General features: G+C 39.7%; 2 protein-coding genes across 2 annotated transcripts; one reads left to right on the plus strand and one right to left on the minus strand.

Annotated features, from left to right (window-relative positions):
* Nucleotides 1-13,603: 13,603 nt before the first annotated feature.
* LOC134659462 (uncharacterized) lies at nucleotides 13,604-15,309 on the minus strand. Its single transcript, XM_063515104.1, has 3 exons — nucleotides 15,073-15,309; nucleotides 14,718-14,869; nucleotides 13,604-14,604 (listed from the first exon to the last, which is right to left on the minus strand). Exons 1-3 carry the CDS (start codon nucleotides 15,216-15,218, stop codon nucleotides 13,604-13,606), a joined length of 1,299 nt encoding a protein of 432 aa, XP_063371174.1. The 5' UTR covers nucleotides 15,219-15,309.
* Nucleotides 15,310-37,172: 21,863 nt separating this feature from the next.
* LOC134659463 (uncharacterized) lies at nucleotides 37,173-50,771 on the plus strand. Its single transcript, XM_063515105.1, has 5 exons — nucleotides 37,173-37,322; nucleotides 38,469-38,596; nucleotides 47,185-47,317; nucleotides 49,432-49,576; nucleotides 50,588-50,771. Exons 1-5 carry the CDS (start codon nucleotides 37,229-37,231, stop codon nucleotides 50,769-50,771), a joined length of 684 nt encoding a protein of 227 aa, XP_063371175.1. The 5' UTR covers nucleotides 37,173-37,228.
* The last annotated feature ends 21,318 nt before the right edge of the window (nucleotides 50,772-72,089 follow it).

Here is a 72,089-nt window from a genome sequence, read left to right on the forward strand (position 1 = left end):
CTCGTAATGTCATTATCATCTTGTTTCTTAATGTTTACAGTACATTGCTGCTCGGTACATGTGGAAAAAATTAATCACGGGGTCATAATTAAGTGTAACTTAAAAAAACATCTTAATTAATGATAAGACGGGTAAATTCTATATCTGGTTTAATTTATTGCCCGTATTTGACTTACACACTGTATTTAGTTTGTTATACAAATTCCCTAAAAGATGTCGCTGTTACATAAGTAAATTGAGTAGGTAACGCTAGTTTATCATAGAACCTATAAAACAGTGTTTTTCAAACTTTATGGTGTCACGGCCCTCTATGACCACTAAATTTTTTTTCGCGACCCCCAAGCCCCGTTTCTACGTTTTTCTATCTATATAGAGTCTGTGCGGAAAGAGAACAGTCGTGAAATATATGGGATCCCATACATTCTACGGCTCTTCTCTTTCCGCACAGTCCATCAATGGTCGATATCAAAACAAAAAAAACCGGCCAAGTGCGAGTCGGACTGGCAAAAAAATCACGTTTGTTATATGGGAGCCCCACTTAAATAATTATTAAGTAAGTATATTCTGTTTATAGCGGCAACAGAAATACATCATCTGTGAAAATTTCAACACGGTTCATGAGATCCAAAAAAGCGTCTTGAGGAATCAATTCCCAGCAAGCTGGAAATCATTTTAATACCTACATTTGGTCCTAAATACGAATAATCTGAGTTTGCTCCATCCCAGGAGGTGTGGATAAATATTGGAAGCAAGGCTTACAGAGATACATTTTACCTTGGATTGACAAAACCACTCGAAATGCTCCATCCGGGTTTCATAATATGACGTGTACTTATATTTTTGTATACTTATGTTGTTTAGCATGAATAAATGAAATGAAATAGAAGGAACCCACCGTCAAAATTAATGTCACAACCAGCAAGGTTGTTGTGGATCAGACACTGGTAAAAATAATTCGATTTAAACACTATTTTACAAAAAAAACAAGAGGCAGCCATTATTTACAATATTTGACTAGGTACTAATTCATATTAAGGTACTTTTCGGATCCTCAGATATCAATTTTTATCATGATTAGAGCAAACTTTCAGAAAAGAGCAGCAATTTTTCCATAACTCCTGGAATGGAGGAAACTCGGATTACACTAATTTATAACCAAATGAAGGTATTAAGATGATTTCCAGCTTGCTGGGAATTAATTCCTGGAAAAAATCTAATTTTACTGGCAACAGATCTTAATTTAACTGTTTAATAAATACAGATTACCTATCTAATAATGTGTTGTTTTATTGATATGTACGTTAACGACCATTAAATATTAAAGATATTGGATTATTTATAAGTTAAAAAAATGGAACCTGCTTTCCATAAGTGTCTTTCAAAGCTGAGCTTCGCGACCCCCCTGGACAAGTGCCGCGACCCCCCTGGGGGTCGCGACCCACACTTTGAAAAACACTGTTATAAAAGAAACTGTACATATTATGTGAATAAATGTTTGGTAACGTAGCAACTTGTTTCAACAACAACGTTGCATACAATACTTTTTATACGACCAAGCACTTACTTTGAAATAAAATTGTAAATATAACAAATATTTTTTATTCAAGAAGTTGCAAAAATGGAGGGTACGGGCGGCAAAAGAATGAATGAAATTACAAAAAACATGTGTGAAATGACATTTAAAATAAGGTTGGCAACAATGTATTTCATTCAATGTTTTTTAAGTGGTCATTACACGAAGTATCGAAAAAGTGTAAAAGCGATAAACGTGTATGCACAAATGCTTTTTTGGGGAATAGACTAAAGACTTGTCTTTGTAGGGTATGCCACTTTTTAGGTAATATTTAAAACTTTCGCGGTTTGAACACATATTAACTCACATTTATCTAATAGACCTATCGCGAAATTTATTTTATTACCTTTATTTACCGACGTTTCGACCCAAAAAAATAGGTAATAAAATAAATTTCGCCATAGACCCGTCTATAAATGTGAGTTAATTCTTTTTAGCTAAGCCTTTTAACAAAGCACTAGCTCGTTCATATTAAACATAATACCTAATACCTATATTGAATCGGACATTTTCGATATTATTTCACACTATAACGAGGAGCTTAAATTGGAGCACGCGTCGGCGAATCGATGCAGACATTCACAGTGGAATATTTCCTTAGCTTCTGCCATCTTCTGCTTTAAAATACCACGTGTCTCTCTCCAAAGCTTTTTTTTTTTTTAATTTTAAAACACAATTTTTCGTTACTCGTTTATACGCATGAAGTCAGGGCTGAAACAAATGACTATCATGAAACAAATGAGCACGAATATCGTGTTTTTTAATTAATAATATCGGAGACCGAGCTTTGCTCGGAAAACATCTAAAAACTCAAAAATGCGCATTTTCCCAGAGATAAAACCTAGCTAGATCGATTTTTCGCCCCCGAAAACCCCCTAGCAAATTTTCTTCGAAATCGTTAGAGCCGTTCCCGAGATCTCCGAAATATATATACATAGAAATTTATACCTAAATAAATATATAGGTAAGAATTGCTTGTTTAAAGTTGTAAGATTAATTTTGTGTGTATATGCGTATAAAAAAGTAATCGTTGAGCTCCCTCAAGTATAATATTCCTCATTATTAGAAATAATTTTCATACGTTTAGCTTTTGTGAAAATTCCTTATAATTTTTTTAAGCGCATTTAAGACTTAATGTTCGTGATCGTTTTTCTATCGAGCGAAAGTTAGAAACTCAGGATTGGAATCGCTGAAGTCCCTAAAGAAAGGCCTCAAGATTTCTAATTAAATTTATGGCAGCCTCTGTATTGTGATCCAAAAAAGCGCTAGGTAGGTAGGTACCTACCTACGTCTATTTTTACGCGTTTGCTGAACCTATTGCACCTTAACAGCTTTTGTGCAAAAATAGTTACAAATGTGTTATGGTGCGTTTTGGATCTATGTTCCGGATCGTTGAGATTACTAGAGTAAGACCTCAAGATCCTACATTCATATTTTTTGGCAACCGTATTATGATATAGAAAAGCGTACCGTAAAATGGGGTGAGTAGGGATTACGAGGGCAGTTGGGTTATGAATGGGGAGAGAAGGGATTACAGAGGGGTGAGTTGGTTTTTACGTGCTACTGCTAAGTAAATTATATATTCTAATAACCAATCAAGCTACTATAATGTTCATAATCCCAAAGTGTCGACCCAACAATTTTCAAAACTCACCTTAGCACGGTGGGCTGCGCACCAAGGGAAGGCGGCCATAACTAATATTTTATGATTTTTCCAGATTTCTTCTACTTTTTCTTTAAATACAATTATTAAGTAGGTAGTATATTAAAAAAAAACGTGTTTTGGTATATTGCATGCAAAATATATTCATAAATTCTAACAAAAAAGATATTCTCTTAATAATAAAAAAGTTAATTCTTAAATATCTATGTTAATTAACATTATTTACATTTTAATACTAATACATTAATAAAATATGTTTATGTATAATATTATAATATACCTATTATGCTAACAGACAAGCATAGGTAAATAAAAACTAACCAAAAATGCACATTAATACATGTAGAATTAAAGTTAGTAAGTCCATGTGTATGTTACTTATAACTATTTATTAACAGAAAATCAGTAAAAAAACTTTTATTTCGTATAATATATGCTAAAGAACAAATATATGTAGAGGTTTAATAAATCATGTAAATAAAATAGTAACAAAAACAATATTTTTCTAGCCTAACACAGAAAATGAATAAAGGAAAACAAAAAGTAAAATTGTATAAGTAAAAGTCAAATCTACGCTATTCTGTACAATCTAATAAACCTAATGCTTCTAAGGAGAGTGTTGATTTCTTTTTGCGAGGTAATCTCCTACTGGAACTGATGAATGGGTCGGAGTTCAGAAGTAACCTATGAATAAGGTCTGAGTTGGTGACATCTCGAGACATTTTTCTTGTATGGTTACGCCGAAACAACTTTATATTTTTATTGTTTGATTCTGCAGCTTCTTCGGACAGTTCACCAATAGGTACCAGAGCATTTTCTATTATAATTGCACCATGCAAAAGTACTTTATGGACGGATGCAGGCAAAGGATACCATTTGTAGGCATTCAAAAGTTGTTCTGCAGTTTCTACGGCATATTCCTGAAATTTTTGTACATTTATTTTGTATCCAGACGATATACATTCCAAAATGGTTCCGCACCTTTCGATAAGGCTCTGCTTATGCCGGTGATCTTGGCTCTGACACTTCGAGATTTAAAAAAAAAATCCGGGCGGTGTAGCTTCAGTGAGGAGAGATAACACATCGTCAGGATTTACTTCATGGGTCTCGAAACTAGTTGTTTTCGTCAGATCACTAACAGAGCTGCCAATCTTCTACGCTTTGACCGCTTACTACAAGCCGAAAAATCTTTTTTTGGCCGTCCTCCGGGTGCTCGAGGCTCCCAAAGGGCCCGATGAAGATGGTTGCTCCAAATCAACAATTAACGCCTTTTTGTTCATTTTTGGCAGATTTACATTTTGCTTCTCACTGAACCAGTCCGCATGTGTCTTGAGAACTGCACACTTTTTCTCCCAGAAGATTTCCAAAAAACCACGATTCGATTGCAAATTTACTTGATGACGTTATTAAAATTACTTGTATCCACATTTTCTGCATTTGGTACCATTTGTATTAAATATTGCAGCACTTGACGACGTCTTTCAATATCTAAACCACTCGTAGGTAGCCATTGTTCGAATATAAATCCTCTTGTAAATGATGCGATGTACATATCATCTGAAAAAAAGAAAAAAAAGATGAATTGTCATTCGTAATATTTTCGTAGAGCTGCTACGCGTTCGCTTACCCAAGCGTAGCAGTCTTTTAACTATCAAACGCGCAGGCGTCTGCATATAATCTTTTATGTCCGTTAATCTAGAGATGTCAAGCTTCAAAACAATACTACTTTCAATGTTAGAATTCATTGTGAACATAACTAGAAGTTTAAGTAAACAAAATATTCTAATCCTGTTTGTATGACTTTTTGTTACCTCGTAGACCTATTATTATAAATATACTTTCAGTGAAAAAGTTATACTTTGTATATAAAATGAAATAACATACCTGATTCTTTAAACTCCATATTAATAATAATCACTATCGCCTCAGGAATTCACTACTAATGACGTTCACTTAATGAGCCTTTGATAAGAGAGCGCGTACAAACGGGAGTTGCGTTAACTTTCAAGGATTGTTAGAGAATGAAAGTAATTAGTTATGCGGGATCTATTTATACCATACCTGATAAAAGTACACTTATTAGCTAATAATATTCAGTCATTGGAAACCAAAAAATACCACTTGCGTTTTTTTGAGTTATGGCCTAAGGCCAGCCCACCGTGCTTAGGTAGGAAATCCCTCCTCATCCCAACTACGGGGTGAGCTGGTATTTCCTACTATTTCGTGTTTATCTTTAAAGTTATGAAGTGGAACTACACAAAATCATAAAAAAAAAAACAAAATACAAACGACCGGAACATTCATTATTATGTATAAAAATCAATGCCAAATGTAAAAATAAAGTTTTATCGAGGTTTGAATGTCAGTGTTGTCCCTACTCACCCCATTTTACGGTAACAATTTTTAATAAATTCTGTTGGCTGTACCCATAATACGGTTTACATTTCAGTTTACAAACTGGGGGCAGTGAGGCTGGATGAAATCAACTGCGGACGCGACGCAACTGAGACGAAAGAGGGTCCGGTTGAGATCTACGAGTACCCCTGGATTGGCGTACTGTTCTACTCGATGTGTCAGTAAACTTGCTCCAATACTCATACCTGGGCCATTTTATTTAAAGCTGTCCAGTACACTGTTTTTTTCAAAACTGGGATTTTTTATGTTATTTCTACTCAGAATCATGAGCTCTTTTGATCCTAATAGAAGAAAAAAAGTGTCCCAAAATGTCCATACATTTTTCGATATTTCCATTCCGTTACCGCCATCATCCGCCATCGCCATACAAAGTCTATGAAAAATGGTAACGGAATGGGAAAAAACCTTGGGACACTTTTTCTCCTGTTAGGATAGAAAGCGCTCGTGATTCTGACTAGAAATAGCATAGAAATTCACAAATTAAAAAAAAGGGTAGGGGTCAACTTTAAATAAAATGGCCCGCCTATGGCGACTCGGCTACGACCTCGGCGGCCGCTCGCCGCTGCCGCCACCGCGCGGTGTCATGGCTGAGACGTTAGCATCAAATAGTGACGGCCAAATATACCTATCGTTATACCTGCACCTTTATTAAGTGGTATCCAGACGGGACTGATCAAATTAGTTGATTCGATCAGAAATGAAATTGGCGTCAATCTCCAATTTTAGATTTATGGTGATATTAGAGCCCTCTAAATAGAAAAAATGCCCCAGGACGAAAATACTGGCCTCACAAATTGGTATTCTTGCGTCTGCACCAGGGATGTTGCGAACATCGGCATCCGCATCCGCAACCGCGGAATTTCCGCATTATTTTCAACATCCGCATTTGCATCCGCATCCGCATAAAATTGATGCGTAGCTTATGCGGATGCGGATGTCGAACAAGTCGGTACAGGAACGTCTTAGCGGAGGCGTAAGTGCTAGGTAATTTCGTCATTACCTATAATGAAATCGTCTAGATCCAGAAAAGTAGGCCAAGTTACTGTTTATTAATATAACGCACCTATATTCTTGCTCAAATACTAAACGATTCGTTTTTTTTTAATAAAAAAATACTAAAAATGTAATATTTGACGTTTTCTAAGTACCTAATCTTGACATCCGCATCCGCGGATGTGAGCCTTTAAATATCCGCATCCGCGGATGTCAAAGAATCTGCATCCGCAACATCCCTGGTGTGCACCTCATTATATCGGTAATACCGGTCATTATCGGCGGTTGAATTCGGCGAGCCAAATTGGTATTTGCGTCCGCACCTCCTGATTCACCTTCGTCGGTTGAAGCAGATTGGCGAAAGATTGACTTAATCTCCATTGCGAAACCTTTTCGCATTTACTACGTGACTGTCATTAAATTTTTGTAAAAAAGATTTTTTTCTGCTTACTGGCCGGAATGCAATACATGTGTCTCACTCCCAATGATAGGGCGGCGTGACAGTCATGCAGAAACGAAAAAGTACTTATCAAAAACTACTTTCTACTATTAAAAACTACTAAAAATAACTTTTTATTTATCGAGTTTGTTTTTCCTTTGCAGATGATGGAGAACTGGGCCCAGTGCGATCGGTTACCACGGTAGTTTTGATTCACGCAGAGTTCGTACTTGCCAATAGCGCGGATATCGGCCGAATGCCGAAACAAGACTTTAGGTGATCTTGCATATATTTTATACACAAACCCTGGTAATATTAGCAATGAAAAAAAAAGCGAGCCCGCTGAAGTTTAACTGACTTTATAATGTTTGACTATTCACCATACCAACTGGTAAAAGTTCTCTTGATTGTTCAAAAACCGATATTAAAGTTGCATTTTATTCACATGTGAGGCAAAGTGATCAAATTCAAATTATGAGTTGTTTTCTTATGTCTGCTGGTTGAGTTGACCTTTTAATTAATGATGATTTTGAATGATAAATATACTTGGTCAACCAGATCTTGACAGTAGAAAAAGGCGGCAAATTTGAAAAATGTAGGCGCGAAGGGATATCGTCCCATAGAAAAATTGAATTTTGCGCCTTTTATTACTGACAAGATTTGTTGACCAGCTATATTTAGTAACATTCATTTGGATTTGATTAAATAATAATAAAAAAAAAATTTAATTCAGACGTAAAGTCCATCGGGGTTAGTATTACTAAACTTAAAATTAGGGTTGATATTATGTAAAATTAAAAAATAAAATAAAACAAAATTAACTTAACCTATGACCCGGTACAGGCGGTACATAAGGAACTGACGCATGCAAGCAAAGCCAGTGCCTCATTAGGGGTCTTACGCTTCTGAAACAATGGCCAGGATTCTATTGGGGCTGCCCCGTATCCTGCTCAGGGTTGAAGCACACCTCTTTCGCATGATGGCATGGAATCCATATATTCCGGCATCGGCAAACATCCCCGAGGCGCTACAGAAACGAGGCAACCCCATCAGAACCCTGTAGGCATTGTTATATTGCACGCGTAGAACGTTGTAAGCCTTCTGCGTGTAGTTGACCCAGCATAGGCTTCAGGTGTAAAAAGATTGGCAGTATGGCGTGAACAGCGCCGCCTTGACTTGTTACGTACACCGCGCAAACCTACGCTCCAACATCTGACTGGCAACGCTCTACGCTCACATTCCATGTCCAGGTTATCACTCAGATCTTCCGTGACCCAGTGACCCAGATACTTAAATTTGACGACTTTATTTAGAGGAGTCCCGCATAGTTTTAGGTGTGGTACGTCAGGATAAAATTAGGACCCAGCCTTAGCGGCGGCGGCCACAAACCGCTCACTCTTCTTCACGTTGTATCTGAGTCCATGGGTCTCGGCATATTTACTGAGAAGAGTGATCATCGCATTGATTGATGGAGTCAGCAGCACCATATCATCGGCATAACTAATGTTGTTTACACACACTCCACCGATATGACAGCCTTTATAGCCTGCTGAGTTCAACAATCACGACGATTAATGTATAAGTTGAAGAGACAAGGCGAGGTCAAGCCCCCATGCCGCACCCCGCACTCCAACCCATACATATCAGAGAGTGACTTCGCCCATCTTACATAATTGGTTTGTTTACTGTATCTAAGCACCGACACAACTTCGCCCGCCACATCAGTCTCGATTTGGTTTGTTTTTGTTTGATATTTTAGGTACAGTCAATATTTTTCTTCTGGTTGGTGTGGTGAAAAATTTTGCGTTTCACTCGGGGGCAAATTTTGTTTAACCCTCGTGCTTTGAAATTGTTAGTAGGTACAACAAACAAAGCTTAAAATTAATTAAGGTTAGTAACGTGACATTCAAAAATACAAAATAATAATTAATCCAATAATAAATTCACAAGTACTAACAATAAATATAACTATATCACTAGGCAACCTAAATAACACGAACAATAATATTAGCACGAGCGGTTAAACAACAACTTTGCCCCCGAGTGAAACAAATAACTAATGTTCCATTAATGGATACGAGTATACCCGTGTTTTTCAGACAATAAATAAATTATGAATAATTTTTCAACTAACCCTCAAGGGTTAGTTGAAAAATATTAGGATTTCCGGTTAAGCTTCAAAATGGCGTAGGTATGTCTCGAGTCTATTTCTTTTATAAACTGAAATAGATGTCATCTGAATTTTAAAGTTCGGTTCAGTTTAAAAAAACAACGAGTTGCACTCCGGGAGTGCCGGCAGAAGTGAAAACTCAATGACATTGTAACAGTTTTCGATCAGGTCACGTGTCCGTCTTACGAATTTTCAATCTGTCGCGAGTTTAACATTTTTTCCCCGCCTCAAAAAGTGCACAGCGCCGCTAAAGAAGTTTTCACTTCAAAATATATAATGGCATCTGCCCCATCACAATAGGGCAGTTTCCTCTAATTAATGCTTTATTTCGTACTAGCGACCCGCCCCGGCTTTGCACGGGTTAACAAATTATACATAAACCTTACTCTTGAATCACTCTATTTAAAAAACCGCATCAAAATCCGTTGCGTAGTTTTAAAGATCTATTAAGCATACATAGGGACAGACAGACAGCGGGAAGCGACTTTGTTTTACACTATGTAGTGACTGCTGACAAAACAGGCTACTTTCCTATCCTACTAGAGTACTACTACTACATAGTATAAAACAAAGTCGCTTCCCGCTGTCTGTCTGTCTGTATGTATGCTTAGATCTTTAAAACTACGCAATGGATTTTGATGCGGTTTTTTTAAATAAATAGAGTGATTCAAGAGGGAGGTTTACGTATGTATAATTTGTTAACCCGTGCAAAGCCGGGGCGGGTCGCTAGTACGAAATAAAGCATTAATTAAAGGAAACTTCCCTATTTTGCCACTGGCAGATGCCATTATATATTTTTTAAACTGAACTGAACTTTAAAATTTAGACACACTCACACTATGGCTCCATCGGCAATGATGGTCCATTACAGAATGGGCGACGGTTCCATCGTGTGGGCAGGCGCACATTCGCACAATCATGGCCGCCACTTCCTTTGATGTTTGCCCGTGAACCTGTCACTTGCGGCCCGCGAGCCTCCCTGGCTATTTTGTATGTAATATTGACAAACGACAATTGAATGATCAAACGAACTTACCATAAGTGAAGTTCGATCATAATTATCTTGTCTTCGTCGAAGAGATTTAAAAATATTATGTTTTACTAATGTAGTTATGTCCAGAGCAACTTGCGAACCTACTCGCACCAGTATTTTAGCGCTGAAGGAGGGTAAAAAGGAAAAAACTTTTCGATACCTACCCGCAACGCTACCTTATATAAGGTCTGCCAGCAGCTAGCGACCTCATTATTTTCAGAGTATACCGTAAGCATTGATTTTGAGGGGCCCAGAAAGGGAGGGAGGGTTTTAAATCTCTTCGACGAAGACAAGATAATTATGATCGAACTTCACTTATGGTAAGTTCGTTTGATCATTCAATTATCTTGTCTTCGTCTCTTAGATTTAAAAATATTATGTTTTACTAATGTAGATGTTCAGAGAGTAAAAATCAATGCTGCAAAATCAAAGGTATAGCGACAGGTATATAAATTATAATAAAAAACATGTATAGTCACATGATATTTATTCTAAATTAACAAATAATCGACAAATAGCTTTTACTTAATTAAGGATTATTAATAACCGGTCTATTATAAAAATTTGCAAAAACAGCTGACTGGTTAGACCAGCCAGCTGCTTTTCTGATCACCTCAATGCTAATGCCAGCCCGTGAGGCTGCGGAGGTTGTGGCATGGCGCGTCGAATGAGCGCCAAAAATGCTAGTATCAATGCCACTCTCCTGGAGGACCTGTTTAATCCAGCGACCGATTGTTTGTGATGAAACAGGTCTGTAAGGCTTCTTATGGGTGAGTATGAGTTTGTCTTCATTCGACCTATAGGCTGCAGTAACTGCAATATATTTTTGTAACGTAGCCGCCGGGCATATGCCTGGCCTTTGATTAAAAAATGGTAACTCTATTACTGGTTGTGCTCGCCCAATTCCCGATGTTTTAATTAAATCAGTTATGATAATTACAACCTTATCGCTGTAAAATTTAATATTTGAGATTCTAATCAAAGATAAAGTTTGGGTCCTTTGAGCAGTAGCCAAAGCAAGAAGCATAACCAGTTTTTTACTTAACTTCTCTAAATCAATTGTATCATTTGATAAAGAATCTAAATAATCTAATACCGTACTAGGATTCCATGTTACACTGTAACGAGGGAAAGATGGCCTTAATTTAAAAACACCTCGAAAGAACCTTCTAACATTCTCGTTTTGACTTATATTATTAGATGAGATCAAAGACACGGCGGATCTATGATTATTTAGCGTACCATAGCTTGATCCGCTTTCAAAACATTTAGACAGGAAATCTAGCAATGATGGAGTTCTAACATCAAAAAAATCAACCTTATTTTCTTCACAATATTGCCACCAGAGCTTGAGACTAGAAGAGTACTGTGACTTGGTACCTTGTGTTACTGAGGAAAGTAAGACATTTAAGGCAGACTCTGGTACCCCTTTTTTGATAAAGCTTTCCCTGATAACACGCTCGCTGCCAGGGTAAGGTGTTGGTGCAGCGGGTGGGTTAATCTGAAAGCAGATGAAAGGAGATATTTATTCGGAGAAAAGAATTCTACTTCACCCATACTTAATATCTTAAAAAGGGGATACCAGGGTTGCGACGGCCAGTAAGGAACGATAACTATACCAGTCGCGTTATCCGTAACGATTTTATTTAAAGTTTTTAAGATAAGTGCAAACGGTGGAAATGCATAGAAGAAAAAAGGTTTCCAATTAATAGTAAATGCGTCAATATTATACGCGTACGGATCTCTTTTCCAAGATATATATTTAGGGCATTTAGCATTTATGCGGGACGCAAATAAATCAATTTCTGGTCGACCAAACTTCTGGATAACCTTAATGAAAGCTTTGTCCTGCAATTGCCATTCGCCGTCAATGTTAATTTTCCTAGACTCACTATCTGCTTCAATATTTAATGAAGATTTAATATAAGATGCAAAAATAAAGATCCTTCTTTCCTCGCACCACTTCCATATCATATTAGCCACATAATTAAGGTGTGGATATTGCACGCCACCCATTCTATTAATATACGATATGGCGGTGGTATTATCAACGCGAAGGAGTATATTACAATTAGCTTTATCCTCAGCAAATGATTTTAAACCGAAATAGACTGCTAACAGTTCCAGATAGTTAATGTGATTTTTACGTTCTATATCAGTCCATTGACCTCCGGTTTTCTCACCATCCGAGGCAGCACCCCACCCGGTAGTGGATGCATCGGTAAATATTTCTTGTATATAGTTATACTTTTGAACAGGGTTAAAGGCTGTCAAAATGTTATTTTTCCACCACCGTAAATCATCACGCACACTATCTGGAACTGCCATAAACTTATCGTAATCATCATTAGATTTAAGTAAAGCCAAATATTTTGCTCTCTCCATTGACTTAGTGTAAAGCCAACCATATGTGATTGCCGGGCATGCAGCTGTAAGTGTGCCTAGAAGGCTTGCGAACTCACGAATACGAATGTCTTTAGTATTTAACAATTTATTTGTGCGTTCTAAAATATTGTTCCGTTTTTTTTGTGGTAATTTTAAACACATCATTTTAGAATCTAGAACAAAACCTAAATATGTACTTTCTTTTTCCGGAATCAAATTGCTTTTAGTATAGTTAATAATGAATCCTAACTTTTCTAGGCATTCAATAGTTTGGTTAGCATTTTTTAAACAATCTTCTTTAGTATGTCCTATACAAAGTATATCATCGAGATATCTTACAGACTGAAAACCTAATGTTCTTAAATATGCCGCGACCGGTTGTAATATTTTTGTAAAAATATACGGAGCTGAAGAGAGCCCGAATGGGAGAGCCATAAATTCATATATCTTATCCATAAAAGAGAAACGTAAAAATTTTCTATGAGACTGGTGAATAGGCAATAACAAATATGCTTCTTTCAAATCGATATTTATCATATAGCATTCTTCCGTAATAAGCTTTGTCGCTGTTCTGATATCTTCCATTTTAAAATGTTCAGTGTGAACATATTTATTTAATTTTTTAAGGTTTAAAATAAACCTCATACTTCCGTCACTTTTTGGAACAAGGAAGATATCAGACAGAAACTGGCCCGGTTCGGGTTGACACTCTTTTATTGCATTAATATTAGTTAAATGTAATAGTTCTTTTTCAATCAGCGATCTGTCAGAGATGGAAAAAGACTTCTTAGGGTAACTTTTAGGATCTTGTTTAGGTATTGTTATAAAGGGAATTTTGTAACCTTGTATCGTATTTAGAATAAATTTATCATTAGTTATGGACTCCCACGCATTTAAAAAATATTTTAAACGACCAGCATGTACCTGTGAGTCTATGTTTGTGGCTGGTTGGCTGACGGGCGCGCTGCCTGCGCCGCTTGTCGCCTCGGTGGCGGAGGCGCCGGCGGCGGATGCTGCGTCTGTCGCCGGAATGCCGTGTTGTGGGCTGGGGGCGCTCGGCGCCTGGGCTGGTAGTACGAGTATCCTCGGAGCCCACCGCCGCGGCCGGGATACGGCAGCTGGCCGCCTCGCTGTAGGCGTGGGCGTGACGGTGGGGGCCTCCAGTTTAAACCGGAACTTGAAGCAGATGCTGTGGGTGCTGCTTGAATCAACTGCCCAGTTTTCTTGATGCCGCGGGAGCTTTTAACTAAATCGCCAAGCTTTTCGCCAAATAAAAAGCTATCCCTTTTCCTATCTTTGAAAGGGTCAATGAGCGATTTGTCAACCAGTGGAATTACGACAGACCGACGAGTTTCAGTTTCGGCGAAGTGAGCGTCGGCAACTAATTTTCCGACGTCGCTTAGCGTACGTATAGCTTCAGCTATATTAGGCTCCTTTTTCAAAAGGGAGTTCATAGCCTTGCCTAGACCTGAAAGGGCTTTTCCAATCTGCTGTTGTTTGGCAAGAATCCTATTATCTCTATTTCTAGATGCCTCGGTCAGCATGGCGGCTATTTCCGGATTCAGAGTTGGGGCTTTTGAAAAAGGTACGTTTTTTGGAAATAAGTATTTTTTATGTAATTCTTCCTTTGCTTCTTTTTTTAGCCCATTCAAAAGGATGTGCTGAAAATGTTTAGCAATATCTTCGTGAATGTTGTCGCCCCACTCAACAGTGTCTGGCTCAAACTCGCCTAAGGCTCGTAATAAATCGGGATCAAAATCCTCGGTGACAACGGTGATCTCGTCATTGGTATTTGTTTCGGCAGGAACTAAATCCTTTTGCACGTCTGTATTGCTAGGCGCCGAATTTTCTGCTTCGGCATGAACTTCTGCGGTACATTGGACCACGTGACTAGCAGGGGCAGCTAATATAGCAGATTCCGTTTCCAATTTATCTGGAAATTTATAAATAAGCATTTAGCAGAATAAACGCATGTAATTCACACACGAGTGATTAACAGAGCCGTAATAGACAAAAAATATGGCTATAGAAAAAAGGTATATCTACCTTCAATTGCATCATCGTAAATGTACTCGTCATATTGCGCAGCGGAACCTGCAGGCTCATAACACGTGTCTCGTTCGTATTCTTCATGATCTGTAAAATGCCATAATAATATTAAAAACCCGTGGTTAATCACGTAATATACGTTTAAGTACCTACGCAACAAAACATGGAGGTACTTTTGTTTTACAAATAAAATTTGTACTTTCCACTACAAATGCAGTGAAGGAAAAAATTGCTACGGGTTAATATCTCGTATTAACTCTGAGCAGAAAAGGGCTGTTGGCCAATATCGCGTATTGGCTCGAAGCGAAAAAACATTAAATAATGGCATATTTTATCACAACGAACGAATCACTTGAACTTACCTTCAATTATATCATGTTCATCGTCCGAGTAAACAACACGGTGAACGTTCTGTTTTTCTTTTAACTTTGCCTGGTATTTTTTTATTCTTCTGCGCCATTTGTCCTCTTCCGCCTCGTCCCTTTTACGCTTAGGCATCGTACCTAACACTTTAACAACTCGTAGAACTTATTTTAATACTAGGTGCGAATGCCGCGCGCGCACGAACAATAATGAGGTCGCTAGCTGCTGGCAGACCTTATATAAGGTAGCGTTGCGGGTAGGTATCGAAAAGTTTTTTCCTTTTTACCCTCCTTCAGCGCTAAAATACTGGTGCGAGTAGGTTCGCAAGTTGCTCTGGACATAACTACATTAGTAAAACATAATATTTTTAAATCTAAGAGACGAAGACAAGATAATGTCTGATAAAGTCATAAATATAAACAAAGTACGGCCCGCGTCAACTTCGTTAACTACTATGTGGCCCTTGGCTGCCAAAAGGTTGCCGACCGCTGCTGTAGGCCATTAAGTCCTCCACACAGTCGGGAATGTCGGGATCATCTGCAATTGCCCATCATGGCCATTGGTGTAGAGGTGCCAATAGATGGGAATACACTACGATCCTGTTCTCGTCCGTGACTGTACAATTTTGGACTCTGGTTTCGAAGGGAAGGCGTCAAATCAAACACCTCGTTTATTAGAAACAGTAGTATGTTTAATCGGGCTGAACTAAACTCCACACAAATCCTCTCAAAGTACAAAAATAAATTTAAATATCTTATGAAGTCCACGATAGACCACCGTTCGCTAGTTGTAGAAATCAAAAGTGACATCTACCGGGAAATTGAGTAAACCACATTAACTAGGCGTTTTATACATACCGCCCACCAAGGACAACATGTCCTTCATCATAACCGCCCACCATGAAGTAACCAAGGAATCAAAATTGAACTGAACACAAATCTAAAGTGGTGGGTTCAGTTTTCTTTAACACACTAGTTTGCATAAACACAACATAAAACACAATACTCATCTTCACAGACATAACATAAACTCTTAGTAAGTATGTAACAATAATAATGCACCTACATGTAAATTATCTAATAACTCCTTAGAATAGGTTAATGTAACTGTTAAGACGCAGCTTTGAACTAAAGTTACTTAACTCACAAAAGAACTCATAACAATACTCGTATTGTATTTTAACAAAACACAGAACTATTAATGAGTGTTGTTGAGTAATTCTGCCGAAAATCACACTTCATAAAAGACAAAAGAAGATTGAGGTAGATTACTTTAAGTTCCATGTTCTTCAAAAGATATCCTCAACTTCAGACTTTTCTAGAAATTTGTACAGTAAATAACGGGAACTAAAATTGTAAATATTGCCCGTTGTAAGTGATGAACTGTACTTATTCACTTTACATTTGTATGTTTTTGACAACTACGTTGTGATCTAATTTAAAGTGAAGATACGACCATCTGGATTTCAAGATTCTACAAGAATAAATAACTAATCAAGGTAAGTAAGACATTATTAAATTGTAAATAAATCATGCTTCAAATATACCAAAATAATTATGCTTTTCTTTATATATCTCGTTGCTGTTTTAAAACGTGATATACAATATACATTTTGAATACTAATTTCTCTTATGTTTCAGGTAGCGACAGCATCAGTAGTGCCATCGAGTGCTGTGATTTCTCTTTTTATTAACTCTAGGTAAGTATTAAAATTATATATTCTATTATACATGTTTATTTTCAGGTTGTTCGTCTGTCGATAACTGCGGTATAAGGTAAGTAAGATTCTGTTTTGTTCTTTAAAAGCTTCCTTTCTAAATCGTGTGACCTTTTAACTTTTATATTATTGGATTGTTGCAGGTTTGATCGGCAAGGAGAGGCGATTTCACCATGTTCCTGTTCTTCTTTTCTCTCTTTGACTTGGATTTGGATACAATACGATCCTTGCACTCTCGTATTCCTGTATTCAGCTGTTTGGAGTGAACTAAAGGTTCTTTTTTTATCTTGGAGAAATACTTCTTCTCTTCAAGTACCTGCGTGTGTAAGACGGTGACATTTTCATTTACATTTGCTGAATCTAGTGGGCCAGATAAAATCCACCCGAGCGTGGTGCGCTGAGCTAGTGGAAATCCATTTGGACCTTTCAGCAGTCCATCCATAATGATATGGCAATAAACCTTGCCTCCCAACAGAACATCTACTTCGTTGGGTGAACTATACGTTGGATCGGCCAACTTGATCTGCTTTAACACAGCCCACTCTGGAGCTACTACCTTCTCGCTTGGGAGGTAAGTAGTGATCTTCTTTACAACATACGCCTTCACTACAATACTGAAGGTTGGATCGGTGAGCGATTGAACTTTCAACTCAACTGCATATTTAGGGACCTCAGAGGTCTGTTCGCCACCTAATCCTGTGAGTGAACTCTCTATGGGAAATTTCTTTATCCCTAATGCTTTCACAACAGCTTCAGTGACAAATGAAGCCTGTGAGCATTGATCTACTAACGCGCGTCTCACCTGATAATCACCTGTCTGCGACTCAGCCTTTACCAGGGCTGTGGGTAATAAAGTTTCTTCTTTAGCAATCTCTGTCGCAAGGCAGTTGACTATCGGTGTGGTCTCTTTTTGTTTGATCTCTGGAGAGATGTGTGTGGCTTCCTCCGAAACACCTTCAGTTACCTGACCTATTTTCTCTAAATTGGCAGCTGAAGTTGGGACCTCCCTTGAATGAAGCAAGGAATGGTGCTTTCTGTGACAAATTCGACAACTAGTTGTTTTTTGGCAAAATCTAACAGTGTGATTACTCCCTAAACAATTGTAACACATTCTATTTTTTGTTACAAACTCGTGTCGTTTGAACAAATCTTGTTTTGCAAACTTCTTGCAAAAACACAGTTTGTGATGCTCTTTACAAAATTCGCACGCTAACACAGGTGCGCTAGCAATATGAAACACATTTTGTTTGGTTGAACTACTCGAAGGTTTCTCGTAAGCAGTGGTGATTTTATTCATGTTCGGCGCAATAAACTCTAGAGCTCTGTACCGGCTGGTTAAGAACTCTTTGAACTGATCAAAGGTAGGCAAAGCATCTGAAGCCGAGTTGGTTGCCACATGAAGCTCCCATTGCTTACGTGATTCTGGATCTAATTTTAATGTCAACAGATGTATAACTATGACGTCCCATGTGGAAACGTCAATGCCTATGTTAGACAGTGCACTCAAACAATCTGTTGATGTATCTAGAAGATCTTTAAGAAAAGCAGGAGATTCAGCAGCTGCGTTCTTTTGACTTAGTAACCGGGTGAGAGTGCAATGCGATAGATATTTTTTGTTATTGTATCGTTGTTCTAACAAACTCCAGCATCGATTATAGTTAGAGTCTGATACGGGTATGTTGCGCAGCAACTGCTCTGCTTCTCCTGTTAAATAACTTTTTAGATATTGTAATTTTTGCACGCTATCTAAAGAGTTGTTGTTGTGGATCATTGATACGAATAAATCCCTAAATGTTGTCCACTCTTGATATTTCCCAGAAAAGTTAGGGATTGTTAATTTAGGCAGTTTTACAGAATTTGACCTAGTGAAAGAATTTTCTTCATTGTTGACCTTTGACTGACGTGAATTAAAACTTACAAATTCAGCCAATCCATCTTTTAGTTTACATCTATAATCTGTGTATTCATCCTCTGTTTTGTCATAAGTGTCCTCAATAATAAGTAACTTTTTGTTTTCATAAGTGCTAGATCATATGTACGCATCAACTCTTTGTGTCCTTGTCTAAATTCAGACCATAGCTGCTCTAGGGTGTCTAGTCGACTCTCTATGTAATGCTCCGTTATGCGTGCCTTGGGAAATTTTTCGAAATTAACTCGTGTCTTGAATATACGACTAGACAAGTCATTTTGAAAGTTTAACAATAGATCCATGATGTTTACAAATGACTAGATTTAAGCAAAACAGAGTTTGAATTGAACTTTATAGCACTGTAAAAATACTATAAAATAAAGTTTAAAAAAACCATAAAATATATTTGAAAATTTTACAAGTGTTTGAGTTTTGATACACTCTGAGCAAAATCGGGCATGGATTCCCCGTTCCAACAGGATTTTGCGAATTATTCTAAGTCTACTCTACTAAATTATTCTAAGTTAATATTCCATACAAACTACTACCAAATATTTTCTATGTCCATGTAAACAATTGAATTCTTCAAAGTAAATATCTTCTTGTAAATAAAGTTCAAAATTCCATAGCAAAATAAACTGATATCACAAAATAAACATTGTTCACAAGGTTGAAAATCTCTTGAGAAATAATTTTAAAAGTACTCACGATTCACACTTGACACACTCACTGAACTGACGCGTTGTGACGTCACACTTCGCTGATCTCCTTTTCCAGTTGCTGGTACTAGATGGCGCCACTTGACCTCTCGAACTGCTGCCACTCGTATCCGCTTCCGTTTTTAGCTTCGGCTACTCGTCGCTAGATGGCGCTAGCAACCTCAGCTAGCTGGAAACTCTACCCGGCCTTTGAAGCAGCGATCCACTGCTAAGCACGGGACGAAGTGCAATCCGCACTGAACTCTCAAAAAAGCCACTGGCTTATCCGGTTCGAAGGACCATGTACAATTTTGGACTCTGGTTTCGAAGGGAAAGCGTCAAATCAAACACCTCGTTTATTAGAAACAGTAGTATGTTTAATCGGGCTGAACTAAACTCCACACAAATCCTCTCAAAGTACAAAAATAAATTTAAATATCTTATGAAGTCCACGATAGACCACCGTTCGCTAGTTGTAGAAATCAAAAGTGACATCTACCGGGAAATTGAGTAAACCACATTAACTAGGCGTTTTATACAGTGACCTACAATGGTATCTGGTATCAATACTATTATCTTATATCTAATAATAGGGATGATGACAAACGTTGAATTTTATAACAAAATAGATAGCAAATGAGCAATCTATCACAATATTGTGTATATTAAAAAAACATATGGAAATAATACAAAAATACAGCACATCAACCAGTACCTCAACCATAGAGAAAAAAATACATAGAGTGCTCACTCCATACATCAGTTTTAGTACCAAAAAGACTATTAGCATCTAGCATCGAGTAGCGGAACTATCAGTACTGCTACTTGACAATAGATGTAGCAGTACTGATAGTTCCGCTACTCGATGCTAGATGTAGATACTGAAATTAATAGTCTGAACTGATGTATGGAGTGAGCACTCTTGTCTTACTTATTTCTCTATGCCTCAACTAAAAGTTTCAAAATTTAAGTTTTTTTTAAATTTCCAAAAACGAAATAAGAGATAGACATTAGATCCTAAAAACAAACCTGATTGATTGATACCATAAATGAAAATGAGTCATCTAGCCTATTTTTAACCGACTTCATAGAGAAATAAGTAAGACTGTATTTTTTTCTCTATGCCGACTTCCAAATCTCAAAAGGAGGAGGTTATAAATTTGGTTGTATGTTTTTTTTTATGTTTGTTACTCGATATCCGTCATTACTGGACTGATTTTGAAAAATCTTTTTTTGTTTGTATGTATATGCATACAGATTGGTCCCGTTTTGTTCAAAACCCAGTTCTGATGATGGAATCCATGAGGAATCGAGGGAACTCCTCAAATCTTAAAGGCATACATTATAGTGATTCTCGAGTTTTTATCAACAAATCAAGCATATGTACATTCAAAAAAGTGACATTTGAGGAAGTGGAACTGCTGATGATGATCAGAACGGAACTCTTCAACGACGCATAGTTCACTTTTGGCGAATTATCCTCTTCGTTATGTTTGTTAAGCATGTTAAGTTTTTTTAAGCCACATTTTTGTCAAGCTTGAGTTCTGATGATAGTAGTTAGGTCATAGAGAAAAAAATACATAGAGTGCTCACTCCATACATCAGTTTTAGTACCAAAAAGACTATTAGCATCTAGCATCGAGTAGCGGAACTATCAGTACTGCTACATCTATTGTCAAATAGCAGTACTGATAGTTCCGCTACTCGATGCTAGATGTAGATACTGAAATTAATAGTCTGAACTGATGTATGGAGTGAGCACTCTTGTCTTACTTATTTCTCTATGGTTAGGTTAGTCGGTTTTTTTCTTTTAAAGATTATAAAGAGTTCTTCCCCTGACAGGGATCGGGCGCGTGTGCTGCTGGGCGAGGGCTGGGAACGCGAGGGCCGACGGGTGCGAAACTATGTCGTGCACCCGGAATTTGGTGAGACGCTGAACAGCGTAGCCATAATCCATTTACGTCAACCAGTGCAAAATAGTGAGCATACTACTTGGCTATAAAATAATCTCTAGAGTAGGTACCTAATATAATCTGTAATAATACCATAGAGAAATAAGTAAGACAAGAGTGCTCACTCCATACATCAGTTCAGACTATTAATTTCAGTATCTACATCTAGCATCGAGTAGCGGAACTATCAGTACTGCTATTTGACAATAAATGTAGCACCGACCGGAAAGTCTTATCTCAACAGCATAAGACTTTCCGGTCGGTGCTACATCTATTGTCAAGTAGCAGTACTGATAGTTCCGCTATTTGATGCTAGATGCTAATAGTCTTTTTGGTACTAAAACTGATGTATGGAGTGAGCACTCTATGTATTTTTTTCTCTATGATAATACTAATATAGTCTGTCAAGCAGGATATGTCAGTAGCAATGAAAAGCAAACTAAAGTATGGTGTCCCTAGGAAACGAACAAAAAGCAGCAATGTACATCGAACAACGATGAAATGTAAACAAAACGGTTCCACAGATAAGATATAATAAATAACACGCGATTTTGGAACTGTTTGGAACAATTCAAACGTAGTGTTGCTAACCCGCGATTTTTCAAATTTGCAGGTACAGAAAAACGTTACGGCGCGTTACATGGGGGGGAATGGGGGGTCAAAAATGTCCAAAAATTGCGTTACGTAATACTTGAATGCTCCCTTGGCTAAAAATCGTCCTCGTCTGGACACGGCTTACTATAGTAACTTACCTTATCCTAACATTATAATTGACTGTTCCAAATGTTCGCACCTTGACCCGACGAGCAACGAAATTAAAGTGTGGTTATCAAATTAAAGTGTGGTTATCAAATTAAAGTGTGTTTATCAAATTAAAGTGTGTTTATCAAATTAAAGTGTGTTTATCAAATTAAAGTGTGGTTATCAAATTCCAGTTAAAATGATACGGCCAATTTGCCCCCCCCCCGAACGGATCCATGGACCTCGCATTTGGATATTGAAGTTCCACGACGGTAAGTAAATATAGGTATAGTCTGTCAAGCCGGATATGTCAGTAGCAATGTAAAGCAAACTAAAGTATGGTACCCCTAGGAAACGAACAAAAAGTAGCAATGTACATTGAACAACGATCAAATGTAAACAAAACAGTTCCACAGATAAGATACAAATGACACGCGATTTTTCAACAATTCAAACGCCTAAGCTAACCTAACCTAACCCGCGATTTTTCAAATTTGCCGCCTTTTTCTACTGACAAGATTTGCTTGACCAAGTTTATATGTATAGCCGGTCAAACAACTATGTCAGTAGAAAAGGTCCGAAATCAAATTTTCTATGGTACGATTCCCCTTCGCGCTAAATTTTTTAAATTTGCCGCTTTTTTCTACTGACTGAAATGGCTTGGCAGACTTTAATTAATGCTTAAATTATTTCCTACTAGGAGTAAGTACTTCACCATAAAGCTAAAATACTAAATTCGTGGCAGCATAATCAACACATGTATCGGTATACATAGGTAGGTACTACCTATCATGGTATAATAATATACTCCGCCTGGTACTCTCTTTCGACTTGACCTTGACCACGTGACTGACACAAGCTACGTCATTATGCGACAGCGCTATATGATAATATGCGATAGCGCTATATAAAGTGGCAATGTTATTGTGACGTAGGCTTGTGTCACTCTGGGAAGAGAAGACCATGTTTTATTTATTTTATAATATTTATTTATTTATTAGACGATGCTACCTATAATACAGATGTAGTGCATTAGTAGATTGTTAACCAAGGGAGGTAGTCACTGCGGTCGAGCGCCAATAGTCCGAGGCTGAAATGACTCCTTTCACCCGAGTTAAACACTCTACTTTTCATTTCGAATACGAGGAATAACGGCATGAGTTTTTAAAAAACGACTAAATATATTTTTTTATACTATTTCTTGAGGGTATTTAGGTAAAATAATTTTAAAGTGTCGTTAATAAATAAAATTAAAGTATCGTTATTTATGGAATAGGGAGTTAAGGAAATTATCTAACAAATCCACTTAAAACCAAATTTCAATTGTTTATCTTAAAAAAATTAAAAAAATCGAACTTGGAAAATTAAATGCTCTAGTGCAGAAACGTATCACTTGCTTTACACTTTTTTCCGTCTGTTACCTCTTTAAGCGTGAACTGATTTAAGTAGAGGAAATTTGGTAAGGATCGAGATAGTTTGAATATTTTATTAGAAACATTAGAACAAATTAAATTATTATCAAAAAATATTTTAAAGAGTTCGACACGTCGGGATGTAGTACAGGGTGGCCAAATAAGAGGTATACACTTTATTTTTGAAATTTTATTCTATAAAACATAAAAAATATTAAGTATTCCTTGTTAAATATAATATGTAGGGTCAGCAATTACACATGGAAAATAATGTCAGACAAATGTCCACCTCTAGCAGCATGGCAGATGCGAACCCTTTTCATCGCGTTTTTCTTCACTTTTTCACACATTTCTGACGTTATCTCAGCGACAGTGTTTCGAATATTTTGTTTTAATTGCTGAAGGTTCGTTGGCCTATTAGCATAGACACGTCCATTTAGATAGCCCCACAGAAAAAAGTCAGGAGCTGTTAAATCAGGCGATCTTGGAGGCCAGTCAATGTCACCGTTTCTCGAAATTAATCGACCGGGAAACGTTATTTTTAATGTTTCTATTGTTTTTAATGATTAAAACACTTTGTTCCGTCGTAAAACGCTCCATAATAAATTTGCCGTATCTACACAAACTAATTTTCATGCAATAACTGTCATATTTACCAACGGCGCCAAAAAAAAGTTGTATACCTCTAAGTTGGCCACCCTGTATAAATTCAATATACGCGATATAATCCGTTTAAATAGTTTTATTTCATGAGTACCTAACTTATATTTTAATTTGTATTTAGTTCAATTTACTGCCATCTTTGGACAAAAGATTAAAACTGTTAGAACGCCATTTGACTTTGACCCTTATTCTTTCACTGATATGTGTTAATTTGTTAAATATTGAAATTTACGCCATCTACCCGTGTGGCCTACACACGGTTATGGCGCCATCGCTCCAAGATTGCACCTACTCTCGGGTAGTTGGCGTTAATTTCAATATTTAACAAATAGTGGATTTGTGTGTAATTATAATTAACTGTTACTTGACAATAGATATCGCGACGAACGAAATGTTTAATGCTAAACAATTTTTAGCTTATTTTATAACCGGATTAACCGGAACTCTATTTTCCACTTCTGCTTGAGTAATAGTTGTAAATAGATTTTCCAATACATTTTTCGTCAGTCGCGACACTCGTGACATCTGGTGTCAAGTAGCGGTACTGGTAAATCCACTAGGCACTTGACGCTAGATGTCGACTACGAAATAACCCGTTTTGGTAAGAAAGCTGATGTATGCAGTTAACACTCTATCCTTATTTATTTCTCTATGGTATGCTTATGAACCACGGTCCCCTCACACGAAATAAGAACGCGTGTATGCACGTCGAACTGGACATTACACGCAAACTCGAAAACTATTTACATCTTCTTTAGCTTGTAAAAAATGTTTGCTAGTATAAAGATTCACGCGATAGGAAATAATATGGAATTCTCATAATTTTTTGCATAGGAAATGTATGGCGTAGTATTTTATAGTTAACAAACACACTAATAGAATTAAAAATACCACATGCCTTGGCTTGGAGTGGCTACTGGACATCCGGACTGCTATCGGCTAGAATGAGTAAAATATGCCTCTGCAAGTCTGCATGGCTCTAGCAGAACTTCAACTAGTGTGTATACGGAACACTTATTATACAGGGTGCCATTTGAGTCGTGATCAGTAATATGTTTTTCTAACTCCATAAACAACGAGCAATTTAATGCCCCTACTCTTACTAAAATCAAACAATTTTTTTTTATTTGTTTATTTTTTGTCATTTATTTTACTTTTACAAGTGGCAATGTGGTATTTAAACAGCTTTGTAAGATATTTCAAATGAAAAATTAAGTAAATTTTATTTCTAACTGGGACAAATGACAAAATTGATGGCAATGACAGTTCCGATTCAAAGAGGCGATTCATTTTACTAATTTAAATATCTTAATAAGCCGTTGTAATATCCTAAATCCACTTATAAAAGTAAAATAAATGACAAAAAATAAATAATAAAAATTTAAATTAAATTGCTCCTTGTTTATGGAGTTAGAACAACATATTACTGATCACGACTCAAAGGGCACCCAGTAGATAAAAACCAAGATTGAATTGTCATGTTTTATTTGCATATACATAAGGTCGGATATGGCATGATTTATTTCGACGTCAACTAAATATGGAGGAGACATTTTCATGTTTATTGCCGAATGTTTTTAAAACTGTATCCTGTCTTGATCCTGTCATTTAATTTATATCGTTGTCTCAGAATTGGATTCGCTGCGCAAAGAGGTTATTCCGGCATACACAGTGCAGGCGGCTAATTGCCGCAATTTCTACATAGCGAGAAAAGTGAGTACCTATAGCAACCAATAGCATAGAGAAGAAAATACATAGATTGCTCACCTCGTACATCAGTTTTGGTACCAAAAAGACTATTAATTTCATTGAAATTCCCAAAACAGATGTATGGAGTGAGTACTCTTGTCTTCCAATAGTAATCTCTTCCATTGCGACCAGACAACTAGACAAAATGCCAATCCTTCATAGAAAACGCCATAAAACAAAAAAAATACAATAGTTATTTGTACAACAAGAGATCAAAGTTTGATATTTCTTCGAGTGCTTATTTTGAGTCCCGTGCAAGCGAAAGATTCTATACTAATTAAGAATCCTGAGCGTAGTAAGGGACTCAAAAGCGCACGAGATGTAAATAACTTTGATCTCGTGTAGTTCACAAAACTTTTCACCTCAGCAGTGAGAACATATTAGAGAACCCGAAAAATGTATTCCTTCTTCATCACTTACCTATTCACTCATGTTTTCTTAAGATATACCAACAATTAAGTTTTCACCTCAGCAGCTCGAACAACTACACTAGCAAAATCGCATTTGGCTCACTGTTTTTAACTAGCAGAGTACCCTTGTTCGAGCTGCTGAGGTGAAAAATATATTTATTTCTGGAAATACAGAAGTATCAATAAAAGCAGTACAATAATCCCCACACTAGGCACAGCCTGTATCGTGGGAATATTAGAGAAATACCGAATAATAAATTTGCCACTATAAATATCAAAGCAATTACATTTTAGGTAGATAAGAAATTTTTATCTATTATCCTAACTAAAGTCTCAGTAAGTTAAAGTAACGTGTAAGTTTATGTGAATGTACCTACTTAATTATGTGTGTATGTATGTATGTGCTGAGTATGTATGTAGGATCTTGGTAGGATCTGTCACACCGATACATTCTATCTTTCCGTTTGGCGTTCGATACAATTGCCATTTTGGCTAGGTCCTGACAATAACAAAAAGAAATTAGAGTCAGACCGACGAGAAAATCGCTGCAGACTTTTCTTGGTCTAACTCTAAAGGCCTTCTAAAACAGCGATAGGAAAAGTATAATGGAATGGGGCGTTTTTTTTTGTTGTCCCCTACACTTTTTAGGGTTCCGTACCTCAAAAGGAAAAAACGGAACCCTTATAGGATCACTCGTGCGTCTGTCTGTCTGTCTGTCCGTCCGTCCGTCTGTCACAGCCTATTTCCTCCGAAACTACTGGACCAATTAAGTTGAAATTTGGCACACATATGTGAGTTTGTGACCCAAAGACGGACATGTAACGTAAACAAATGAATTTTAAATATGGAGGCCACTTTTGGGGGGTAAAAGAGCAAATTAAAAAATAAAGTTTTTCAAACTATATCGTGTTACATATCAAATGAAAGAGCTCATTTTGAGAATCTCAAATATATTTTATTTATAATTTTAAGATAAATAGTTTAGAAATGATTCCAGAAAATAGGCAAAAAATGACCATCCCCCCTTTATCTCTGAAACTATTGGGTCTAAAATTTTGAAAAAAATACACTAAATAGTTCTTTACCTATAGATGACAGGAAAACCTATTAGAAATGTGTAGTCAAGCGTGAGTCGGACTTAAGTACTTAGTTTTTGATCCGACCCCTACGGGTTGTTTAAAGACATTTTACTCACTTTACATTTAAAAAAAACATATTGTTAAAAATACATGTAACGTAAAAAAATTAATTTTAAATATGGAGGTCACTTTTGGGGGGTAAAAGAGCAAATTAAAAAATAAAGTTGTTCAAACTACCTATATCGTGTTACATATCAAATGAAAGAGCTCATTTTGAGAATCTCAAATATATTTTATTTATAATTTTATGATAAATAGTTTAGCAGTTATTCAAGAAAATAGGCAAAAAATTACCATTCCCCCTTTATCTCTAAAACTATACTGGGTCTAAAATTTTGAAAATAAAATACACTAAAAATACACTAAGGGGTACACGGAAAGAACATATTGTCTAATCACTTTGTTTGGAAAACGAGATTATTATCTCTAAATGAAGAGCTCTTAATGAACTATTAGTTATATCTTTTGCTACCACTGTATAATAAATGTGACACAACTTTTTTTTAGTTAAATAATACCTGGTCACGGAATTACCATACGTTTTGACATTGTTCTAAATTTGAAAAGCGCGATTACTCAAAATGTTACTGAAGTGACAAGCATGTTCTTTCCGTGCACCCTTCAAATAGTTCTTTACCTATAGATGACAGGAAAACCTATTAGAAATGTGCAGTCAAGCGTGAATCGGACTTAAGTACTTAGTTTTTGATCCGACTCCTAACGGGTTTTTTTAAGAAATTTTACACACTTTTCATTAAAAAAAAAACATATTGTTAAAAATACATGTAACGTAAATAAATGAATTTTAAATATCGAGGCCACTTTTGGGGGGTAAAAGAGCAAATTAACATTAGCATTTCAAACTATATCGTGTTACATATCAAATGAAAGAGCTTATTTTGAGAATCTCAAATATTTTTTTTTTATAATTTTAAGATAAATAGTTTAGCAGTTATTCAAGAAAATAGCCAAAAAATTACCATTCCCCCCGTTATCTCCGAAACTTCTGGGTCTAAAATTTTGAAAAAAAAATGCACAAAATAGTTCTTTATCTATAGATGACAGAAACACCTATTAGAAATGGGCAGTCAAGCGTGAGTCGGACTTAATGTACGGAACCCTTGGAACTCGAGTCCGACTCGCACTTGGCCGGTTTATTTGGATCTGAGAGTCCAACCGAGCCAACTCAGTAATAGTCGAGAGTGCAGGTCCTAAACGACGGCGTTGCGTGAACAAGAAATTTCCTTTGACAGGATTGGTCCTTAGGACCGGATGGGTTTAAGAAGTGGAGCCACCGAGATTTTTGATGTAAAATTTTAGGGTGGGGGCTGTCAAATTTATCTTGTTATCTATATTATTTAAGCTACTAGGCCAAGTTTGGTATCGTTTTCATATAAATCGGGGATGCCGAATTCATTTATGATATCATAATGACACCATTCCGAAGTAAAAACACATACAATATGAAATAAATACTTTTTTAATTCCTTTTCACGCTTAAACTGCTGAACCAATTTAGTTGAAATTTGGTATAGAGATAGTTTGAGTCCCAGGGAAGAATATAGGATACTTTTAATCTCGAAAATAATCCCTTAAGGGTGTGAAAAGGGAGGTGGAAATTTGTATGGGGATTCAATAACCGCTAAACCGATTTAGATACAATTTGGTAGGTATACTGTTTGTGGAGACTGGTCTATTTAAGCTAACACGAGCTATTATATTTAGTAACTTTATTTTTGAGTATAATTACATGGACACACCTCATTCGGTTCTCGTATGCTATTTTATTTTTACTATCATTTTCTTTAATTTAATGAATGTTTTAATTAGGTATACAGGATTTTGACTCTTGGAGACCCTATACATCTTTAAGGATAATTTGATTAACTACTATATATTGTAATCTTTTAGTTATCATGACACTTAGAGACATTTACATCTCTAAATAATTTTAGATTATAGTTTTTGTATCTTCGTGTTTTTTTTTCAATACTATTGTTATTGCGTTTTTTGTAATTCGACATTTAGAGGCTTTATACATCTCTATGTTAGTTTGATTTAATATTTACGGCTTAGTTGTATTTTATAATTATTGATGTGTTTTTTTTTTGCTGTATGTAAATTCCATATTGACGTGTAAAAGTGCCCTTGTGGCCTATTTGCTGAATAAATGTTGATAGTTGATAGTTGATAGTATAGAGATAGTTTGAGTCCCGGGGAAGAACATAGGACAGTTTTTATCCCAAAAAATCCCTTAAAAATAAAACGTAAGGTGTTAGGTTTGTATGGGGAATCAATAAACGCTGAACCGATTTGGATGAAAACTATGTCTACATCTTTGATTTAAGTAGTTGAAAATGATACTAAACTTGACTTAGAATTTAAACTTACTAACCTCAGACGTCGCAGACGCTTAAAACCCCCCGCCCGCCCCCCACCTGCATCAAAAATCTGGGTGGCTCCACTTCTTGAATCTCTAGAAGAAGTCTAAGGACCAATCCTGCCAAAGGAAATCTCTTGTTCATGCAACGCCGTCGTTGACCTTTTTCGTCGTTGAGCTCACTCGACTATAGGGCATTTGCAATGTTAAAGAGTGGCCATGTCATAATTAATATGACACTTATACACTCCCCGGCTTTGTTCTTGGAGAGTTCGCTTAAATATTAAGACGGACTCTACAACATATACAGAACTCTACATAAATATATCTTTTTTCTGTATTCTTTTCTGTAATGAGGTGTGCAGTAAATAGGTAGTACTTTTCTACTATCCAAAATAAAAGAACAATTAATAATACCTATCTACCTACATAGTTATGATTCTATTTTTACTTATCTACTTAACTTTATCCAAGCAAGTAACTACAACTACTACTAGTAAAAAATATAAACTTAAACACATGAATGTCACAATTCGAACATGCTATGCTATAGGGAATATTACGCGAAACTCTGCGTAGGGGGCGCCACCCCCACAATAAGTCACAATCTAAGGGTCTACCGCAAACGAGAGAGTCGAAATTTTGTTATTTATCCTCTTCCATATTCGAGCGATAAAGAGGCAGTTAGCAGAGTTTCGATTTCGTGTTTCCCCTTCGATCAACACGGAAGGGATGCGGCATTCGCACTATTTCCCCTCTGCCTAGGTACAAGATCAACTGATCTAGCGCGGGTAATAAAACTAGTTGCGCTCGGATTTTTAACTAGACCGAGTCCAGACGCGCGAGTGAACACAGCAGCAGAAAAAATGCCTAATTGCTCGGTTTTTTGTTGTAAAAAGAGGTCGGGGACATCAAATTTACAAAAAGAAGGTGTTATATTTCACACGTAATACTTTTTTTACATGTCATACGTTTAATTATATTTAAACACAATTATTATATTTTAGTCTCATGTAATTGCTGGATTTATCAATTTTTCTCGCCCAGTACAAATTGCGGATCGGTCGAGCAACAAATCCGACTTCTCATCTCTTGACGAAAATGTGTTAGTGTGCGTGTTGTGACACTTGTGACTCGTCAGTACACAAAAACAGATCGAGGTGTGCAAGATTTGTCTGTGTAGGGTGTCATTTTCTATGTATTTGTGTCGTCATTACAGATTGGATTTTGTATGCAAGTGTGTGAGATGTGCGACTGTGTGCACGTTCCCCCCCGCGAAAAATGGCAGAATGATTTGAATGTCAAGATATCGCTTGGGCCTATCCCTTCCGACCTGTCGGAAGCCCGTGTTGATCGAAGTGTTTTCCGGTAGACCCTTTGTAAACAAACCGCCTTGATGTATCAATGTCATATTTGATAGTATGTGAAAACTTGTCAAAAAACACTTCAAGGCACAGTATGTATAAGTTACTGTATGGTTTACTAAAGGCGCTAGTGCTGCACTCTGGCGGCAAAACATTGCAGTAATACTCCTTGACTCCGTATTGATTGACGTTTTTAGTTGAACGAGGCTCGCCGGCGTCCGTCATTCGTCAAGTGCGCGGTGGCTATGAAGCAGCCTTGGCCGTGTGTGTGGGGTGCGGGCACCGTGCTTGCTGAGCGCGACGTATGGGGCCGGTGGCGGTTGGTAAGCCCTGCAATCATATCTAAAACCGAGGCCAAGGCTGCGTTTCCATAAGAGATGTGCGAGGATGTGTAGCAAGGGATGTGTTTATTCATAACCAATATAATCACTTAATTTAGGTTCCTATGCTCGCTCAGCGCAGCTCTAGTGGACATTATTTATTCTTTTGGTTCTTAACAAACCAACGAACACATCCCTCGCTACGCGTTCTCGCACATCTCTGGTTAAAACGCAGCCAATGTCAGAGAAGTTATCAAGTTCGCGCGAATCTGGGGGCACGGCAGTGCCCCCGCCAAGTCGAGCGCGAAGCAAACACTGCCGTACCATCCTTTACTGGAACCATTTCGCCGCATTTTCAGGCCCCTATTTGAGAACCTCTGGATAAGACCAGAACGCAGAAATTTTCGTCATCCAGTAAGCTATAATCACATACTTAAAATCCAAAATTTCAAGTCTGTAGGTCATTCATTTAGTTCCGAAGTTTTATTATTATTATTCTCTTTATTTATTTTTGGTCTTAAGTTAGGTTATTTTATAATATGGATATAAAAATAAAATACAAAAACACTTACAAAAACAATACAAAATACTTATAAACATATTATAAAAAACCTAACCTAGGGTGCCGCCAGCAGCGGGGCAAGGCCCAAGCTGCCGGTGGTCAGGGCTGCAGAGAGAGGAACCGGCGGACTATCCGCGCCGTGTCCAAGATCACCGCCTTCTGCATCTGACCCTTGATCCAACCACCTAGCGAGAGTCTCTCAAGATGTTGGTCGAGACTCTTCGCTATTAGACCGTTCACTGAAACGACTATCGGGACAATGATCGTCGAATCAACATCCCACATGGCGGTTATCTCGTGAGCCAAGTCTAGGTACTTGCTGGACTTGTCCTTCTCGGCTTTCACGAGATTCTCATCATGGGGGATGGTGATGTCAACGAGCACGGCCCGGCGTTGCGATCGATCTATTATCACAATGTCAGGCTTATTGGCTACAATAGTCCTGTCAGTGATGACAGATCGATCCCAATAGAGCGTGGCACGACCATTCTCGAGAACTGGCGCAGGTGAATACTTGTAGTACGGTACTTCGCGGTCCACAAGGCCGTATAGAAGAGCAAGCTGCTGGTGTATAATCCTGGCTACGAGATTATGTCTGTGCAAGTACTCGCCGTTAGCAAGATGAGAACAACCGGAAATGATATGCCTGAGTGACTCTCCGGGACGACGGCATGCCCGACAAATGTCGACCGTACCGTCCTTCAGGATATATTTCCGATAGTTGTTCGTCATCATTACTTCGTCCGCAATTGCACAGGCAAAACCCTCGGTTTCTCCGAAGAGGTCCCCGAATCGTAACCAGTTCACCGACGCGAGCAGGTCCACATCGGGTCCCGTGAGGGCCTTGTAGAACCGCCCGTGTAGCACCTTACTCTCCCATGCCGCCTTGCGATCCGCAGTACTTAGTACCACAGGTTTGCGCCAGTTCTCGTTTGCCAAGGAGAGCGGCGTGAGGTTCCTGTCTACTGCCACCACATCACGATGCATCCCACAGTCGTTGTTAAGGAAATAATTCCTGAGATTGTACACCTCGCGGTTGTGGAGATCCTTGGCGTTTAGGAAGCCTCGGCCTCCACATTTCCGTGGGATGTACAATCTCATAACTGACGAGCGTGGGTGTAGCATGCGATGCGCGGTGAGCAGTGATCGGACCCTGCGATCCAGGGCATCCAGCTCGGTCTGAGTCCACCTTAGTATGCCAAAGGAGTATGTGAGCAGGGGCATTACCCAGGCGTTGAAGGCGCGCACTTTGTTGCCTCCTGACAAAAGACTGTTAAGGACTTTTGTGAGCCGACTGAAAAAGCGCTCCTTCACCGACCGTCTAATACCCTCGTCCTCAATACCCAACGACTGTGACATACCAAGGTATTTATAGGTTTCTGACTCAGAGATAGATCTGAAAGACATTGTCTCAGAAGGTTGTAAATTTGTTGAATTTACAACCCTCCCCCGCTGTACATGCATAACCGCACATTTATCGACACCAAACTCCATGTTGATGGCACTACTGAAGACGTCGGTGGTTTTCAGTAGCTCCAACAAGTCTCGGCTATTTGGTGCAAATAATTTGAGGTCATCCATGTACAGAAGGTGAGAAATGACTTCACCCCCACTCCGGAGCCGGCAACCTAGTCCCAAATCCTTCAGCAGGGTGCTGAGGGGATTCAAAGCTAGGCAGAACCACAGGGGACTCAGACTGTCGCCCTGAAAGATTCCTCGCTCAATCCTTATAAAATCCTGCGGGCCAGGGCGGTCATCTCCGCCTCCTGGTTGACGAAGGACTGTGGTCCACTGCCTCATACACGCGCTTAGGAAGGCTCTCAAAGCTGCATCAACTTTATAAAGCTCTAAGACCCTCCCCAGCCATGAATGAGGCACCGAATCATAGGCCTTCTTATAGTCAATCCAAGCGACTGAGAAGGCACCCCTGTTCCGCCGGACTTGTTGGCAGATGGTCATGTCTATGAGGAGGAGCTCTTTAGTACCACGGGACCCAACCCTACATCCATTTTGAGCGGAAGCCAGAATATTGTTTGCGACAATGTGCGCGTTGATTTTTGCTCTCAAAATGGATGTAAGGAGCTTGTATAGTGTAGGCAAGCATGTGATGGGTCTGTAGTTCTTCGCTTCCGTGGTACTACCGGACTTATAGAGCAGGAAGGTGACACCAGTTGTTAAGGAAGGTGGGAGAGAACCAAGCTCGAGGGCTTGTTGAAATTGTGCTGCCAAGCGCGAGTGCGAGCATCGGAACCACTTTAGCCAGAAGTTGTGCAATCCATCCGGCCCAGGACTTTTCCAGTTCTGGGCCGTGCGGATGGCACAACTCACGTCATCGGGGCTGATGGTGACTGCCCCCATGGATTCGATGGACTCGCACTCACGCTCGACAACACTCATCCAACCCCCCTCGGTGTGTCCGACAGGCACCGACCAGATGCTACGCCAGAAGTCAGTCATGGCAGTAGCATCCGGTGGCCGCGTGTCGGACGCACGAAGGTTGGTTTCCTCCCACTTTCGGTATACCTTCCTTTGGTCACTTTGAAAACGGCGATTCTGCTGGAATCGATCCACACGCTCTCTGTAGCGGCGAATACGGTTTGCCCATGCATAGACTTTCTGCTTTAGAAAGTCGATGCGCTCTGTGACATTGGCCATGTAGTCGCGGGGCCTGATATCCGTCCCCGCGAACGCCTGGTTCACAAAGCGCATTACTCGGGGGCGATTGTTGCCCCCCCTGAAGCAGATCAGCTTTGCGATGAGAGTCCTAAACGAGCTGATACGTCGCTCAATCCGCGCTTGCCATGCAGGGACACCTCCGACGGTCCTAGGTGCACGTTCAGCGTCCGGAAACTTGACTCGAGCAACACGGCACGCCGCGATGGCTCCGCAGTACATGATTGAGTGCGTATCATCTAAATCTTTACTAGTCCGTAAATGTGGCTCTAGTAAAGCGTTTAGGGCTCCCATTAGCGCTAGATTGCGTCTATTCATAGGCAGACGTGGTAATCGGGGCCTAGAGTTGGTTGTGGCACGATACTGCGTAATCGCCTCTTCCAAAGTCCTCCTCAGTTGCTCATTAGCAGTTGTACTCACATTCTGACTCGCGAAATCCCCCTCATCGGTGCAAAAATCAACCCGTGGCGCCCCCGGTGCCAGGTCGGGTGCGGGCACCGGATCCGGCGACATGGCGGGCAGATCTCGCACCGAGGTGGAGTCCGCGCGAGCAGAGAGAGCCTCCTGGCGAAGCCGATCAAGTGTCGCGTCATCCAGGCGCTTTAGCCTCTGAATGACGCGCACCTGATCCGATAATCGCTGCTCCGACACGGTGATGGTAGGTTCAAGAGCCTGAAACAGAGGCAGTATTCTTGAACGATAGGCGGATAGCTGTGTTCCCCCCTCTGTAGCCCCATAATAGGCGCGCATGACATTCTCGTTCATTTCTCGAGTCCATCGCATGCGTCGCACTATACCACCTTATTATTATTATTATTATAGCTTCATTTCTCGCACATCTGTTTTAAAAATTGACTGTTCTTTTGTTATGTTTACACGATGTGTGATCCCTTAAGGGTAAAAGCCTCCTCCATCTTTTTCCATTTCTCTTTGTCGGTAGCATTATTCTCCCAAGTCTTTCCTGCAATTGCTATGATGTCGTCAACCCATCGTTTTCTTTGTTTTCCTGAGTTTCGTTTGCCCAGTGGGCCTTTCCATTTGGTTGTTTGAATAGTCCACCTTTTGTCTTTGTATCTAGCCAAATGTCCAGCCCACCTCCATTTTTGTCTTAAACTAAACTGTAGTGCATCTGTCAGTTTTGTTTTCATCCGGATATCTGTGTTTCTTACTTTGTCTATTCTTCTTAGTTTCAATAGGCTTCTTTCCATTGCATGTTGGCATGCTAAGATTTTTTCTTTAACTTTCTCGGTGAAGACCCATGTCTGGCATCCGTAGGTTAAACTGGGGAGGATGCAGGAATCCATAACTATTTTCTTTATTTTTAGACTATAATTTCCTTTTAGGATTTCTTTATGTGACCAGTATTTTCTCCAGGCTATGTTTATCCTCCTGTCCACCTCGTTTACGTTGCTATTGGGGTCAAACGAAATCATTTTTCCTAAGTATACATAGTTGTCCACGTATTCTATTGGTTTTCCTTCTACAGTTATGTTTTTTTTGTGGCTGTTCGTCATAACTTTGGTTTTAGACGCGTTCATATGGAGTTCCGAAGTTAAGCGAAAGCAAAGTTTCGCATTTATGACACTCATTCATTCACTCACTCATGATCATCAGAATACAATTAGTACTTCCCATAAACTCAGAGAGCTGAAATTTGGTACAGAGTTAGGGTTTAATGGCCACATAAAAGGTAAACCTAAAAATATTGCAATATCAGTCACGTTTTAAAGATCTGAGAACTGCATAAGTAAGTTTGTAATCCCATATAAATATATGATATTACAAAGTTACTGTTGCAGTACCTACAAATAGTAGGTAAAGGTACACTACGATGTACGATGTGAGTATGAATGAAGATATGTTTAGTTATGATATGTGTATACATAGTATGGGTATGAGTACCCGAAAAGAAGGACTGCATACAAAAAGAGATGAGATCCCATCAAAAACATTACATGTAAAAAGGTGCAAGTCTCGCAACGCTTTTACTACAAAAAAGTTTTGAGATGTAATGTGAAACCAAGTCGGTTATTTTAATCAGTGCCAGGGGGTGTTAAAACCGTATCAATAAGATATCTTTAATCAGTCACTCACGTATTTTAAGTCGAAAACGCTTGACATGCAACGCAAGCTCCTGATGATATCCTCGGTACGGAGTGAAACTTCTATTTAATTAATACTAGCGACCCGCCCCGGCTTCGCACGGGTTAACAAAAATACATAAACCTTCCTCTTGAATCACTCTATCTATTAAAAAAAAACCGCATCAAAATCCGTTGCGTAGTTTTAAAGATCTAAGCATACATACAGATAGACAGACAGACAGCGGGAAGCGACTTTGTTTTATACCATGTAGTGATGATGTCTGTGTCTCACGGAAGTTTTGTTATTAAAATTGGCAGCTGGGTTTGGGCGTGTACGGGCCGGGTTGCGGCGCGCCGTCGCGCTTCCTCGACATGCAGCGCTATTACCCCTGGATTGAGGACTCCCTGGACAAGTTCCAACGCATCACCATCTCGGAGATCAACAAGCACAAATATGTATTACGCAGTACGTACATTAATATCTCATTCCAACTTATCGCGACTACCCATACCATTTCAACGACATCACTGACTGTTTTAAATGACAGGTGCACTTTACAATAAATCTAAATGGTGGACCCATGACTCTACTACAAAATAAATCAACTACAGCGATTTTATAGAAGATATCTGGGAGACCGAGCTGTGCTCGGAAAACATAAAAACTCAAAAATGCGCGTTTTCCCAGAGATAAGACTTAGATACATCGATTCTTCGCCCTCGTAAACCCCCATATAGCAAGTTTTCGAGATCCGAGTTTCAGAGATCCCCGAAATTATATAAATATGTATGTGTTAGCGCGCCCCACTAGAGGACTCTGTGACCGGGTCCCCTTGTCCCGCGCCCGCGCCCCGCGCCGCCGCCGCCGGCTGCCGTCTCATCGGCGCGCCGGCCCGCATTCCTCATTGACTCATTCCTCCAGGGCTCTCGGCCAGAGCGCGCGCGCACACCGCTAACAGTACTCGCGATATTCTAGATTTACCATTTTTGTAATTTAATCGCTCAGATCAATATACACTGTTTAAACTATAATTTGGTGTCGTCTTCATCATTTACGAACCTTCGTCAACAGTACAAACAAGAATTGCTCGTTTAAATATATAAAATGGCAGACACGCCGTATACGGCGTGTCTGCCATTTTTATTTTTGCTAGAAGTTCTAGCATCCAGGTTGAAGGACATCATTAGGTTTCAAGTTTCAACCCATTCAGCGCTAATCACGACACGTTGTCGTTTTGCCTCTATCCTCTACGAAGCATTTTCGCTACATACCGGAAAATGTATGTTATCGGCTACGGCGTCTACAACCGTAGCTCAGCGAATGTATTGAGAGCGACTAATATCAGAAAGATGCAAAATTACAGATTTTGTCATATTGTAGAATTAGCGACCCGCCCCGGCTTCGCACGGGTTAACAAATTATATATAAACCTTCCTCTTGAGTCACTTTATCTATTAAAAAAAAACGCATCAAAATCCGTTGCGTTTTAAAGATCTAAGCTTACATAGGGACAGACAGCGGGAAGCGACTTTGTTTTATACTCTGTAGTGCTGTACAGCAGTGAGCTATATTTTTCGTCTGTTATAGAAGATTACGATGTATTTTTTGCAGGTGGTGTTGCTTTCGGATCGCTGATGCGGTTTGGTGAATGCGACAATTATGAGAAACAAAATCTCATTTATCGCGAAAGTTTCCAACTGAGATCGGACAACAACCAAGTGAAGCACATCAAACAGAACGTGAGCTATTCAAATATTTAGTGAAACAGTTGAAGATATTTTAATCAAACCATTATACAATAGTTATTTGTTTTACAAGGGGGCAAAGTTGTTGTTTAACCGCTCGTGCTCAATATACTCGGGTATCAATATTGATACCCGAGCAAGCGAAAGACTCCAAAATTTAACCACGAGCGTAGCGAGTGGTTCGAAAAATGGAATCTTGAGCGTTGCGAGGGTTTCAAAGCACGAGGGTTAAACAAAATTTGCCCCCGAGTGAAACACAAAATTTTTCGCCACACCAAATCGAAGCAAATATTAAATGTATAATATCAAACAAAATCAAACCAAATCAAATCCAAATCAATGTTATCAAATATTTATCATCCAAAATCATCATTTAAAAGTCAATTCTACCAGCAAACATAAGAAAACAACTCAAAATTTGCATTTGATTACTTTGCCTCACATGTGAATCAAATGCAACTTTGCTATCAGTTTTTGAAGTGCAAAGTAAGCCTTTCCGAGCTGGTGTGGTGAAAAATGAAAACTAGTCTGGTTGCCAAAGTTAAGAACAAAGAGACGTTTTCTTATTTGTGACATCTAGATAGGTATACATATTTACATTCATTACAACTCAGCGGGCGCAGCATGGTTCCATTTTTATCGGCTGTCACTACAGTCTGCGCGGAAAGAGAAGATGTGAAATGTATGCAAATGGATCCATTATATTCTACGACTGTTCTCTTTCCACACAGATTCTATGCCCATCACTTTTGCACTTGTATATACTTGTTAGAACGTGACAATTGGTGACAAGCGATATTGATTGATATTGATATTGAATTTATTGAAATCAAATTTTACTGCATTATAGCTAACACCAATGCGTGGGTAAATTTTCAGATTCTGTCAATTTACCCCATTTCACACACAAGCGCACTTCACGCACACTACCTCACTATACTGGGACAGGTCATTGACCCACAAGATTTTTTAAAATAGCGTTTTGAGTTTAGTGGCCTCCTTTTAGGAAAAGCGTTCCATTGAAAGAAGAAAGAGAAACAATACATTTAATCTTGCTTTCCTTGTCTGTTCATGTCACACGTGACGTATTTAAATTCTAATAATTCATTTGGTTGTTGACAATTTTCTACATTAGTGCTTTGTCGAGATACGCGTTTTCTAAAGTTAAACCGAATAAAACCAGATGTCATTAAGTCAGATGTAAAATTTTATTTACTACTCTATACGACTTTTCATAAGGCGCAAAATCAATTCAATGAGAATTTAAATAAATAAAGTTCCGGCAGGGTGCAAAATTTCAATAAGGCGGATAAAATAAAATTTGAAAATATATGGAAACAGTGTTGGCTAATGTACCCCTAATATCTTTACCGATTTACTTTTATGTGGTATTCCTTTTGTTTCGCTATTAAATTAATAAAATGAAAATAAAAAATATAATGTAGGTGTTGATACCTAGTTACTTACGGCGGTAGGAGCGGCAATGAACCCCGTGCAGAGTAGAACGTGAGGTGCGTTGGGATCAGTGCATATATCTACTTATAATTCTTTGGCTGGTTGGTAACCCTATATCTTTTATTTTTTGTTTTACTGTTATTAGGTTAACCCTACAATGCATGACTTTTTTGTTTTAAGAAATAAAATTATATGTGATAAATACATGTGTTTACTTTTAGGGAAAAACAATTAAAAAAAATATACAACACATATTTTGGAAAATAAAAGGTTTTTTATCTGTGTGCCATATGTGGAACTCCATGCATTACGGTTCATAGTATATACATACAGAAATATATGGCACATATTCGTTTTTACATGTTCCGTTTCTTTTTATAATGCTATCAACAGTTTTGATGGTTGTGCATTGCTATGTAGTGACTTTTATGGATTTAGCGACCTTTTATGATGTTTTTGACGAGATTTCTGTATGTTTACTTAGTCCTCTTGAGGCCAGCTTGAGGCTCTTGTGGTGATGTATCACCAGCATCAGCATCACCAGAAATTACCAAAACTTCAGGTGTTGTAAGTGCATTTTACAGAATTAGAGTGTAGGACGTGCAGGTGATCATAGAACACATTGGTAACCTATTATTGAACTTGATGCCAACTCCAAAATTCTAACAGGTAATCCCGATGTATGGAGTTGTATATTAGTTAAAAATAAGTCAAATGTAACTGGCGTCAGCTCAATTAACTCAGGACTTCACGATCGACTATTTTCTGAATCGCTAAATTCTTCACAAGCCCGATTTATTGTTGCCCACAATATTTTAAAAGCCGGATTGAGTATCGGCACCCGAAGATCTCATCATTCAGTTCCTGATCATCTTTACTTCCAGAGGATTGATAAATCATGTTCATTATCCTCATCTCGTAGAGATTACTTTCGTATCATCTAAAAACTATTCATAATTATTAATATAAACAGCTGTTGTCACCTCTAAAAAATGTTAAAGATTTTGAGCCTTATGCCCTTGGTGGACCGAAGTTCTCAAATGTATAAAAAAAATGTAAAACCATAAATAATCATTCCTACAGATTACGCCAAAATAAACTTTATGCCAACGTCATACAGATTCTGACAAGTGCAAGCGTTCTTCACTTGTTTTGTATAAGCAATATGAACCTCGATGCATGGTGTGCCATATCGGGAACGTTTGAAAAATATTGCTCGACGTTATCTAAACATCTCAATACCGCAAAATTAATCTTACCTGTCAATAATGCACAGTTTAACAGTTACCATGTATATTTTTTCATGCTATTTAACTTTAAAATTATTTTTTTATCACACTTCGAATGTTGTCAAAACAGATTTCACCACCGACTACCAAAATTTTATCGATCGGTCGATACCTTGGACTTGTACTGCTGCCTAGCGGCAACACGCCGAACTATTGTTGTAGCATTGTATGTCAAGTAACCTTAGAAGTATGATAGATGTCGCTGCCTACCTGATTTTTGACACAGCTCGCACATATATCGGTTGTGCCATATGTGGAACTGTATGCATTGTAGGGTTAAGGGAGTTTTAGGGAGTGAAAAAAAAAAGATTTTTCGATTTATGCGCTCGCGTGATTGCCGATCGATTATAATTAGACAAAAGAACTTGTTTTTCACGCATCGAATGTAGATCCCTATGACACTTCCTCCAAGTCTCCTCCAATAATGTTTATACCTTATTTTAATTACAATGTACCTACCTTAAATGTTACATTTTTAAATATTTGTGCTATACATACTTCAAAAAAATCACTGGAGGCCTAGGAACCACTGGTAGCCTAGCGGTAAGAGCGTGCGAATTGCAATTCGGAGATCGCGAATGAGTTTTTCGGAACTTATGTACGAAATATCATTTGATATTTATCAGTCGCTTTTCGGTGAAGGAAAACATCGTGAGAAAACCGGACTAATCCTAATAAGAGCCTAGTTTACCCTCTGTGGGTTGGAAGGTCAGATGGCAGTAGCTTTCATAAAAACTAGTGCCTGATGATGATGTGACACATACTTCCAAAAAATTCTGCAAATATTTTACGTGACAACTGCTTATAAGTAAATATTATGTCGGTACACTTATAAAGTATAAAGTAGAAAATATCTTATAGGTACATAATATAAAAACCGATCATGTACCTACGAGTAGGATTCACTATGGGTTCCACAGTTACACATTTTTATTGCATATGTTTTGTTTAAGACCAACTCACCTATAAGACATAGGTCTTCCATTAATCTTTTGGCGTTGAACTATTTTTTGTATATGTAATACAATTCTGAGAAAGGTTATGGTACATTTTTGCTTACCTACTTCTAATTATGTATTATATCTGATATGTCACATGATACCAAAATCGCCGCAAAGTTAAAAAAGGTTCATTTATTTACGTTAGCAGTCCATCTTCGGATCACCGACTTAATTACTACTTCCTTACTTGACATATGTGTACCAAATTTCAATTGAACTAGTCCAGTAGTTACGGTGAAAATTGGCTTTAACAAAATGGCAGACACACGAGTGATCTTATAAGGGATATTTTTTTCCTTGAGTGAACCGTATGCACTTATCCCAATGCACTTCACGTTTCACGCGGCGCGGCGTAATCTGGCCCCTATTTCACCACGGTGACAGGTACGACAATTATAAAACATCACTGTTATTGACGCTATAGGCATCCATGGACTACAGTTACCGCTTACCATCGGGCGGGTCGTATTCGTGTTTGCCACCGTCATTGTATTATTTAAAAAAACTTTATTTTATCGGATAAAACAGACATTTCTCTTGCGAAAAAATCTTGTGACAATTGTCACAAGATTTTTCAAAGAGTTCAGTAAGTCTTGACAGGAAATGAGTTCTGTGTCCCAATTTCGTGACAATTGTCGTGTTTCTAGTGACAATTGCCACAAAATAAGATTTTTTAGTGGCAATATAATGGAGTTTATTTATTTATTAAAATGTTGGTAGCAAACAAGTACATCGCCCGTCCGATGGTAAGCGGTTACCGTAGCCTTTGGAGGCCTGTGACGTCAGCAACAGTGATGTCGACAATTGTCGCATCTGTCACCGCCGTGGTCGTGGTGAAATAGGGGCCAGTAAGTACCTAATAATCACAATGGTCTTAAGTGTCACAGAGCCTACTGGCGCTTAAGTCCTTTATGACAATTTCTGCCTATTTTAATATGATAGTTATTTAAGTTTTATTTTAAGTTAACCTTAGCTATAAGTTTTAAATTGTTAAGATGTACTAACAAAATATGGACCATGTTTGTCTGAAATAAATGTTTTTTTTTAATTATTCAAAAAAAAGAAACCGAATAATTATATGGAACTACCGAGTACCGAACCTCCTTACAAATGTTAATCAGAATCAGTTGAGAAATGTGATTTGCAAAGGAGAAGAATTCGGATATACGAAAGCATTTTTGCCCAAGTTGAAACGGAGACCTTCGCTAACGCTCGGTCAATGATGGTTTAGGTACAGCCAGCTGCAGAGGAAAGGTATATACCACCCCTGCATACAATCATCTTTGCAAGGGTGGTACCTTTTCTCTGCAGCTGACTGTACATACCTATAAAAATGGTTGTCCCTGCTGTAATTTTATACCGGTACCGTACTTTATATTTCAACCGGTATAGTTTTAACTTCAAAACGAACCGGTATTGATAAATAATAACGGTACCATACCGCTTATACCGTAAAGAAAGCATGTCTCTGCTTTGCACAATTATTGTGTGGACAAAATTCTTATAATCACCGAAACATACCTACATACCTACGCACATAATGTCATTGAAATAAAACATTGTTTTTTTATAGTAAATTTATATAATACTTGATATATGCACATAACAATAACCAGGCCGCTGCGATATTGGCCTGCAAGCTTTTCATCTCGGTCTCCAAATCCGCAAAAATTAGTTAGTACTAAATGCTGGTCTCGCCGTTATTCTTGATTCTTGAAGATTATCAGAACAGCACGCAATCGCATACATATAGACGGAACGAACGGCAACAAAGTAGGTGTAGACACTGTAAGACTTTCGGGTATTAAACGAATTACGCTTCGTATTAATAGGTAAGTAATATTTAAATGATTATATAATTCTCTAACGTAAATACAAGATTACAATTGACATCAAAAGTCATTGACGTACAGAAGTCATATACATTTTTTTTAATGACGCAAAATTGATACCAGCGTAATGAAAATCAATCCCAATCAGTAAAACGAGTCTTTAAACTTTTTTCATTTTAAGCGGGTTTTGAAGGAACAAGTTACTTAAATTCGATTTTAATCGTATTGTTTCAGGATAGTTTACTGCTGTTTTCGATCGTTGCGACCTGTAAATAACAACAAATCAAATTTTAATTATATTTATTTACCCTATTTTTGAAATACAATTTATCTACTGGTATACATTTTCGTATGCGTATATGATGAAATGTCTATAATAATGTCAAAAACGAGCTACGACGACGTACGAGGTGCGTTCAAAATATTCTCGGTATTGATATCTTACGACCTCTTCTAAAATTTCTTTCGTTACTGGCCGCTAAGGTTTATTCATTGACATTAAAAAAAAGTATAATTCGAACCGAGATGGTCTTTTGTTTTTCTGCAATTGCTGAACAAACATGAACATCATGTGCGAATTGACAATGTTAACTAAATTAGAACATCGATGCGTGATAAAATTCTTGACAAAACAGGGTAAACATTAAAAAACCATAAAAGAGGAAATGGATTGTGTTTACCGTGAGTCTGCTCCTTCTTCATCTACCATTCAAAAGTGGTCAAGCGAGTTTAAACGCGGAAGGGAGAGTATTGAAGATGACCCTAGACCTGGCCGGCCTGTAGTAGCTACTTCACAAGAAAATATTGATAAAGTGGAAAAACTTATATTGGAAGATGGTCGAGTGAAGGTAAAATCTATAGCACAAGTAACCAATCTCTCTATTGGTACCGTACATGATATTATACATGACCATTTTAATATGTCAAAAGTAAGTGCAAGATGGGTTCCGCGAATGCTGACTCGGCTTCAAAAAGACATGCGTGTAGCTTGTTGTTCCGATTTTATTGACCTGTGCGGTGAAAATCCTGATGAGGTGCTGCAAAGAATAGTTACTGGAGATGAAACCTGGGTTCATCATTATGACCCAGAGAGTAAACAAGAGTCCATGCAGTGGCACATTAAGGGTTCAGCTCATCCCAAGAAGTTCAAGGTCATCCCTTCAGCTGGCAAGGTCATGGCCACGATATTTTGGGATTGTAAAGGAGTATTACTAATCGATTATAAAGAAAAAGGTGTAAATATCACAGGACAGTACTACGCTAACATTCTACGTCAATTAAAGGATGTAATTAAAGAAAAGAGGCGAGGAAAGTTAACCAAAGGTATTCTGCTTCTGCATGACAACGCCCCCGTCTATACTGCTCATATTGCTCATACTGTTCATATTGTTGAATGTGGGTTTAAAACTGTTACTCACCCACCGTATAGTCCGGACTTAGCCCCCAGCGACTTCTTTTTGCTCCCCAATCTTAAAAAGGATCTGCGTGGAAATAAATTTTCTGACGATGAAGCATTGAAGGCGGCAGTGGAGGAGCATTTTTACACGAAAGATAAAAAATATTTTTACGAGGGATTAAAAAAAAATAATTGATCGATCTTTTAAGTGTATGAACATATACTCCCCATATTGAAAAATAAAAATATCAAACTTTTCGTACTTGTTTGTTTTCATTCTCATACCGAGAATATTTTGAACACCCCTCGTACACGTCTAGTACACGTCTGCTTCGATCCAAGGCCAGCGGCCATCTGACTCGAAGAAGAATTTTGAGTGATGTCGTCAATGTATGGAAATTGTACGAAAGTTTACATTTGGGATTGAATTTCTGTGTTGTATTTGTGAGTAAAAATATAAGTAGATAATAATTTGCTAGTTTAGTTATCTAGCTTTCAAAATCACACAACAACTCAATTACTGTCAAAGACAAAACTGTAATGCGTGTTGCTCAAACGGAACTCCATATTTTGATTTTTGGATACTTTTAGTGTCGATTTGTAGAGAATTACAGCAAATAAAAAATATTATGGCATGAAGAGCCGGTACACGGCTTCTTCGTGAACAAATTTACGTATAATTTAATGCAGTTATTAAACATTTCTTGAACAAATTGATTGCACAAAGTGAGCTCTAAATCGAAAACGTCATATACCGTCCCCTTAAGTAGTAAAATAAAATTAAGTAAGTAATAATAAAGCGATTAATATAAGCTACCTATTGCATGTTTGATTCGCAAAAACGTAAAAAAAATCTTTAAAAAGTTTATGACTTCGGTCAGCAAACAAGTCACAGTCAGGTGCAAAAGATAAAAAGTGTCCGGGAATAAAAATGCGACCGTGCTACCGCCGCAGTAGTGTGAGGAGCATGACGGACATGCACTAGAATGGTTCTAAATTCGAATCTAGTACAGAGTACCAGGGATGTTGCGGATGCAGATTTTTTGACATCCGCGGATGCGGATGCGGATATTTAAAGGCTCACATCCGCGGATGCGGATGTCAAGATTAGGTACTTAGAAAACGTCAAATATTACATTTTTAGTATTTTTTTATTTAAAAAAAAACCGAAACGTTTAGTATTTGAGCAAGAATATAGGTGCGTTATATTTAATAAACAGTAACTTCGCCGACTTTTCTGGATCTAGACGATTTCGTTATAGGTAATGACGAAATTACTTAGCACTTACGCCGCCGCTAAGACAGGAACTGTACCGACTTGTTCGACATCCGCATCCGCATAAGCTCCGCATCGATTTTATGCGGATGCGGATGCGGATGTTGAAAATAATGCGGAAGTTCCGCGGTTGCGGATGCGGATGCGGATGTTCGCAACATCCCTGCAGAGTACACCATATTTACTCGTATTCAGCAACATTTAACACGACGTCATGTGATGTCATGTGTTATGACACTTATGACGTGTAAAATGTACTATGTTTATATCTACCAATTATGTATACCAATAAAGTCTGTATTTCTGTATGTGAAATACCATATTTACCTACAGGTGACAATATTCGACACGGTGAAGTATACGTGCGTGGTGTTCCAATTGAGACACGCGTCCGCGTCCGCAGAGCTGCGTATACGCCACTTTTGTCCCCGCGGGATTGATAAAACCGCCTGCTATGCGTACAAAGGTGAGTTGATACTTTTATAGGGTCATTTTATTTAAAGATGTCCCCTACACTTTTTTTTTAAATGGGGATTTTTTATGTTATTTCTACTCGGAATCGTGAGCTCTTTTGATCCTAATAGGAGAAAAAAAGTGTCCCAAGATTTCCATCCATTTTTCGATCTTTCCATTCCGAAACCGGCATACAAAGTCTATGAAAAAATGGTAACGGAATGGGAAAAAACCTTGGGATACTTTTCTCCTATTAGGATAGAAAGAGCTCGTGATTCTGAGTAGAAATAAGAAAGTAACCGTTTCTTCCTGTTACATTCACAAATTTAAAAAAAGTGTAGGGGACAACTTTAAATAAAATGGCCCTATAACCACTACACGGGACGGGACTTAATCGCGTAAGGCTTACGATTATTTATGGCCTGACGTGGCTTTTTCGTGAGTCTGCCTGTGACCACGAACGTAACGTCACGTTCGAAACGTCCGGCCATAAATAAACGTAAGTCTTACGCGTAGTCCCGTGGTAGTTATAAAAGTATGAGTGAGAATCGTGTTAGTTTATAGTATTTTATGCAACCGTTTTACGAGGGGCGTTCAAAATATTCTCGGTATTGATATCTTACGACCTCTTCTAAAATTTCTTTCGTTACTGGCCGCTAAGGTTTATTCATTGACATTAAAAAAAAGTATAATTCGAACCGAGATAGTCTTTTGTTTTTCTGCAATTGCTGAACAAACATGAACATCCTGTGCGAATTGACAATGTTAACTAAATTAGAACATCGATGCGTGATAAAATTCTTGACAAAACAGGGTAAAAATCAAAAAACCATAAAAGAGGAAATGGATTGTGTTTACCGTGAGTCTGCTCCTTCTTTATCTACCATTCAAAAGTGGTCAAGCGAGTTTAAACGCGGAAGGGAGAGTATTGAAGATGACCCTAGACCTGGCCGGCCTGTAGTAGCTACTTCACAAGAAAATATTGATAAAGTGGAAAAACTTATATTGGAAGATGGTCGAGTGAAGGTAAAATCTATAGCACAAGTAACCAATCTCTCTATTGGTACCGTACATGATATTATACATGACCATCTTAATATGTCAAAAGTAAGTGCAAGATGGGTTCCGCGAATGCTGACTCGGCTTCAAAAAGACATGCGTGTAGCTTGTTGTTCCGATTTTATTGACCTGTGCGGTGAAAATCCTGATGAGGTGCTGCAAAGAATAGTTACTGGAGATGAAACCTGGGTTCATCATTATGACCCAGAGAGTAAACAAGAGTCCATGCAGTGGCACATTAAGGGTTCAGCTCATCCCAAGAAGTTGAAGGTCATCCCTTCAGCTGGCAAGGTCATGGCCACGATATTTTGGGATTGTGAAGGAGTATTACTAATCGATTATAAAGAAAAAGGTGTAAATATCACAGGACAGTACTACGCTAACATTCTACGTCAATTAAAGGATGTAATTAAAGAAAAGAGGCGAGGAAAGTTAACCAAAGGTATTCTGCTTCTGCATGACAACGCCCCCGTCCATACTGCTCATATTGCCAAGGCAGCTATTGTTGAATGTGGGTTTAAAACTGTTACTCACCCACCGTATAGTCCGGACTTAGCCCCCAGCGACTTCTTTTTGCTCCCCAATCTTAAAAAGGATCTGCGTGGAAATAAATTTTCTGACGATGAAGCATTGAAGGCGGCAGTGGAGGAGCATTTTTACACGAAAGATAAAAAATATTTTTACGAGGGATTAAAAAAAATAATTGATCGATCTTTTAAGTGTATGAACATAGGGGGGGAGTATATTGAAAAATAAAAATATCAAACTTTTCGTACTTGTTTGTTTTCATTCTCATACCGAGAATATTTTGAATACCCCTCGTAAGAGAGGTCAAAAAAGGCGAGTGGCGTGAGTAACAATTTGAGTCGAAGCCGAAAATTGTTAATAAAGACGCCACGAGTATTTTTTGACTCAGTTAAACAACGTTGCATACAATACTTTTTATACGACTAAGCACTTTGAAATAAAATTGTAAAATTGTGAAATAAAAGTGTTCACTTCAAAAAAAAATGATTTGGTTAGTAAATCTTTGATTGTATATTATAATGTTGAACGTACCCCATGCAGGTACGCGGTTCGACGTGGTGGTTGAAGTAATGTTTACGCGAGGGTGCACGTTGGACATCATCTCGTACGGGCTCCAGATTAACATGTCGCTCTTAGACATCGAGGAGTGGAAGTGGGAGGAGGGCACATACTACGAAGATTTCAGGTTAGGCGGCCTTGCCCTTACTTTGACAATCGTTTGCAGAAAACGAAAAGAAACGCTAAGATAAACGTAATACATACAACGTAGGTATGAAAATGATAGCGGTTCGTTAGTACTTACGCCCATGGACACCCGCAACACCAGAGGGGTTGTAAGTGCGTGCGTGCGTGCCTTTAAGATGGGAATACGCTCTTTTCTTAAAGGCTTGAAGGTCGTATCGGTCCGGAAATACCGCCGGACACAGTTCATTCTACAGTTTAGCTGTGCGAGGCAGGAAGTTTCTGGAGAAACGCACAGTTGAGGACTGACAACCATCTGTGTGGTGAATATGATAATGTTGTCGCGTAGGGAGATAGCGGAAAGAAGCGGAAGGGATTTCAGCGGTTTCGTTCTTATTTTAAAATTACGTGTTGGATTGTAACGAAACTTTGCACATACGATTGACATGAGGTTTATCTAGGCCTGTAGTTAGTTTATATATGTAGGTAGCTCCAATTTATAAAACAGACGAAATAGAGCAAAAATAAATTTTGTATTTAAAAGTAAATTTCGCTTTTTTTAAATCAGGATACCTATCCAAAGCTTTATAAACTAATTAGAGGACTAGATAATACCTTATCCTAGTACAAAGTTTCAGGGTAATCTAGCTAGTAGTTTTAAAATGTGAGCGTAACTGCGTTTGTATGGAGAACCGAGCTTGCTGCGGACTCTAAGACTTGCGCGTTCTTCACGTGTTTGAATGACACTGACACTACTGAATAAGAGATAGTAAAGCGGAGTCCAGACGGGATCGGTTGATTTGATCGGAAGGCGATATCGGAGCGTTCTAAATTAAAAAAATACCCCCTGTTCGATAGCAAAGGTGGACTGTATTTAGCGAAAAAGGGGCGAGAGAGAGAGAGTGAGATTTAGGGCCGATGGAGCAAGAAAGTTGGGATAAAATTGGGACTAAATAATATGGAAATTGAAACTAAAGTGTGTATAGGTGTAAGCGAAGTTACCTTTGATCCGGAGACAGTGGGAACCAAATCGTCGGTCACCGTTGGAGACCGCTGGTGGTGATTCTGGCTTTCTGTCGCAAGCTAGAGGAAGCGTAAAATCGTTACCTGCAGTCGGCCAACTTAGACCTCAGATTTTCCCCGCCACGGATGAGTTCGGCGTCCTCCGGTACACAACACTGATCTTAATAATGGACTAAAGGTACTTAGTATAGTAGTGCTTTAAATAAAAGGTGCGAAAATAGACGAGAGCAACGAAAGGGGATGTGAACTGGTGGTAGGTTTTTGACACACTGGCTCTGTCAACTGTATGACAGAGCAACAGTTTATTTTTTAAATATTTGAATTTTAACTGTGACAAGGTGTTGCCACAGTGAATGCGAAAAATACATTGTAATATGAACGGCATAATTGAACATTTCCGCCCACCAAAATACACTAGTATTTTGACTAGACAAAAAGAAAGACGATACAAGTAAAGTTAGAACGATATTACTAATACTATACACAGAATAGACGACACGATAGTAGCGCTCAACGAGCGATTAGACGGGTAAAGGGCACAGCTTGACCACGGGCCGTTTGTACAATCCCGTAGCCGTGCGCACGGTCACCACACGACAAATCCCGTCGGACCCGGGATGAGTGTCGACGATGCGACCCAGAGGCCACTTCATGGGGCCTGTCTGCTCGTTAACCACGAGCACGAGAGCACCGATTTGGACGTCGGTTTGCCGGTCGTGCCACTTCATTCGCTGCTGCAGAGTATGCATGTATTCTTTTGACCACTTGTTCCAAAAGTCTTGGTGCATTTTCTGCAGCAACTTCCACCGTTGAAGTGGCCCTACCCGAACATCCGAGAGATCTTCCTCGGGCACGACAGATAAGGGCTCCGTTGTGAGAAAATGGCCCGGAGTGAGGGCCGATAAGTCATTAGGATCGGTACTGAGAGGAGTAAGAGGTCTTGAATTAAGGAGAGCTTCAACCTGAGTCAAGACTGTCAGAAACTCCTCGTACGTCAACCTCTGGCTACCGATGACTCGAGCCAAATGTGTTTTGACAGCCTTGATTCCGGCCTCAGCCAGACCTGAGAAGTGAGGGCTGCCTGGCGGATTAAATTCGAATTTAATCTCGCTATTCGTAGCAGCATTTCCTACGAGACGTTGCAGAACATTGCTCGCGCCGACAAAATTCTTGCCCTGGTCGGAAACCAACCGATTACACCGACCACGACGCGCGACGAAGCGGCGAAGCGCGGCGAGAAATGCGTCTGAGGACAGCTCAGTGACGAGCTCCGTGTGTACAGCCTTAGTCGAAGTGCACACGAAGACGCAAATGTAAGCCTTGTAGGTCTTGTTGCCTCGCCCGCGACCCAGAGCTATGTCAAAAGGTCCTCCGAAGTCGACAGCAGCACTCAGGAACGCTTTGAGCTGGGCTACCCGATAAGACGGCAAGTCGCCCATGAACGGCGCAGGAGCACCGAGTGGTCGAACACGGAAGCATTTCATGCATTTCGACGTGACTGCGTGGATAGCTCGTTTTGGGGACAGTATCCAGAAATGCTGCGCTAGCAAATTATGAAGCGTTTGCACGCCTGGGTGCATGAAACGCTTATGGTACTCGTCGATCAAGAGGGAGGTAAGACGATCGTCGCGAGGTAACAACAGGGGATGTTTAACATCGAATTCGAGAGAAGCTCGCGACAGGCGTCCGCCCACCCTCAAGAGACCCGCGTCATCGAGGAATGGAGACAATTTCTTGAATGCCTTCGGGAGAGAGTTCGACAGATTGTTTTTAATTTTCTCGATCTCCGAAGCAAAGTGGTGTTGTTGAACAGAACGCACGAGGAACATAAGCGCCTGTTTAATCTCCAGGGGTGTTAAAGGACCGTCCAACAGGTTGTTGGGCGTCTTTTGGTTTCTTACGTTGTGCGCGAAACGAAAACAATATGCGAGGACACGTTGGAGTGTCCTCAGTGCCGAGAACTTGTTCATTAGGTTGTCTGTCCACGTTTCCTGCACTGAGACAGTGAGGACAGTCACCTTGCGCTCTTCGTGTAGGACATCCACGTCGACTGACAACGTTGACTTAGGCCAGTCAGGTTTGTCCAGCACGAGCCAAGATGGACCCTTCCACCAGTTACTATGGTGGACCAGGTCATCCGGCAAGAGCCCCCGCGACCCGCAGTCGGCTGGGTTGTCGCCAGTCCTCACGTGTCGCCAACAATCGGGAGGAATAATCTCCTGGATGTGGCTCACGCGGTTAGCCACGAAAGTTTTCCACTTGGAAGGGCAAGACTTTATCCAAGTAAGCGCAACGCTAGAATCGGACCACGCCTGTACCTTATCGATTTTGTGGAGAGGCTCCAGAGCTGTTGCGACCGACTCCACCAGGTCGGCAAGCAGTACCGCGGCCAGCAACTCCAGACGTGGTATAGACAACTTACGCAGGGGTGCCACCCTCGATTTACCACAGACCAACTGGACATACTGCGTTCCGTCCTCGCCTGACGTTCGAACGTAAACCACCGCGCAAAACCCTCGCTCTGAGGCATCGCAGAACCCGTGGACTTCGAGCGAAACGAAATCTTTGACCATACGACGCGGAACAGAGACGGACTTCAACGAGGGCAGCTGCGCTTTGAACTCACGCCATTCGGATACAATGTTCTCTGGCGCGTCGTCATCCCATGAGACACCTGAGACCCAGAGCAACTGCATGAGGTACTTCGCGAAGAACGTCACAGGTGAGAGCAGGCCCAGAGGGTCAAAAATCCGAGCAATTTCCGAGAGGATGGTACGTTTAGTGCACCGACGATCTTCGACAGCCACTCGAAAGGTGAAGTCGTCCGCCTGAGGTAACCACGAGAGGCCAAGAATTTTTAGAGAGATGTCCCCAATGGAGTTGAACTCCCGAAAGTCTTCAGAATACAAGTCTGAGGAGGGGACACCGTCGAAGAACTCCTGGTGGTTTGACGTCCACTTCCGCAAATGGAAGCCACCAGAAGCTAATATCGTCGACAACTCCGAACGAAGCTTCCGTGCTTCTTCGACAGAATGAGCTCCAGACACCACATCGTCGACATAGATGTCGCGGTCTAAAACTGCTGAACCAGAAGGGTATTCTTCCCCCGATTCCCTCGCCAATTGAGCAATGGTGCGGAGAGCTTGGTAAGGAGCGGACGAAACTCCGTAAGTAACGGTCAGCAGCCGATAGTCCCGGACAGGCTCATTGACAGACGGACGCCATAGGATACGCTGATATTCAGCATCTTCCGGGGACACTAAAATTTGCCTATACATTTGCTTGACGTCGGCCGTGAAAACAACATTATGCCACCGAAAACGAAGGAGTAAGTGGAAGATGTTGTTTTGCAGCTTCTGCCCTGGTAGTAGCGCGTCATTTAGCGAGATGCCTCGGTTGTCCTTGGCACTGGCGTCAAACACGACCCGGAGAGGAGTACTGGTTGACGAAGGCCTCAATACTCCGTGGTGGGGAATGTAGAAGAACTTCCCCACATCCACCCTCGGAGGGTCACACTCCTCGAGGTGGCGACAGCTTTCGTAGTCCTTCATAAAGGCTACATAGTTTTTGTAGAAGTCGGAGTTACTCAATAACTTCCGCTCCAGCGACGAAAATCTCTTAAGAGCGATGGCTCGAGAGCCCGAGAAGGTGGGTTTATTGGAATGGTCAGCGAAAGGTAGAGGAACGACAAATCTACCTTCTTCTGTGCGACGAAAGTTAGCGAGAAAATATTCCTCGCACAGCTGATCCTCCTTCGACAAGATGACGGTGTTCGGAGAGCTGACATCTTCCAACTCCCAGAACCTCTTAATAGAGTCGTCAATCGATAACTTGCCCACGACCAGTTGGCAACTGTTACCACGGAACCGAGAACGACAGATGTCCGTAGCACAGTCGCCAGCGTCACCCATCAGAATCCACCCGAAAATGGTGTTGAGGGCAGTCGCCTGGCCAGGGGCCCCATGGATTAAACCAGGGCGCAACGAAGAAGCGAGAATGTTAACGTTCAGGAGCAAGTCAACAGGTCCTGGAATGTGCCAATGAGGGTCAGCCAACTCTAAGCCCCTGATATGTCGCCATGATGAGACATCAACGTGATCCGTTGGCATTTCCGGACAGATTTTTGGCAACAAATAAGCCTCTACCGAAATAGCAGTATCAGAATTTCCAAGGCTGGACGAGACGGTACATGACAATGTGCCACCAGGCCTAGACACCACTTCACCGATACCAGTCACGGCATGCTTCCCATATTCTGCCCGGAGACCAAGCTTCTTTGCACATGCCTCGCTTACAAAGTTGCAAGCACTGGCACAGTCAAGCAAAGCCCTTACCGCTACCAAATCGCCTTGGGCATTCTTCACCAAAACCTTGGCAGTTGCAAACAAAGAAGAGGCCGCAACATTACTTGCCACCATTGCCAGCGGATTTGATGTGTCAGGTGGATGTTTCGAACTATTTACATCCACTGCCGGGGAGACAGGCACATTTGCATTATTAAAATGCAACAGCGTATGGTGGGAGAAACGACACTGCTCACACCGCTGTTTTGACTTGCAGGACTTGACAGAATGAGATCCCGACAAACATAGAATACACAACTTGTTTTCCTTCACGCATTCAAACCGATCAGCGGGGTCATATTTTAAAAAGGTTGGACAGGATACGAGGCTATGAGCCTGTTTACAAACTACACACGTTGGAGCGGTGACTACCAAGGCCATTTTTGGCTTACTAGAAGGCTTACTACTACTAGGCTGAGGAGTACTAGCGACAAACCCCGTTGACCCTGCAGCATCTAGTGCCCGATGTCTTTTTTCAATGAAATCCTGCAATTTCCTAAACTCCGGGATATCATCCGAGTTGTGCTCTAACTCAAACTGCTCCTTTGTGCTCCTATCCAGCTTTGACCACAATAATTGAATAAGCAAGAAATTCTTGTCCGGCAATTCAAAACCTTTCAGGATAGACAAATTCTCAGTGAAAACCCGATGAACCCGCTGTAGGTCACTAGCCCGGGACGCCTTTACAGGTTCACACTGAACAAGCTTGTCATAATAAGTTGTAGCAATTAATCTAATTTTATTATATTGCTTGTACAGCGCCTCATATGCTACCTTGTAATTGTCACCGGTGACAGGATAATTTTTAATAAGGTCATATGCCTCATTTTGAACGCTCGATAACAAATAATGTAACTTTTCAACCGGGGCAATGTCTGTACGCTTATGTACTAATGAGTTGAATAATTGTATAAATGTTACCCAGTTGTCAATTTTCCCATCGAAAGCTTTAATTTGCAACTTCGGCAACTTCGGCAAGACCGGCTGCGGCGTCCCCGACACTCCGGAAGCCCCAGCGAAAGCCTGCTTTCTATTTTGCAAACGCGATCTCACTGCCCTAACCTTAGAGTCGAACATCGCGGTATGGGAACAAATCTCGCGGTGTTCGCTTCGCGGAGCAGTACTTAGAAGCTTTATTTGAGCTTCATGAAAGTTCTTCGCAATTGTACACAACTCACTCTCGTCACACAACGCTAATTCAGCATCCGACAACATTTGCAAATACTCAATTCTCATTACCTGATAGTCACGAGCAATCATCACCGTATCTACACCAGCATCCTCTTTCTCGACAGATTTATCACCGCCTGCCATATTAATAAACACAAAACTCCACAACAATTGCAGTAATTACACAAAAAAATGTTCAAAACAAACTGCAATTCTGAGATGTATGTGGGTAGAGTGGGGAGCAATGAAACGCACTCGTACCGATGCACAGCTGGTTTATTACTGACTTGTATGATGTGTAGGTATCGGGGTGCGCGCGCGCACACATAGACATGCATACATATCAACTCCTCCCGACTTAATTTGGGAATCTGGGGACAATTACAATAAATTACTTATTTGCTAAACCTTATAATTAATTTTCTTAAGCCTAGGTCTTAAGTTACATCCAGGCTGAGGAGCAGGCGATGAGCCTGACGAGACTTGCTCACTAATGTCTTGCACCGGTTGCTCAGAATGCTCCGATGATTCAAGTACTTGATCATTTTCGCTCGCACTCATAGGAGTCTCTGTCTCAGTCATCTCCCCCTCCGCAATCCTCACCTCTTCCCCCGCGCTGTCCGATTGATCATTAACAGTAATTGGAACATCAAGCGAACAAGGAAGGGGGTCTGATACTACAGGTGTGTAATCGGCAGAACTTGACGTTTGTACGTCAGTTGACGATAACAGATTAGTTCCCACATTCGTATATTTTAATAATTGATCGATATGCCTCTTACATACAATATCATTTTCTAATTTTACCTCGTACATTCTATTGCCAAGTTTCTTACAAATACACGCTTTTTTCCAACATGGTTTACGGTTTTCATAACATCTGGCCCACACTAGGTCACCTATTTCGAACCATCTAAAAAATGTATTGTTACATTTTTCCTTATTATTGTTTCCGCGCGGCGCCGGCGCCGGCGGTCGCAACAAGTCCAGCCGACAGCGCAGCTCGCGTCCCAACATTAACTTAGCCGGGCTGGCACCCGTCGTACAGTGTGCAGTATTACGGTATTCAAATAAAAAATCTTGTAATTTCTCATCTATGACTTGAACACACGAGTGACACTGTAAAATGGACTTTAACTGCGTCTTACACGTACGAACATTTATTTCCGCGAGGCCGTTACTGCACGGGTGATAAATAGGCGACGTAAGGTATTGTATCCCGTTTATTTTGCAAAACTCGACAAATTCCTGAGAAGCTATTTTTGCATCATTATCCGAGACAATAACTCTTGGAAGGCCGAACCTGGCAAACAAACCCTTCAATTTTGTTATTAAATTCCGCGTAGTTAAATTGTTTCCCATATCTAAGCATTCCAGCCATTTACTAAAGGCATCTACTACTATTAAGAACGACCTTTGACCCACCGAGAAATAGTCTATATGTACCCTTTGCCACGCAGAGGTGGGCCGGGCCCATGGCGAAGGAGGGGCGCGCGGGGGCGCGCCGCGCTGATGCACGCATACGGTACATGCATTAATCAGCTGTTCGATATCCTTATCTATGTTAGGCCACCATAAGCGCGCTCGTGCATTACTTTTTGTTTTGACTATTCCCTGGTGCGATTTGTGCATTTCTTGTAGCAATCTAGGCCTATAAATCGCCGGAATAACCACCTTATGCCCTCGTAATAAACAACCTTGTTCTACGTCGAGTTCGTTACGGCATAAAAAGTATGGATAGATATTCTTACATTTAATTTTACGTGGCCAGCCATACTTTATATACCTAAGTACAGTGCGTAAACACTTATCGCTGGCCGTAGCTACCTGAATATCTTTATATGTTAACGGAAGACTGTTCAATTGCATTGAATTTATAGTATGTATTTCCTCATCTTCAACTGCTGACTCCTGCGGATCCTGATTCTGAGTCGGTATACGCGAGAAATAATCCGCAACCTCGTTTTGTTTACTAGTAATATATTTAATTTTGTAATTATATGCTGACAAAATTATACCGAACCGGATTAAACGCGACGCTGTCATTACAGGAATACCGTTGCTCTTGCCAAATATTGCCAAAAGCGGTTTATGATCCGTTTTCAAAACAAAAGGCTCCTGCCGACCATATAAATATTGGTGGAACCGTGTCACACCAAATACAATTGCTGCGGCCTCTTTGTGAAGCTGGCTATAGTTTCGCTCGCCAGCTGTTAGGGATCTTGAACCATAAGCGAGTGGTCGCTCGTTGCCATCGGGGCCGATTTGACCCAGTACTGCCCCAAGGCCGTAAGGACCAGCATCTACCGCTACCGTCAGCTGCGCGCTCGGTTCAAAGTGCGTGAGTACGCGATCTGACGCCAGCTCGCGCTTCATCGCCTCGAACGCCGCCTGCTGCCGCTCTGACCACTCCCATTTCGCGTCAGCGCGCAACAGCTCATGTAAAGGCCCTAGCAAAGATGATGCATTTGGAACGAAATTTCGGTAATAGTTAGATATACCCAGGAATCTTTTCAATTCTGTCACATTATTAGGCCGGGGAGCACTGACAATTGCTTCAACTTTCTTTGGACACTTCAGTAACCCGTCTTTATTAATAATATGACCTAAGTATGTGACGCTTTCCTGGAAAAAAGCACACTTATCCTTACCTAACCTCAACCCCGCATTTTGGAACCGCTTAAAAACTTCCTCTAATCTTTTCAGATGTATTTCTTTAGTCGGCCCCGTTACACACACGTCATCTAAAAACACGGCTACCCCTTCGATACCCGCTAGTACGCTTTCGAGCGCCCGCTGAAAAATCGCGGGTGCACTTGCCAATCCGAATACGAGACGTGTATACATAAACAGCCCCTTAGTCGTATTAATAGTAGTAAGCCTTTGCGAATCTTTCGATAATCGGAACTGATTGTACGCTTGACTACAATCCAACTTGGAAAAATGTTGACCACCACTGAGTTTTGCGAACACTTCTTCGATACGCGGAAGCGGATATTTATCTATATGTCGGCGACGGATGGTCCCGATGGCGGTGGGCGCGTGGGGGTAGTACCTAGATGTATTACTTCACAGCCAAAATAGTAGGTATGCTACCTTCGCATGAAATAAACATTCGGACTCATTAACCATACTAGTGCCTACTATTATTTCAGTACTAAATAATAAAAATAACTAAACGATCTTACGATGGAATCGGAATTCAATAAAAATAAAAAGATCACATGAAATCGTTCAAATCTTTATTTAAGTCAAACTAAACCGGTTCCAACCCTACACCTCTGACCCGAGAAGATTTAACCCGGCAACAAACTCGGCGGGACACATCTTTTCAAAACAACACATAGTTTCTTTATTTTACAAAAGTAAGCTTATAATGGCACATAAGAAATCAAAATAACACTTGGAATAAAACACTTAGCTAAACGGTTAAAGAACGTGAGAATCTATAAGCTTTCAGAATAATCCTTCAGGTGTAAGCCTTCAGGAACGTAGCGAATTAGGCACGAGCTTGGCTAACGTCCGATCTCTAGCGCGGTCCGATCAAGAAGAAGGAAGCCAGTTCCAGCGGCGGAGCCAACCGCTCCCGCCTCCAATTCAAGTTGGTAAACCTGCCTGACCAGTCTACCAACATAACGACAAAAATGCCTGCTCGTGCCTACGTTCACTCAAGATACTACGTCATCTTGACGTTCCAAAGCCTTCTACCTGTCATTTTAGTTCAACAATACGCCAAACATTGCTAATCGATTTTATACAGGCGTCCAACTATGAACTGTAATGCTGCAATACGTCTTTCTGGTGTCTCGCTCCGACACGGCCGTCCTGCGCTACACACGTCCTCGTGTGTGGGTGTACGCATTTGATTCTGTAACAAAATACTCAGCACAGTATCTCATCGCTCGGTCATTCCTGACCAACAATTTGGGTCTCACTCAAATTACTATTAAAATCAAACTGTTATCAATCAAACCAGAAAAAATAATTGTTCAAAATTACTTTAACAATCCTCAATTCTCTAGTCAAAAATAGTCCATCGAGCAACGACTGAATAAAAATAATCATCAGTAATCATCGCCGCTATCTAACGGATATACTCCAATAATCATCGCCTCCATCTGGCGGATACTCTCAAATTTATGTGAAAACAGAACAATCCCAAACATCAAATCACAAATCACAACAGCTCTAATTCATTGCTCGACAGTATCACTACTATTGTCGTCAATATCAATTTACGGGGAAATTATCTGGCAAAAAAAAAAAAAAATTGGTCATGTGATCTAAATTTTTGTAAGGCATCTTAAAATAAATAAGATTCTGAATTGATAGTTCCAATTTTACTCATATGAACACAGTACATAAACGGGAATTCATTTTTAACAAAACAACACCAGTCCTTCGGTGCATTGCCAGTCCTTCGGCAGATACCAGACCCTCGTCAGAAGTAACCATCTCAGCCGCGTAAGTGCTACTCCTCGCAAAGAGCATTCTGCACATAAAAAGCAGACCACGTGCACCTCTTACATGCTCCGGCACTTCTGATGCCGTCACTAAACAATACCCAGTCCATCGGGCATACTTTCAGTCCATCGAAAGCAAAACAGTATTGCCCAGTCCATCGGGCGTGCCTTCAGTCCATCGAAAGCATGACAGTATTGACAGTATTGCCCAGTCCATCGGGCGTGCCCTTCAGTCTATCGAAAGCAAAACAGTAGTGCCCAGTCCATCGGGCGTAATTTTAGTCCTACGAAAGTACAAGCTTTCAGTCCGTCGAAAGCAAAACAATGTTAACAGTGAATTCAAAAAAAAGAAAATAAAAACAGGTCTTTAAATCATGTTACTCAGAACCATTGGTACTATCAGCGTCAACTGATTAACTGAAACTGAACATTACTGATCAAAATCACTAAAGATAGCTTTCTTCTTTAGCTTTAACAACAGAAACTCGCTCAAGACTTCTATGCAGAAGTAAAACATCTCAAAATAATCCCAACGAAATGGGAACTGCTCACCAGCTTAATAAAGTATGATGCACGCGACCAAGTCAAAGGTGGTGGTGGTGAGGTCCAACCCATGCACGGAGGCCGATTCTTTCCGCTTGCCGTTGCCGTTGCTGCGGCAGATTGCGAGAGACACGATGTGGTTCAACATAGCTGGCTGTTACTGAAATCATCATTTGCACGGTATCAGGTTTATCATGAATGCAGGTTAAACTCAAAAGGTTTATGAAATGCAAGGTAGCAGACACAAAAAAACATGTTTCCAATGTATACGGGACTTCAAAAATCTCAGAATAAAATTTAAACTTCAATGAGTGCGTTTTATTTAATTCTATGAACAACCAAACACGTGTTCCAAAAATAAGTAGCACGGTAAATGGGCCAATACGAAAAGTGACAGCTTATTAGTTACGTTCGACTGTTATGCTTCGCCATTACACTCAAAATAAAATTCACTAATAAACAATTAGAACGAAACCTGTCCTTTTATTTCCAAATCTCCAGCACAGAAGATACTGCACAGCCGCCTCTGTATCACGGGCGCAATGGCGTCCGCAAGCTCGCTCGGCTCCGGCTGCAGGACACTGTAACATTAATTTTCATATGCGTAGCTCATGTTTCCATAGTATACACGATTTGTGATCTATCACGGCATTACGAGCAATAATTTGTCGGAATTTTATTAATTAGTAAACATTACAGGGTAAAGATTACATAATGCTTGCATTGGCAAATCAGCAGGATCAATTTCTAACGGTGCATTGTATTTTTATGAAAAAAAAATATTTTTTGAGGGTAGATGCACAAGTGAGCGATGAAATAATATCACGTCGCGACAGCCAATATTTGATTTTAATTAACAATATGGATTTCACATCAAAATAACTTAAGATCACTTAGATTTCAACGGATTTTAAAAATTAATTGTATTTTCAAATCAATTATTGAGGGTAGATTCACAAGTGAGCGATGAAATAATATCACGTCGTGATAGCTAATACTTGGTTTTAATTAACAGTATGGATTTCAAATCAAAATAACTCGAGATCGCCTCGATCTCAATGGATTACAAAAATTAATTGTAAAGAAACGCGGCGATACCAGAGATGACGTCACGTAACGACCGCTATGCTCGACTGCCTCAATCATAATTCACAATTTCACAATAATTCTCACCAAATAACAATGAATTACACTCACCATTCAATCAAGGTTAGACACGTGAGCTTACCATTACAAAGTGTCCAGATTATGGAATGTAGGTCACCAGAAATACACCACGCTCCCAGGTGGCTGTGTAAGCAATACATGAAACTCCGCATCTATCCCACTTGCTGATGTCGGCGACGGATGGTCCCGATGGCGGTGGGCGCGTGGGGGTAGTACCTAGATGTATTACTTCACAGCCAAAATAGTAGGTATGCTACCTTCGCATGAAATAAACATTCGGACTCATTAACCATACTAGTGCCTACTATTATTTCAGTACTAAATAATAAAAATAACTAAACGATCTTACGATGGAATCGGAATTCAATAAAAATAAAAAGATCACATGAAATCGTTCAAATCTTTATTTAAGTCAAACTAAACCGGTTCCAACCCTACACCTCTGACCCGAGAAGATTTAACCCGGCAACAAACTCGGCGGGACACATCTTTTCAAAACAACACATAGTTTCTTTATTTTACAAAAGTAAGCTTATAATGGCACATAAGAAATCAAAATAACACTTGGAATAAAACACTTAGCTAAACGGTTAAAGAACGTGAGAATCTATAAGCTTTCAGAATAATCCTTCAGGTGTAAGCCTTCAGGAACGTAGCGAATTAGGCACGAGCTTGGCTAACGTCCGATCTCTAGCGCGGTCCGATCAAGAAGAAGGAAGCCAGTTCCAGCGGCGGAGCCAACCGCTCCCGCCTCCAATTCAAGTTGGTAAACCTGCCTGACCAGTCTACCAACATAACGACAAAAATGCCTGCTCGTGCCTACGTTCACTCAAGATACTACGTCATCTTGACGTTCCAAAGCCTTCTACCTGTCATTTTAGTTCAACAATACGCCAAACATTGCTAATCGATTTTATACAGGCGTCCAACTATGAACTGTAATGCTGCAATACGTCTTTCTGGTGTCTCGCTCCGACATATATATACATCGTTATTTATAGTTATCGAATAGTCCGCGCATATTCTTACACTACCGTTAGCCTTTCGTACCGGTACTATAGGCGTCGCGTAGTCGGAATGATTTACAGGTACCAATATACCTTTATCAACGAGTTTCATCAACTCCTCCTCTACGGGACCCTTAAGAGCAAAAGGTAGGGGCCGAGCTTTGCAAAATTTCGGTTTGACACCATCTTTAAGCTGTAACTTTACTTCACCATATTTAAAACAACCCAAATCGTCATTAAATAATTCTTTATATTTCTGTAACAACTTGTCGGTATCTATATCGCACGAACAGTTTAAATTGTAATTTTTATTTATAGGCATTATACCTAATCCGAACTCGGCCATAAAATCTCGCCCAAGCAAGGCTGGACCTCCATTTTTTATGACATAAAATGAAATTTGTTTTGTAATACCATTAAATGACACTTGAGTTGAAAAACGACCCAAGGGTAAAATTTTATGACCGTTGTAAAAACATATTCTCATACTACAACTACTTAACTGTGTTTCTGAAAATTCTGTTCGATACATGCTATCTGAAATTACGCTACTGCTCGAACCGGAATCTACTTCCATATCAAACTCCTTACCGTTAATGGCAACAGTCATTAGTATAGGATCATAGTGTACGCACCTTAAACTAAAGACTTTACATTCCTGACAGTCACTGCAGTCCTGGTCATCTGGAGTTACATCTTCAACAGAAATATTGTTCACACGCGCACTACACACCTTTTTCAAGTGGCCTTTATTGTGACACTTTTGGCAGCGATAATTTTTAAAACGACACTTATCAGACTCATGCCCTTTCAACCCGCATACACTACAACGACGCATAGGCTGGTCTCGGCTGGCCGCTTGGCCCGCCCGGCCCACACTCGCCTTGTACAGTGGTTCCTCTTTGACGGTCACGGTAGGCAAGGCCTTTACCTTCCTTGCACATTCCGCCTGCTGAGCCACTTCTACGGCTTTTGCGAACGTGAGTGTTGCAGCATCCTGTTCAAAAAGCTTGTCCTTCTCCGGTCCTGCCCTGAACCCCAGCACGAGCCTGTCCCTCAATATCATATCGAGCGAGCTCCCGAACTCACAATGCACCGCGAGTCCTCGAACTCGAGCCGCCCATTGCTCGATACTTTCGCCAATATCCCGTGTCGCCGCGTAAAATTTCGCACGGTCTGCGAAAGTACAGCGCTTCGGTGTAAAATGTTGATTGAGTACCTTCACCAACTCGTCGAACTTGACTTCCTCAATCTTCTTAGGATGAACAAGATTCCTTGCTAATCGGTATGTTTCATCTGACAAATGCGTTAATAGTAACGCACCCTTCTTTTCCTCCCCCACTTGATTTAATTTGACAAACTGCAACAGCCGACTATGAAAAATCTCCCATTCCTGGGTATTGTGGTCGAAAGCAGACAAATTTCCGAAAAAATGCTCCATTTCACTTCCTTTTTTTTTTTTGTCACGCGCGGGTAAGACACGATTCGTCGCCACTGAGATGTATGTGGGTAGAGTGGGGAGCAATGAAACGCACTCGTACCGATGCACAGCTGGTTTATTACTGACTTGTATGATGTGTAGGTATCGGGGTGCGCGCGCGCACACATAGACATGCATACATATCCACCTTCCACAATTTCAATGAGTTCAATGACTGGCTGGCAGCTGACAGTTGACACTTGACAATTATGAAAAATGTTGCCAGTGATATTAACAAGGTGACCGAATGATTTTATTAAAGCACCACTACACGACCAACTTTCTTGCTTACCCTCGAACTTTTATAAGTCTACCCTAAATTTTAAATGTAAAAGATGACAACACAAATTCGATAAGCAACTATGAATACTAAAACGAGAAACGACAAACCATAGGTGCTTTATCAAAATATCCGGTTCGAAGGACCAAAATGTTCGATAGCAAAGGTGGACTGTATTTAGCGAAAAAGGGGCGAGAGAGAGAGAGTGAGATTTAGGGCCGATGGAGCAAGAAAGTTGGGATAAAATTGGGACTAAATAATATGGAAATTGAAACTAAAGTGTGTATAGGTGTAAGCGAAGTTACCTTTGATCCGGAGACAGTGGGAACCAAATCGTCGGTCACCGTTGGAGACCGCTGGTGGTGATTCTGGCTTTCTGTCGCAAGCTAGAGGAAGCGTAAAATCGTTACCTGCAGTCGGCCAACTTAGACCTCAGATTTTCCCCGCCACGGATGAGTTCGGCGTCCTCCGGTACACAACACTGATCTTAATAATGGACTAAAGGTACTTAGTATAGTAGTGCTTTAAATAAAAGGTGCGAAAATAGACGAGAGCAACGAAAGGGGATGTGAACTGGTGGTAGGTTTTTGACACACTGGCTCTGTCAACTGTATGACAGAGCAACAGTTTATTTTTTAAATATTTGAATTTTAACTGTGACAAGGTGTTGCCACAGTGAATGCGAAAAATACATTGTAATATGAACGGCATAATTGAACACCCCCAAAGGCGAATACTGGAGACACAAATTTGTATTCTTGCGTCCGCACCTCCATTTTATCGGTAACATTGGTCATAATCGGCGATTGAAATCAGCGAGCTGAATTGGCGTTTGCGTCCGCACGTCCTGACTTGATCGGACAATTTCATCAGAGGTGAAAAATCGTCCTCGTCTGGACACGCCTTTACAATTTAAGTACGAAATTATACCATTTCGTTTCAGATTGCAAGTAGAAACTACACGTTTTGCCACAATCTAAATTGAAAATTGAACCATGATGAGTATGGTAATAAACGGTGTAATTTGTTGGGTCATTTTTCCTGTCATTTCGAATTGAGACTATAAGTCGAAATGCAATTCAGTACATGGCGAAACGTACAGTTGCTACCAGCAGTATAGAATATAATTTATTTGATGATCGTTTACGTATATACTATGAGTTTTGACAGACTGATGCCGTCGGAGTATCGAGGCCCCACGTATCAGACGCAGGATGGTTTCGAATCGTTGGACGACAACCTGTGGGTTCCAGACTATGATCGGTGGTCCACCACGCCCTTCTCCTTCGACTTTGATGCGACACAACGTTATACTCAGGAGGCGGATGGTAAGCGGTAAAAGGGTTAAACTCAAAAAAATGTAATTTTTCAGTATGGCCGAAAAACGTTTCAAACCGTGTTTTCTCTGCATTCTTTCTAAAAAAATTAGGTTTTTGTTTTTAGTTTAGATAGTTGAAGAAATGAATTATATTTTGTTATTTAAATTAACCTGACTTATGTGAAAGTAACAGAAATATCGGCTTTGAAAAAAAACTTATATCCCTTTTCACAAAAATAATGAATGTGTGAAAGGGTGAAACTGCACTTTCTCTAGTGTTGCTATAATCTTTTTGAACTTTTGTATTGTGTAAAGAAACCATTTTGGAGACTAAATATTGCATTTTTAGGGTTCCGTAGCCAAATGGCAAAAAACGGAACCCTTATAGATTCGTCATGTCTGTCTGTCTGTCTGTCTGTCCGTCTGTCCGTCTGTCCGTCTGTCCGTCTGTCCGTCTGTCTGTCCGTCCGTATGTCACAGCCACTTTTCTCCGAAACTATAAGAACTGTTGAAACTTGGTAAGTAGATGTATTCTGTGAACCGCATTAAGATTTTCACACAAAAATATAAAAAAAAACAATAAATTTTTGGGGTTCCCCATACTTCGAACTGAAACTCAAAATTTTTATTTTCATCAAACCCATACGTGTGGGGTATCTATGGATAGGTCTTCAAAAATGATATTGAGGTTTCTAATATCATTTTTTTCTAAACTGAATAGTTTGCGCGAGAGACACTTCCAAAGTGGTAAAATGTGTGTCCCCCCCCCTGTAACTTCTAAAATAAGAGAATGATAAAACTAAAAAAAATATATGATGTACATTACCATGCAAACTTCCACCGAAAATTGGTTTGAACGAGATCTAGTAAGTAGTTTTTTTTTATACGTCATAAATCGCCTAAATACGGAACCCTTCATGGGCGAGTCCGACTCGCACTTGACCGCTTTTTTTAATTATGGTAAAAAAACAGGCCAAAATAATAATATCAATGTAGGTAATTACAGAGTGACTTAATTTCTTTAATTCTCTGCTGAAATTGCTAATGGTTCAGTACAACAGGGCAGGTCCCGTAAACAACATGCCAATCGCTAACGCTCCGTAGCGAACGATATGCAACGCTGTCACTGTCGCACTAATAACGAAGAGTGATAGAGAGACAAAAAACATTTCGCTGTCGAAGCTATAGAGATTGACACCTTGGCTATACTAGGCTAGCTGTTGCACTTGTTGTTTTTTGTTCCCCATCTTTGTTTTTGTTTTGATTTTTTTTCTCCAATTATTTCATTATCAATCTTCCAGATGTTATTTCCTCTACATGACTGTCTTTTTGATATTTGAATTCGCTCACCTTAATGAACAACAACTTTTCCTTTTTTTTTGTTTACGTTTTTCACAGTATACCTACTTTATTTCACATTGACCAACAAAAAAATTTTATATGGAAAGGAAACTAAGTGAACATTAACCATAATCATTAGCTCAATTTAGCGAAACTAGATGGTGAAAAACGGTCAAAGTAAATTATTTTATACCCCTTTACACATCATGACATCGTTTAAATTGTTTGTGAATAATGAAGAAACATAAGTTTTACCGTTATTCACGAACTAAACCCGGTAGTCGAAATAGATATAAGTGAATTTTGATTTCTTTACACCGAATGTTTCTTATAATGTAGTTTATTTACTAAGATTAAACTTTACTTTAACCATTGTTCGCAACACGATTCTTAAAATTCAATTTTTTAAACGAGATAATATAAAAATAAATCGTTTTGAACATAATGGTTCAGATTTTTGACAAACTTTAACCCTTTTGCACAATCGATATCTCAGAAACTAGAAGTCGTAGGGCAGTGGGTGTCAGCACAAAAGATGTAGTTTCGTGAAATAAACCTTTTAGTAGCAAACAACCCGAACTTCCAAGCGTGCCTCACCCCCAGTAATTTTGGGCGAGGCCGAAGGCCGAGCTGCGGGAATGACGAACGAAGCAAAATCCTATACAAAAAGTGTGTTAAGCGAGCCCGAAGGGCGAGCTTCAGGCCGGGAGGCCGAAGACCGACCCCGGCGGAGGGCCGAAGGCCCGGAGCCTTCACTCCGACTCCCAAGCGTGTAACCTCAAGTCATTTAAAGCGAGGCCGAAGGCCGAGCTGCGTGAATGCAGTGCTTCCAAGCGTTCTACCAAGTCAACTGTCTTGATAAGCGACCCTGCGGGCCGAAGGCCCGGCGGCGAAGCGTCGAGGCTTGCGAAGGACGAGGGCCGAGCTCCGCGTAGGGCCGAATGCCCGAAGCGTCACACGAAAGGGGGAAGTTGGAGCTTAAACACGACCCAATAGTAAAAGTGGCTTAGACAAGCGAAACGTGACGATGTGAGCTTGTCAAGACACTTTTACTATTGGGTCGTGTGTAAGCTCCAACTTCCCGCTTGCGCTCCAAAGCAAAACCAACCCTCCCAAGTGTTTTAAATAAGCGAAGCGGCGGGCCGAAGGCCCGACGCTGAGCTTCGAGACCCAGCGAAGGCCGAAGGCCGAGCTCCGCGTAGGGCCGAAGGCCCGGAGCGTCCCTTACGAATCCCCAAGCACGCGAGGCCGAAGGCCGAGCTGCGGGAATGAAGTGCTCGCATGCGGACCTTTTCTTTCTATCAAAAGTATACAACTTTATTTCTTTTTCCCTCTGGAAAACAAAACTACAGCACAAACAACAACACATCAACAATAGCATCAACAACAACAATACAACAAACAACACGCACACCGCGGGGCCCTCGGGCCCCGCGCACAGGGCAAAATCTAGTTAAGTGCATATAGAGGGAAAAATCTGAAAACTGGAAATTATTGATATTTCGATGGAAAAAAAATTAATACTTATAGACCAAAAACCTAACCCACTTCTAGATGACTTAGAAACTTGATATTTGACATAAAGATAAACTATTAGGTGCATACAGAGGGAAAAATTTGAAAACTGGGAATTATTGATATTTCGATGGAAAAATAAAAATTAATACTTATAGACCAAAAACCTAACCCACTTCTAGATGACTTAGAAACTTGATATTTGGCATCAAGGTAGACTATTAAGTGCATATAGAGGGAAAAATCTGAAAACTGGAAATTAATGATATTTCGATGGAAAAAAAATAATTAATACTTATAGATCAAAAACCTAACCCACTTCTAGATGACATAGAAACTTGATATTTGGCATGAAGATAGACTATTAGGTGCATACAGAGGGAAAAATCTGAAAACTGGGAATTATTGATATTTCGATGGAAAAAAAAATAATTAATAATTATAGACCAAAAACCTAACCCACTTCTAGATGACTTAGAAACTTGATATTTGGCATCAAGGTAGACTATTAAGTTCATATAGAGGGAAAAATCTGAAAACTGGGAATTATTGATATTTCGATGGAAAAAATAATAATTAATACTTATAGACCAAAAACCTAACCCACTTCTAGATCACTTACAAACTTGATATTCGGCATGAAGGTAGACTATTAGGCGTATACAAAAGAAAAATTCTGAAAACTGAAATTTTTTGACAATTAGCCACGCGTTAGCGAGGGTCTCCTTTTCAGCTTAGGCAAACTGCTTTCATGATGAATACTATAGTAATTTCTGTACAAAAAGTAATGATATCCCAACAAAAACATAAATGTGAAATGAGAGCCAAGTTCAATATTAAGAATATGTGTCGTTGTTGACTCGCCAACAGAAGAATTGAGATCTATATGGGTGCCAAGTTCTGTGCTGCGTAGAAAATCCTGAAATTATAAAGGATTTGTCTTGGCTAGTTTTTAAAAACAAACCAAATTTTTGAAAAAAGTAACATAGATAAATATATATTATCTACACGTAAAAACTAGCCAAGACAAATCCTTTATAATTTCAGGATTTTCTACACAGCACAGAACTTTGCACCCATATAGATCTCAATTCTTTTGTCGGCGAGTCAACAACGACACATATTCTTAATATTGAACTTGGCTCTCATTTCACATTTATGTTTTTGTTGGGATTCTACTTTCCTGGTATTCGAAATGAAAAGTAATAGTGCATTACATACCTAGGAGGAGGTGAATTCGTAAATGCTCCAGATCGCAGGTGTTTGTGGCCCGAACCAAAGGTGAGGGCAATAAATATGCGATCTGGGGCTTCACGAATTACCGCCCGTGGTTTGCCTAAAGTTTTACGTCTTGCCTTGGCCAGGAAGTACGGGTACGGTACTTACGGGCCTAGGGTGACGTAAAGTGTTTAAGTCGGGTGAAAGGCATCATTTCATCCCTTGGTTAACAATCTATGATTGTATTAGACCATAGAGAAAAAAATACATAGAGTGCTCACTCCATACATCAGTTTTAGTACCAAAAAGACTATTAGCATCTAGCATCGAGTAGCGGAACTATCAGTACTGCTACTTGACAATAGATGTAGCACCGACCGGAAAGTCTTATGCTGTTGAGATAAGACTTTCCGGTCGGTGCTACATCTATTGTCAAATAGCAGTACTGATAGTTCCGCTACTCGATGCTAGATGTAGATACTGAAATTAATAGTCTGAACTGATGTATGGAGTGAGCACTCTTGTCTTACTTATTTCTCTATGATTAGACTTACCTTACGAAGTCATTCTGTCATTTAAACGTTGCGCTATAAAAAGTGTATTTTTTAAGTTGCTAGCCAAACATATAATTACTTACCGTTCCTACTTTGCTCCAAAATTGGCTCCACTTTAAGGAAATCTTGAATATTTTTTAAACTGTTCCTCATTTAAATATTCAGACAAATTGAATATGAAGAAAAACATCTCATGTGACATTTATTTCATCGGTAAATCAACGTTATGAAATGTTGTTTTATGTAAAACGAAGCTTTGCATACGGGGCACAACATACTCATTGTTGGGGGTATTTTTGCTCCTACCTATAGTTCACTAAGAGGTCCCCATTGTGTGCGAAATTAATAGACCCCGCCAAGAAAAGAGATTAATTTTATGACTAAAGTAGCAATTCAAAAAATATATACAATTTCGTTTATCTGAGTATATAAATATTAATATAGAAATATCATGGTTGGACATAATAAACGACAAGTCATTTTTTTAAATTGGAGCTTACATACTTTACTCACCAAGGAGCAGAGTAGGTACATTTTACGGTATTGACTGTTAGATAGATTATTAGATAGATAGATAGAATAGGCACTCTTTATAGGCACCCCTCAGTGAAAAGATACCAACAAAAGAAAAGAACAATTGATTAAATGTAGAGGCAGACTTGGTTTTCTTCTTTTTCCTCGCGTTGTCCCGGCATTTTGGCCACGGCTCATGGGAGCCTGGGGTCCGCTTGGCAACTAATCCCAGGAATTGGCGTTGGCACTAGTTTTTACGAAAGCGACTGCCATCTGACCTTCCAACCCAGAGGGTAAACTAGGCCTTATTGGTTTTGTTTCATTTTATTTTTACTGTGTTTTCCCTGGTTGCCCTGAAAACCAGCGCCATGGCGAAGTACCTTCATAGAGAAATAAGTAAGACAAGAGTGCTCACTCCATACATCAGTTCAGACTATTAATTTCAGTATCTACATCTAGCATCGAGTAGCGGAACTATCAGTACTGCTATTTGACAATAGATGTAGCACCGACCGGAAAGTCTTATCTCAACAGCATAAGACTTTCCGGTCGGTGCTACATCTATTGTCAAGTAGCAGTACT

This window comes from Cydia amplana, chromosome 25 (genome assembly GCF_948474715.1).
Source record: "Cydia amplana chromosome 25, ilCydAmpl1.1, whole genome shotgun sequence".
NCBI lineage: Eukaryota > Metazoa > Arthropoda > Insecta > Lepidoptera > Tortricidae > Cydia > Cydia amplana.

Excerpts from the sequence above, each read along its gene's own strand:
- LOC134659463 (XM_063515105.1), top strand. The coding sequence starts at position 37,229 with ATGCAGCGCTATTACCCCTGGATTGAGGACTCCCTGGACAAGTTCCAA. Across the intron at positions 37,323-38,468 it reads GCACAAATATGTATTACGCA|GTGGTGTTGCTTTCGGATCG; the intron begins GTACGTACATTA and ends TATTTTTTGCAG. Across the intron at positions 38,597-47,184 it reads TGAAGCACATCAAACAGAAC|GTGACAATATTCGACACGGT; the intron begins GTGAGCTATTCA and ends ATTTACCTACAG.
- LOC134659462 (XM_063515104.1), bottom strand. The coding sequence starts at position 15,218 with ATGCCTAAGCGTAAAAGGGACGAGGCGGAAGAGGACAAATGGCGCAGA. Across the intron at positions 14,870-15,072 it reads ATAATTGAAGGTAAGTTCAA|GTACTTAAACGTATATTACG; the intron begins GTGATTCGTTCG and ends TTTGTTGCGTAG. Across the intron at positions 14,605-14,717 it reads TTACGATGATGCAATTGAAG|ATAAATTGGAAACGGAATCT; the intron begins GTAGATATACCT and ends ATAAATTTCCAG.